Source organism: Lycium barbarum, chromosome 7 (genome assembly GCF_019175385.1).
Source record: "Lycium barbarum isolate Lr01 chromosome 7, ASM1917538v2, whole genome shotgun sequence".
Lineage (NCBI taxonomy): Eukaryota > Viridiplantae > Streptophyta > Magnoliopsida > Solanales > Solanaceae > Lycium > Lycium barbarum.
In genome coordinates this window covers 97,697,869-97,769,957 of record NC_083343.1, presented here as the reverse complement: position 1 = coordinate 97,769,957, position 72,089 = coordinate 97,697,869, and the positions used below count along the sequence as shown (strand labels likewise).

The 72,089-nt window shown below is 39.3% G+C and overlaps 2 protein-coding genes and 1 non-coding gene across 3 annotated transcripts; all 3 read right to left on the bottom strand.

Moving 5' to 3' along the window:
* Positions 1-18,874: 18,874 nt before the first annotated feature.
* TRNAS-AGA (transfer RNA serine (anticodon AGA)) lies at positions 18,875-18,956 on the bottom strand. Its single transcript has one exon. It is a non-coding gene; the product is annotated as a tRNA-Ser (tRNA).
* A 6,303-nt stretch (positions 18,957-25,259) lies between these two features.
* On the bottom strand, positions 25,260-30,683 carry LOC132603608 (uncharacterized). Its single transcript, XM_060316740.1, has 5 exons — positions 30,432-30,683; positions 27,485-28,368; positions 26,868-27,023; positions 26,032-26,286; positions 25,260-25,687 (listed from the first exon to the last, which is right to left on the bottom strand). The coding sequence occupies exons 2-5, from the start codon at positions 28,331-28,333 to the stop codon at positions 25,559-25,561; spliced, it is 1,389 nt and encodes a 462-aa protein (XP_060172723.1). The 5' UTR covers positions 28,334-28,368; positions 30,432-30,683; the 3' UTR covers positions 25,260-25,558.
* Positions 30,684-67,193: 36,510 nt separating this feature from the next.
* Positions 67,194-67,928, bottom strand: LOC132601640 (secreted RxLR effector protein 161-like). Its single transcript, XM_060314715.1, has one exon. It carries the CDS (start codon positions 67,926-67,928, stop codon positions 67,194-67,196), a length of 735 nt encoding a protein of 244 aa, XP_060170698.1.
* Between the last annotated feature and the right edge of the window lie 4,161 nt (positions 67,929-72,089).

Genomic DNA, 72,089 nt, shown 5'->3' with positions numbered 1-72,089 from the left:
AGTGGGTGTGGCGAGCTACCTGAGGCCCCTTGTCTCGGACTCGGACAAAGAAAGATGAATGGAGTCCCTCGGCAGTGTCTCATCAACGAGGGTATGCACGCGGGAAATCGAGTAAGTTTATCAGCTATCCTTGCATAATTTCATTGAGAATTTTAATCTCGTTTATTCAAGTTTTTAACTTGCTTCATTTGCAGAGTGTGGTGCGCGTCAACGAGGCTTTCGTCCGTGCCCAACAAGAGGTGGACGACCTCAAGGGCCAACTGGATGCTCAAAGCCGCGAAACGGAGAAATTTCTGCACCTTCTGCGGGTGAAAGAGGATGAGTTGAACCAAGCAGTTACTCTTTCCAACCTCCGACCCGAGCTCGATGCAACAAAGGCCAAAAATCATCAATTAAAGGGTGAGCTGGCCGAGATGGTCGAATATAACCGGCGTCTCAAAGCGGACAAGATCGGCCTTAGCCGAGACAACACTCATTTTTCCTCAAGGCTTGGTGAGCTCGAAACCACCATCTCTAAACTCCGGGGGGAGCTGGATTCGGTGAAGTTCGATGCTACGAGCTTGGCCGAGAGGAATCGGTTGCTCGAATCTGAGAGCGCCCGCTACAAAGAGCGTATGAGGGTGTTTGAGGAGAAGGCGGAGAAGAGGGCCCAGATATGCGATGATCTAAAAATCGAGCTTGAGGAGACGGTTGATGCTAATGACACTCTGAAGGCCGAGCTCGAGTCGGCCACTCAAATGTAAAATGTCCTCGAAGAGGCTCGGGATGTTCTGGTGGCAATGCTAGCCCAGGCCGAGGCCGATGTGGAAGAAGCTCTAAAGAGCGTGGAGGCCGCCGAGGCTCATACAACTATTGCTGCTGAGTATGAAAAGTGGAAATCTCGGAGGATCACCCTTGAGCAAGCCGAGCATGGCTTTGCGGATCTTCCGGCCCTGATACTTGAAGCTAAAAGGGTCAAGGAAGAGGCTAAGGGAGCCCTCTGGGCTGAATCCGACGACTCCGAGTGGACAGTGTCCGAACACTCCAGATCCAGCCATACCGGATAGACCGGGGCCTGTACTTTGTTTTTTTTTTTTTTTTTTTTTTTTGCCTTTGTAGGGTTTTCGATGTAAAAAACCTTTATATGAATGGAACATGCATTTTTCTTGATTTTCTTTATTCTGTTTGAATGTTTGTTATGACTTTTGCCCAAATTGTCGGTCCGTTTTAAGGAGTCATTACTGTGCCTAAATATCGGCTTTTCTCTTCATCCGGTACATTTTGTCCAGGAATTTGATCGAGTTTTTGCCCGTGGGACTTATCTTACGCTTTGTGAATTCAAACGTCTCCGAATCACAATGGGCATTTTTAGGGCCGGTATTTTTGGGCTATTTTTTAGGGCCGGTATTTTTCGGCTATTTTTTAGGGCCGGAATTTTTCGGACACTTGAATCTCAGCCTTAGCTAAATTTTGATGTAACAATCCCCGTTTTTGGGGCTAACGATTTTGGCTTGGTTCACTATGACCTTGTTGCCTTTGTCGAATTTCGACTGTAGTGCTCGGAATAGGGTATATGAATGAAGTAATGCCGAAATACGGCGATAATCATCGGGGTAAAGTGTTTTAACAAGAAGACATCCGAGATATCGTTATCCGAACTTTCGATGATTTTTGTATTGCAAGTATTTGTACAAGATATGAGAATTTTGTTTCCTTCTGCTTTTGCCATAGCAAATACTAAATGGACACGATTCATTCTGATCGTTTGGTCCTTACATCGAAACCTAATGCAGAAGGTCCGGTTCTTGGTTTTACCGTAGCAAATACTGAGTGGACACGATTCATTCTGATCGTGGTCCTTATATCGAAACCTAATATAAAAGGTCCGATTTTGATTTGTTGAGCTCCTCCGATTTTCGCTAACCAGGGTAAACTTCGATGTGGGTATAATAGTCCCCTAGCGCTTATCCGAGCTGCAAAATCGGGTAAGCACTATTAAGTCCTCATTCGTAGGGTGTGACCCCGAGTTTCCGGGCGTTTGTCCTTGTCTTCGTCGAGTAACACGTTGTACTTATTGCCTCATTAAAAACCTTATCGGAAAACCCATTTTGGGACAAAACCGCACTAAGGAAAAGAGTGCAACACGTGTTTTCAGGCCTAGATTCTAACTTTATCCGGTACTTGACTTCCTGCAAATAAGAAAGGTTAATAGAAAAACACGGGGAGTCCATACCTTAGCAGTAGTATCTTTTCAGATGAGCCACATTCCAGTTATTGCGCAACCGTTATCCGTCCATGGATTCCAACTGGTACGATCTTTTGCATGTTACATCGGTTATCTTGTACGGTCCTTCCCAGTTCGGACCCAGTTTTCCTTCGTTGGGATTCTTGGTGTTCAAGGTAACTTTCCGAAGCACCAAGTCCCCAACTTGGAAATGCCGAAAATTGGCTCTCTGATTGTAGTACCTTTCCATTCTCTGTTTCTGCGCTGCAATACGGACCAACGCGTTTTCGCGAAGTTCATCCGTGAGGTCGAGTTTTACGGCCATGGCCTCCTCGTTTGACTCCTTATTGGTATAGCTGAACCGGAGAGTCGGTTCACCAACTTCTACGGGAATAAGGGCTTCGACCCCGTAGACCAACGAGAAAGGAGTTTCTCCCGTGCTTTATTTCGATGTGGTTCTGTAAGCCCATAATATGTCCGGTAATATTTCCCTCCAGTGATGCTTTGATGCTTCAAGTCTTTTCCTCAGATTTTAGATTATTGTCTTCGTGGATTCCGCCTGTCTGTTCGCACACGGGTGATACGGAGTTGATACAATTTTCTTGATCTTCAACCCTTCGAGAAAATCGTTGACTTTGCCGCCCACGGACTGGGGACCGTTATCACAAGTTATCTCGGCAGGGATGCCGAAACGACAGATGATGTGGTCCCATATGAAGTCGATGACCTCCTTTTCTCTAATTTTTTCGAAGGCCTGTGCTTCAACTCATTTGGAGAAATAGTCAATCATAAACAAAACAAATCGGGCTTTATCTGGTGCCCATGGAAATGGACCAACAATGTCCATTCCCCACTTCATGAAAGGCCACGGTGACACCACCGAATGCAACAACTCCCCGGGCGGATGAATCATGGGCGCATGTCTCTGACACCCGTCACATTTCCGGACAAAATGCTTTGAATCTTCCTCCATCCGGTTCCAGTAATAACCAACCCTGATAATCTTTCGGACCAGAGCTTCAACACCGGAGTGATTGCCGCAGGTTCTTTCGTGCACCTCTCTCATCACATACTCTGTTTCTCCGGGACCCAAACACTTGGCCAGGGGTCCGAAGAAGGACCGTCGATACAATTGGCCATCTACCAAGCAGAAACGCGCAACTTTCGTCCTTAATGACCGTGATTCTTTTGGGTCATTCGGGAGCTTTCCATCACGCAAGTAATCGATGTACTTGTTGCGCCAATTACAAGTTAAACCCATTGTGTTTATTTCGGCATGTCAGTTTTCTATCGTCGTATTCATGAAGTGCACAGTAGTCCCGGGGTTGATTTCTTCCCCTTCTACCGAAGATCCCAAATTGGCCAATGCATCGGCTTCACTGTTCTGCTCCCTTGGTACATGCTGTATGGTCCATTATTTAAATCGGTGTAGTATAACTTGGATTTTTTCAAAATACCTCTGCATCCATTCGTTCTTGACCTCGAAGACGCCATTCACCTGGTTAACGACCAAAAGAGAATCGCACTTCGCCTCGATTATTTCGGCCCCCATACTTCGAGCTAATTCCAAACCTGCAATCCTAGCCTCATACTCGGCTTCATTGTTAGTCAATTTAACAGTTCTAATGGACTGTCGAACGGCATCCCCGGCCGGGGTTATAAGGACTATTCCTATCCCGAAACCTTTGAGGTTCGAGGCTCCGTCCGTGTGTAGCGATCAAATACCCGAGGCTTTCCCGGAGGTCATCAGAAGTTCTTTCTCAACCTCGCGGACCATAGCTGGGGTGAAATCTCCCACAAAATCGGCTAAGATCTGGGACTTAATGGCCGTCCGAGGCTTGTATTCGATATCATATCCGCTAATTTCTACGGCCCATTTAGTTAGTCTACCCGATAATTCTGGTTTGTGCATGATAGTTTTTTGGGGGTAAGTAGTCACTACACATATCGGATGACATTGAAAGTAAGGCTTGAGTTTTCTAGAAGCGCTTACCAATGCCAATGCTAATTTTTCCAAGTGGGGATAACGGGTCTCCGCATCCCCCAAAGTTCTACTTACATAATAAATAGAGAATTGCGTACCTGATTCTTCTCGGACCAAAACGCCGCTTACCGCTACCTCAGTGACAGCAAGGTAGAGAAAAAACTGCTCGTCCGCTTTTGGTGTGTGCAACAGCGGTGGCTGGACAAGTATCTCTTTAATTCTTGTAAAGCTCTTTGACACTCCGGTGTCCAAACGAAGTCGTTCTTTTTCCTCAGTAAGGAGAAGAAGCGATGACTCTTATCCGAGGACCTCGATATGAAGCGACTCAGTGCCGCTATCCTTCCGGTGAGCCTCTGCACTCCTTTGACATTATTCACTACCTCGATATCCTCGACGGCCTTGATTTTGTCCGGGTTGATTTCGATCCCCTGGTTTGACACCATGAAACCCAAAAATTTACCAGACCGAACACCGAAGGCACATTTTTTTCGGGTTGAGCTTCATGTTATACTTGCGGAGTACATCAAAGGTTTCCTGCAAATGCTTTAAATGGTCCTCTGTTTGACCACCATGTCGTCAATATAAACTTCTATTGTTTTCCCTATTTGTTCTTCGAACATCCCATTACCTAGGCGTTGGTAAGTTGCACCGGCATTTTTAATCCAAAATGCATGACATTATAATAGTAAGTCCCATATCGAGTAATAAAGGAAGATTTCTCTTGATCCTCCGGGTGCATCCGAGTTTGGTTATACCCGGAGTAGGCATCGAGAAAACTTAACATTTCATGCCCGACCGTCGCATCGATCATTCTATCGATGTGAGGCAAAGGAAATGAATCCTTCGGGCATGCTTTGTTTAGATTCTTGTAATCAACATACATTCAAAATTTATTACCTTTCTTCGGCACCACTACTACGTTAGCTAGCCAGTCCGGGTACTTTACCTCCCCGATAGAGCCTATTTTTAAAAGCTTTGTTACCTCATCTTTTACAAAGGCGTGTTTTTCTTCTTCTTTGGGCCTTCTCTTCTGCTTTATCGGGGGAAACCTCCCGTCTAAGCTGAGCTTGTGAGTTGTTACTTCCGGTGGTATACCTGTCATATCTATATGGGACCTTGCAAAGCAGTCGGCATTAGCTCGAGGAAATTCAATTAATTTGTTCCTGAGCTCCAAGGTTTTCCCCGTGCCGAGGTATACCTTTCTGTCCGGTAGATATTCGAATAAGATGATCTGCTCCAGCTCCTCTACTGTTGACTTGGTTGCATCCGAGTCATCTGGCATGACGAATGATCTGGGTACACCGAAATCATCCTCTTCATACCCCGGATCTGACCCCAAGTGCTTTGATTGCTATTTGATGTCCTTTCCCCCGGTTGAATCTTCTTCCTTTTGATTCGATTTTTTGGGCTGAGGTGTCGCTTCCTCGACCGCAAACGTCTCCCTTGCAGCGGGTTGTTCACCTCGGATGGTTTTTATCCCCTCCGGAGTCGGGGATTTTAGCATCTGATGCAACGTCGACGGCACGGCCCTCATGCTATGTATCTAGGGTCTACCCAGTAATGCATTATACTTCATATCTCCTTCGATTACATAGAACACCATTTGCTGGATAGTGCCATCGATGTTTACCGACAATGAGATCTCCCCCTTTGTGGTTTCGCTCGCCATGTTGAATCCAATGAGTACCCGGGCTACCGGTAAAATCTGATCGAGTAGCCTTAGCTGTTCAACCATTCTCCACCGGATGATGTTGGCCGAGCTACCTGGGTCAATCAAAATACGCTTAATTTGAGTTTTAAAAATAAGAATAGAGATTACCAATGCATCATTGTGTGGTTGAATGATGTCTTCTGCGTCCTCGTTGCTGAAAGAGATGGAACCCTCCGGTATATAATCCCGGCCGCGCTTTTCACGCACAGCAGAAACCTTGGTTCATTTTATCACCGGCCCTCGTGGGGTATCGGTGCCGCCGATTATCATGTTGATTATATGCTGGGGTTCTACTAGCTCGGCCCTTTTATGAGTCTCCCTTTCCTTGTGGTGACCTTTGGCTCTTTCACTCAGCAATTCTCGGAGATGGCCATTCTTTAGTAACCGGGTTACCTCCTCTCTTAACTGGTGACAATCCTCAGTTCTGTGTCCATGGGTTCCATGACATTCACGCATCATGTTCGGGTCTCATTGGCCCGGATCCGACCTTAGAGGTCTCGGCCATCTTACATCCGGGACACGGCCAATAGCCGAGACGAGGTCCGAGGTGTTCATCTCTGTAAAATCGGACCAAATGGCTAACAGTGGACAATCTGGTCACTTCAACAACAACGAGATTGTGGCCGAAAATGAAGACAGCGAGCCACGAGGATTACCAAACCCCGTTGACTCAAACCCCGTTAATTCGAGGGAGGGCCTCAACCGGCAAAACACGGTGGACTAGGAGAATGCCGCCCAGCCGGGAACCGATCCTTTAAATACTCACAATGCAATTACTTTGTCCCGGACACAGGGCCGAAAAGAACCGGATACCCCGAATGATAATATTGACTTACGTTTAATTTTTGTAATGTTGGAGGAACAGAGAGCAACGATTGCCGAACAAGGAATCACAATAGCCTAGTTGCAAAACAGAAGAGATAAAACGACCCCGGAGAAGGCGAAGGGTGTTGCTGAACCCAGAAGAGATGAGGCACGGATGGTTGAAAACAATGGGTCCGGAGCTGGTTCATCCACCGAGGTTCTGAGAATGCTCGAAACATTGGCGAAACGGGTAGACTCGACCGAAAAGAGGGTGGAAACATACAACTCTCGGGTGGATCAAATCCCGGGGGCTCCACCTATTCTGAAAGGGCCGGATTCGAAGAGGTACATCCAAAGGCCTTTTCCTCCGAGTGCGGCTCCGAAATTGATCCCGAAGAGGTTCAAAATTCCAGATATCCAGAAATATGATGGCACGACGGACCCTCACGAACACGTGACCTCATACACCTGTGCTATAAAAGGCAATGATATGGAAGAAGTTGAAATTGAATCCGTGTTGCTGAAAAAGTTCGGGGAAACTCTGTCAAAAGGAGCATTGACCTGGTACGACCATCTGTCCGAGCATTCAATCACTTCTTTCGAAATGCTCGCTGATGCGTTCGTAATAGCACACGCCGGAGCCAAAAAGGTGCAGGCTCGGAAGGCGGATATTTTCCGTATAGCCCAAAGAGATGATGATTTACTGCGTGAATTTGTCAATCGATTCCAAAGGGAATAGATGGAGCTCCCCCCGGTTCCGGAGGAATGGGCTGCACAAGCTTTCACAAAAGGGCTCAATGTGCGGAGCTCGATGGCTTCGTTCAAATTAAAGGAAAGCTTGCTGGAATACGAGGTTGTGACATGGGCAGATGTCCATAACCGATACGAGTCAAAGATTCGGGTGGAGGATGACCAACTCGAGCTTCCCCCGGGGCCAGTAAATATGAACGAAAGTTTTGAGAGACCAAGGAAAAATTACGAACCGGAGGCCAGATCATCGAGGGAAAGGTACCGGCCATATTCTCATTCGGAAAAACCAAGATTCAGGTCAAAGAAATCCAGGGTTGGCCCAAACCATTTCTCCGGTCGGGGTGATAAACGGGTCGAGCGCACGTCGAACAGTTGAGGTTTCTCATTCAGGAGCGATGCCGGAAGCTCTGCCGGCAACAAAGACTTGCCGAGGATATCGGAGTACAATTTTGTTGTCAACACCTCAGACCTCGTCTCGGCTATTGGCCGTGTCCCGGATGTAAGATGGCCGAGACCTCTAAGGTCGGATCCGGGCCAACGGGACCCGAACATGATGTGTGAATATCATGGAACCCATGGACACAGAACTGAGGATTGTCGCTAGTTAAGAGAGGAGGTAGCTCGGTTACTAAAGAATGGCCATCTCCGAGAATTGCTGAGTGAAAGAGCCAAAGGTCACCACAAGGAAAGGGAGACTCATAAAAGGGCCGAGCCAGTAGAACCCCAGCATATAATCAACATGATAATCGGGGGCACCGATACCCCACGAGGGCCGGTGATGAAACGAACCAAGGTTTCTGCTGTGCGTGAAAAGCGCGGCCGGCATTATATACCGTAAGGTTCCATCTCTTTCAGCAACGAGGACGCAGAAGGCATCGTTCAACCGCACAATGATGCATTGGTAATCTCTATTCTTATTTTTAAAACTCAAATTAAGCGTATTTTGATTGACCCAGGTAACTCGGCCAACATCATCCGGTGGAGAGTGGTCGAACAGCTAAGGCTACTCTATCAGATTGTACCGGGTACTCAGCGAATTCAACATGGCGAGCGAAACCACAAAGGGGGAGATCTCATTGCCGGTAAACATCGATGGCACTATCCAGCAAACAGTGTTCTATGTAATCGAAGGAGATATGAAGTATAATGAATTACTGGGTAGACCCTGGATACATAGCATGAGGGTCGTGCCATCGACGTTGCATCAACTGCTAAAATCCCCGACTCCGGAGGGATTAAAAACCATCCAAGGTGAATAACCCGCTGCAAGGGAGATTTTTGCGGTCGAGGAAGCGACACCTCAACCCAAAAAATCGGATCAAAAGGAAGAAGATTCAACCGGGGGAAAGGACACAATCAAAGCACTTGGGGTCAGATCCGGGGTATGAAGAGGATGATTTCGGTGTACCCAGATCATTCGTCATGCCAGATGACTCGGATGCAACCAAGTCAACAGTAGAGGAGCTGGAGCAGATCATCTTATTCGAATATCTACCGGACAGAAAGGTATACCTAGGCACGGGGAAAACCTTGGAGCTCAGGAACAAATTAATTGAATTTCCTCGAGCTAATGCCGACTGCTTCGCAAGGTCCCATATAGATATGACAGGTATACCACCGGAAGTAACAACTCACAAACTCAGCTTAGACGGGAGGTTTCCCCCGATAAAGAAAAAGAGAAGGCCCAAAGAAGAAGCAAACCACGCCTTTGTAAAAGATGAGGTAACAAAGCTTTTAAAAATAGGCTCTATCCGGGAGGTAAAGTACCCGGACTGGCTAGCTAACATAGTAGTGGTGCCGAAGAAAGGTAATAAATTTCGAATGTGTGTTGATTACATGGATCTAAACAAAGCATGCCCGAAGGATTTATTTCCTTTGCCTCACATCGATAGAATGATCGATGCGACGGCCGGGCATGAAATGTTAAGTTTTCTCGATGCCTACTCCGGGTATAACCAAATTCGGATGCACCCGGGAGAATCAAGAGAAAACATCCTTTATTACCCGATATGGGACTTACTGTTATAATGTCATGCCTTTTGGATTAAAAAATGTCGGTGCAACTTACCAACGCCTAAGTAATGGGATGTTCGAAGAACAAATAGGGAAAACAATAGAAGTTTATATTGACGACATGGTGGTCAAGTCCCTGGAAACAGAGGACCATTTAAAGCATTTGCAGGAAACCTTCGATGTACTCCGCAAGTATAACATGAAGCTTAACCCGGAAAAATGTGCCATTGGTGTCCGGTCTGGCAAATTTTGGGTTTCATGGTGTCAAACCGGGGGATCGAAATCAACCCGGACAAAATCAAGGCCTTCGAGGATATCGAGGTAGTGAATAATGTCAAAGGAGTGCAGAGGCTCACCGGAAGGATAGCGGCACTAAGTCGCTTCATATCGAGGTCCTCGGACAAGAGTCATCGCTTCTTCTCCTTACTGAGGAAAAAGAACGACTTCGTTTGGACACCAGAGTGTCAAAGAGCTTTACAAGAATTAAAGAGATACTTGTCCAGCCCACCGCTGTTGCACACACCAAAAGCGGACGAGCAACTTTTTCTCTACATTGCTGTCTCCGAGGTAGCGGTAAGCGGCGTTTTGGTCCGAGAATAATCAGGTACGCAATTCCCTATTTATTATGTAAGTAGAACTTTGGGGGATGCGGAGACCCGTTATCCCCACTTGGAAAAATCGGCATTGGCATTGGTAAGCGCTTATAGAAAACTCAAGCCTTACTTTCAATGCCATCCGATATGTGTAGTGACTACTTACCCCCTGAAAAACATCATGCACAAACCAGAATTATCGGGTAGACTAACTAAATGGGCCGTAGGAATTAGCGGATATGATATCGAATACAAGCCTCGAACGGCCATTAAGTCCCAGATCTTGGCCGATTTTGTCGCAGATTTCACCCTGGCAATAGTTCCCGAGGTTGAGAAAGAACTTCTGCTGACCTCGGGGAAAGCCTTGGGTATTTGGTCGCTACACACAGATGGAGCCTCGAACCTCAAAGGTTCCGGGCTAGGAATCGTCTTTAGAACCCCGACCGGGGATGCCGTTCCACAGTCCATTAGAGCTGTTAAATTGACTAACAATGAAGCCGAGTATGAGGCTATGATTGCAAGTTTGGAATTAGCCCGGAGTATGGGGGCCAAAATAATCGAGGCGAAGTGCGATTCTCTTTTGGTCGTTAACCAGGTGAATGGCATCTTCGAGGTCAAGGACGAACGGATGCAGAGGTATTTGAAAACAATCCAAGTGATACTACACCGATTTAAAGAATGGACCATACAGCATGTACCGAGGGAGCAGAACAGTGAAGCCGATGCATTTGCCAATTTGGGATCTTCGGTCGAAGGGGAAGAAATCAACCCCGGGACTACGGTGCACTTGATGAATACAACGATAGAAAACGGACATGCCGAAATAAACACAATGGGTTTAACTTGGGATTGGTGCAACAAGTACATCGATTACTTGCGTGATGGAAAGCTCCCGAATGACCCAAAAGAATCACGGTCATTAAGGACGAAAGCTACGCGTTTCTGCTTAGTAGACAACCAATTGTATCGACGGTCCTTCTTCGGACCCCTGGCCAAGTGTTTGGGTCCCGGAGAAATGGAGTATGTGATGAGAGAGGTGTACGAAGGAACCTGCGGCAACCAGTTCGGTGCTGAAGCTCTGGTCCGAAAGATTATCAGGGCCGGTTATTACTGGAACCGGATGGAGAAAGATTCAAAGAATTTTGTCCGAAAATGTGACGGGTGTCAGAGACATGCGCCGATGATTCATCAGCCCAGGGAGTTGCTGCATTCAGTGGTGTCACCGTGGCCTTTCATGAAGTGGGGAATGAACATTGTTGGTCCATTGCCATGGGCACCAGGTAAAGCCCGATTTATTTTGTTTATGACCGACTATTTCTCCAAATGGGTTGAAGCACAGGCCTTCGAAAAAATTAGAGAAAAAGAGGTCATTGACTTCATATGGGACCACATCATCTGTCGTTTCGGCATCCCTGCCGAGATAACTTGTGATAACGGTCCCCAGTTCGTGGGCGGCAAAGTCAACGATTTCCTCGAAGGGTTGAAGATCAAGAAAATTGTATCAACTCCATATCACCCGTGTGCGAACAGACAGGCGGAATCCACGAACAAGACAATAATCCAAAATCTGAGGAAAAGACTTAAAGCATCAAAGCATCACTGAAGGGAAATATTACCGGAGTTATTGTGGGCTTACAGAACCACATCGAAATCAAGCACGGGAGAAACTCCTTTCTCGTTGGTCTACGGGGCCAAAGACCTTATTCCCGTAGAATTTGGTGAACCGACTCTCCGATTCAGCTATACCACCGAGGAGTCAAACGAGGAGGCCATGGCCGTAAAACTCGACCTCACGGATGAACTTCGCAAAAACGTGTTGGTTCGTATTGCAGCCCAGAAACAGAGAATGGAAAGGTACTACAATCGGAGAGCCAATTTTCGGCATTTCCAAGTTGGGGACTTGGTGCTTCGGAAAGTTACCTTGAACACCAAGAATCCCAACGAAGGAAAACTGGGTCCGAACTGGGAAGGACCGTACAAGATAACCGATGTAATGGGCAAAGGATCGTACTAGTTGGAATCTATGGACGGGAAACGGTTGCGCAATAACTGGAATGTGGCTCATCTGAAAAGATACTACTGCTAAGGTATGGACTCTCCGTGTTTTTCTATTAACCTTTCTTTTTTGCAGGAAGTCAAGTACCGGATAAAGTTAGAATCTAGGCTTGAAAACACGTGTTGCACATTTTTCCTTAGTACAGTTTTGTCCCAAAATGGGTTTTCTGACAAGGATTTTAATGAGGCAACAAGTACAACGTGTTACTCGACGAAGACAAGGACAAACGCCCGGAAACTCGGGGTCACACCCTACGAATGAGGACTTAATAGCGCTTACCCGATCTTGCAGCTCGGATAAGCACTAGGGGACTATTATACCCACATCGAAGTTTACCCCGGTTAGCGAAAATCGGAGGAGCTCAACAAACCAAAACCGGACCTTTTATATTAGGTTTCGATGTAAGGACCAAACGATCAAAATGAATCGTGTCCACTCAGTATTTGCTACGGCAAAACCAAGAACCGGACCTTCTGCATTAGGTTTCGATGTAAGGACCAAACGATCAGAATGAATCGTGTCCATTTAGTATTTGCTACGGCAAAAGCAGAAGGAAACAAAATTCTCATATCTTGTACAAATACTTGCAATACAAAAATCATCGAAAGTTCGGATAACGATATCTCGGATGTCTTCTTGTTAAAACACTCTACCTCGATGATTATCGCCGTATTTCGGCATTACTTCATTCATATACCCTATTCCGAGCACTACGGTCGAAATTCGATAAAGGCAACAAGGTCATAGTGAACCAAGCCAAAATTGTTAACCCCAAAAACGGGGACTGTTACATCAAAATTTAGCTAGGGCTAAGATTCAAGTGTCCGAAAAATACAGGCCCTAAAAAATAATCGAAAAATACTGGCCCTAAAAATGCCCATTTTGATTCGGAGACGTCTGAATTCACAAAGCATAAGATAAGTCCCACGGGCAAAAACTCGATCAAAGTTCCGAACAAAATATACCGGATGAAGAGAAAAGCCGATATTTAGGCACAGTCCGAATTAATGACTCCTTAAAACGGATCGACAATCGGGAAAAAGTCATAACAAACATTCAAACAGAATAAAGAAAATCAAGAAAGATGCATGTTCTATTCATATAAAGGTTTTTTACATCGAAAATCCTACAAAGGCAAAATAAAAGGAACAAAGTACAGGCCCCGGTCTATCCGGTATGGCTGGATCCAGAGTGTTCGGACACTATCCGCTCGGAGTCATCGGATTCAGCCCCGAGGGCTCCCTTAGCCTCTTCCTCGACCCTTTTAGCTTCAAGTATCAGGGCCGGAAGATCCGTAAAGCCATGCTCGGCTTGCTCAAGGGTGTTCCTCTGAGATTTCCACTTTTCATACTTAGCAGCAATATTAGTATGAGTCGCGGTGGCCTCCACGCTCTTTAGAGCTTCTTCCTAATCGGCCTCGGCCTGGGCTAGCTTTGCCACCAGAACATCCCGAGCCTCTTCGAGGACATTTTGCATTTGAGTGGCCGACTTGAGCTCGACCTTGAGAGTGTCATTAGCATCAACCGTATCCTCAAGCTCAGTTTTTAGATCATCACATATCTGGGCCCTCTTCTCCACCTTCTCCTCAAACACCCTTATACGCTCTTTGTACCGGGCGCTCTCAGATTCGAGCAGCCGATTCTTCTCGGCCAAGCTCGTAGCATCGGACTTCACCGAATCTAGCTCCCCCCCGGAGTTGAGAGATAGTGGTTTCGAGTTCACCAAGCCTTGAGGAAAAACGAGCGTTGTCTCGGCTAAGGCCGATTTTGTCCGCTTCGAGATGCCGGTTATATTCGACCATCTCGGCCAGCTCACCCTTTAATTGACGATTTTCGGCCTTTGTTGCATCGAGCTAGGGTCGAAGGTTGGAAAGAGTAACTGCTTGGTTCAACTCATCCTCCTTCACCCGCAGAAGGTGCAGAAATTTCTCCGTTTCGCGGCTTTGAGCATCCAGTTGGCCCTTAAGATCGTTCACCTCTTGCTGGGCACGAACGAAAGCCTCGTTGACGAGCACCACAATCTGCAAATGAAGTAAGTTAAAAACTTGAATAAACGAGATTAAAATTCTCAATGAAATTATGCAAGGATGGCTGAAAAACTTACTCGATTGCCCGCGTGCATACCCTCGTTGATGAGACTAGTAGGGACTCCATTCATGTTTCGTTTGTCCGAGTCCAAGACAAGGGGCCTCAGGTAGCTCGCCACACCCACCGGGCGAGAAAGAAAGCTGCAATCCTCGGGAACGGTGATCACAGCCGACCTTGTCCTCCTCGGTTCCACACTTGGGGCCGGAAATGTGCGCACCAAGCTATCCCTAGCACCGGACTCGGTGGTCCAACCAGCCGCCCTCGTGGCTCGAGGGATCGGGAGATGTCCGAAACCAGCAGCTTCGCCGGTAGCAGGAGGAGTGTCCGAGAACATGTCATCAAATTCATCCGGCCTTGATGCCGGAGTTGGAGAACTCGGAGGGACCTCAGTAGCTTTGAAAAAGGCAGGGATCTCCGAAGTTGCGGTAGTCTCGTAGTCGGGCAGCGGACCAACATCCGTGGGGACTTCTGTCTCTGAGATCGGCTCAATCCTTTGAGCGGCTTCGGCAGCAGGTGCATTCACGGATCTTGCCCTTTGCAATGGGGTTTCTTCGGAAGAAGCATCACCAGAAATATCAACGAATTCAATCGACCTTAAAGGAGCCGGGTAATGAATTTCTTCCCCACCTGTATGTAATGCCGGAACTGAAGGTCCTTCCCCGGTTGAAGGAAATGGTGAAACGGTGATACCCTCCTCCGGAATGGGAGCCACGGAAGGGGCCACATTGATCCTCCGAACGAGGAGCTCGGGCTCTGCTTCATCCCTTAAAGTCCTAACGATGCTCCTCGCCCTTTTCTTCGGTTTCTGCCCTTTGTCCGAGGGCATTTTTCTCTTGGCGGCAGCAGCAAGGATACGAGATGCACCCGCTGAATCGAACTCGGGTGCTGACGTTGCGGGTTCAGCTGCTGACTCCGGCCTTGGATCCACCGAGCCCTTAGGTAAACCTGAAAATCGAAGATGTTATAGAAGGGTAGAAGATGCAATGAATACGGATAGAAGAAAAGTATTACTGTGGTTCTGGGTGACCCATCGGCCACGTGACAGGTGTCCCTACGTCCGATCATCGTGGGAATGTTGGCTGAAGAGAGCAGTAACCCATTCGTTGAGATTCCGGACGACTGGAGTAATCAAACCCACGGCTAATATAAATAAGAAGACAAGCAGTGAGAAGGTGGAAGAACTGAAGTTCGACAAAACATACAAAGCAATTATTAAAAGAGTTCAGACTTACGATTGTTATTCCACCTTTCCGGAAAAGGCATGTAGTTGTCAGGAATAATGTACGAGGTCCGCACCCGGACATATCGCTCCAACCATCCCCGGTCTCTATCTTCGTCCATTTTTGAAAAAATTGGATTCCGGCTACGCTTAGCGAGTTTTATTACACCACCCCGGAACAACCTCGGGGAGTATAACTGTATTAAGTGAGCCAGCGTGAACTCCTTTTCTGTATTATTAGCCAACAGCCGGAGGCAGGCCACGACCCTCCAAACAATCGGACCAATCTATGCCAAGGTTACGTTATAAGTCTGGCACATGTCTAAGATGACCGGATCGATCGGGGGGTCGAACTTGAGGGTGAAAGGGTAAGTATAAACGTACAAGAAGCCCTCCCGATGGTCGGTAACTGACTCGTCTGGCCCGGGGGCAAAAACTTGGGCTGAACGGTTGTCCCATCCACAATCAGCCCGGACTAATTCAACTTTATCCTCAGTAATGGATGAGGGATATCGTCTCATATCAAACCCTCTATCGGATACCGGAGAAGGTTTTTCAACCTCGAAATCTTTGTTGAAATTAGGTTTGGCCGGTACAATGTCCGAAGCGGTAGGTTCGAAGGTGACCTTCCCCTTGGCTGGAGAAGTTGGCTCGGTTCCTTGAGAAGAAACCGAGGGGACATCATGGGAAGTGGTTTCGGTGTTGGCAGACATTTGAAAATATGGAAAAGAGAGATTGGGTGAATTCGAAAGTTAAAAAGTGAAGGGAACAGTCAAAGAATTCAAAAATGGTAAAGAACGGGAGGAAGAAGCAGCCACACACAAGAACGACTAGTGGAGAAGTTGGCAGAATCGTTCCTTTTTACGTAGTATAAGCGGCGAATCAACAAGAAATGTGAGTTGAAAGATGATAAGTGAAGTGAAACAGAGAAGAAGTGAGTTGAAGAGGTAAAAATGTTCAAATGAAGAGGTAAAGGACGTTATATAGGCATGGGATCGAGGCGGTTACAGATCCCAGCCAACCGGGGAGAGCCACATGTCCTGTAATTAATGAGAAGTGACTTGAAACGACGTGCGTTACGGCGGTTGTCAGAGCTGACCGCCCGGGATGAGACACGTGGCTGGTGACAGACGGGACGTGACGCAACTGTTCCCGCCAAAATGAAAAGATAAGAACGAGCATTCAGAACCACCAGTTTTTTATTCATCCTCTTCCCGTTACTCCGATAAAACTATGGTCCGAGAAGTGTGGGGATTATTTGTATATGGTAAAAATCGGATATATGTTAAACCGGTTAGACCGGAGACTGAGGGAAGAAAGGGACAAGCACGTGCACGAAGACTTTCTTTCTGGACCGGAGGAGTGCTTGAACCGAAGAAAAGGAAGGACATCATTTGGTCCGGCTTCTCCATAGCCGAGTTGGTCGTGGCCGTTGGTCCGTTTGACCGTGGCCGTTGGTCCGTTTGATCGTGGCCGTTGGTCCGGGTGATCCGTTACATAATTGTCACGCGTCAATACCGTTCTGCCACATTGTGCTGTCAATCGTACGGGTGTCAGACCGTACGACCAACCTTATCCATTTTAGGGTTATTCTTTATTCTTTAGGGCCTTATGTTGTATGAAGCCAATGAGGAAAAACTATAAATAGGGGTCATTACCCTACTTTTAGGGGTTGGCTTCTTGAACTCTAGAACATTTTGTATTAGCAAATATATACAAATCTCTCTCTCAATATCTGATTTTGGTCCGGATTTATTGTGTTCATCTTTAGATTTGTGCAATCAAACAATATTCAACATATTAGCATATACGTTTAGCGCATACCATCAATTACTATTTAGATTATTCATAGTTGATTCTATTCCATTTTCTCTCAATCAAAGAATAGATTAAAGTTTACCACATATCCTATACCTCACTCATAAATTTAATTGATTATCCAAATTTGGGGTAAACAGTATTATTCCTTGGTTATTAGTAGCAGAAAACAAGACATGCCCCTTCTACCGTACTTGTGTTAGTACCACTGTCATGACGTGATGCTCGCATGTTGAAGATTTCATTAAGACACTAAACAACCATAGACAAAGTTTACAGTATAGTACTGTACTGATAAAGATTTCTGCTAAAATTTGAATGTTTATATCTTTTTGCATGGACATTGTTCCACCCAAGTCGAAGAACTCAACTTTGTTTCAGTGATATTGAGAGACAAGTTACATGTATATGAGGAAATCATAATATGTTTCTCGTATTTGTCTATTTGCTCATCTCGCATTATATATGCTATGCATCTGCATAGCTAATGATCTTGTGCGAGTATAGTGTAACCTTCAATTTCTTCAATCGTTAATATCATACCAGCAGCACCAGCATCACTGACTGTCCTTTTGAATTTTGTTGCCGCGCTACTCGTTCCACATAACCTTCATTTTTTCCTTCATGATTCTCTAGGCTATAAACAAAAGCACCAAAATAACTGTTGTTCAATGCTGGGTACAATAATGGAAGAAATTTTGGAGAGAATTCATTTGGTTGTGAAGTTGCTTCACCATCACTTATTTGCCTATTCTAAAAATGGAAAAACTCAAGAAATTTTTTAACTTAGATGGTAGATTTAGAAAAATTATCTAGTACAAACACCAGCAGCAGAGGGATCTATTAAGTACTGCCATCCAGTAGCCCCTAGAGTTGATCAAATTATTAAATACCAGATCAACTTTTCTGGTTTCAGAAGACATATGCTTGATTACATCTAAGATTTATTTTTGTTTTATCTACATCTTCATTAAAGCTCACTGGTTACGCTCTGCATAAGTCAAGACTAAATTTCTTTGTTCTTTAAAGCTAGAAGCTTTCCCACAAACTCTGCAATGAGGGGTTATACTATGTCAATCTTAGATCAACAGCACTCTGAACTGAATTGTAAAACTATGCACATCGTATGGATGCTCGATTTTTCCACATTTCGAGTGACGATGTAAAGCAGATACCTATTCGTTAATGGGACTGATCTAACTGCTCGCATGGATTACTAACTTCTAGACCTGTCAGTGGTATGAGTACTGTGCAATCTCAATCTAAGGTGCCAAGAATTCTATATTGGCTTGCAGTCCAATACTGGAAAGAATTTTACTACTTCCGTTGTAACCATATACAACAACAACAACGTACCAGTGTAATCCCACAAGTGGATCTGAGGAGAGTAGAGTCTACACAGACCTTACTCCTACCTTGAGAGGTATAGAGACCCGTTTCCGAAAGACCCTCGGCTCAAGAGTAACCGTATAAGTCGCATAAAAACTACTGTCTATACTAAGTGTAGATCAATAAATTTGTGTTTTTTTTTTTTTTTTTGAAGAGATCAATCAATTGAATTGAGAAATGTATAATTAAGTTACAAAATCATGGTTAAAACTGCCTGATCATGTATGAAAAATTGAAGCAAAAAACACGTGGACGGCAGGATTTGAACCTGCGCGGGCAAAGCCCACATGATTTCTAGTCATGCCCGATAACCACTCCGGCACGTCCACCCACATGTTGTGTAAGTGTTTGCATTTCTTTGTAACCAATGATTGTCTCTTAAGTACCTTTTTTTATAGCTTACAATTGAATCATAGATAAATGGTTTGTTACGTATTATCTTTGAAATCCATTAATCATCACATTAAGTTAGGTAGGCATTTCAAATGAGGGATCATTCTAACTAATTAAGGTGTTTGTTTTTGGGTTTCAAACTAGGTTCAGGACTGATTAACCAATTATATGTATTGCTTTGAGTTTAGATCAGTGAAGAACTTATGCACGGTATATCATGCTTATTGGCTTTTTGCTCCCCTCTCTAAAATTAATCAATACAATTGGCAAATGAAAAATCCAATACGACTTCATTGATAATTGAATCAGCAAATAAAAATGTTTATCTATCCCTTTTTTTTTTTTTTTTGTTCTATGGTTAATTTATCTGAAGCATATGTTGCATTACCGACCATATGATCAGTAGCCAATGAAAGTTTTATATTCCGTGTTTTATGTAATTGTGATAGCATTAAAGGTCACAAAATTGAAGGCAACAATCTGAAGATTCTGAGAAGTGTGGGGGAAAATATAATCGAAATTATAATTACAATTGAAAAATAAAATGAAGAAATAAAAGTATCTTCATACTGAGGCACGTATATCTCGCTTTCTTTAACGAGATTCAAGCTCACTGCAGCAAATCTAGCGGTCCAGCAGTAATCTTTCTGACTTGTCCCCTCTAGGATACAACAGCCCGATCACGTCGTATAACTCAACAAACTCTGGACAAGATGTTGAGTCCAAAGCTCTATCAAGCACCTTCCTTCAACTAAATAAACTCTCTTTTATTTTCCTCACTCTTTTAAAAACTTTCCAATGTATTTTCTTACATACCACAAGTTAAGGATGGATAACTATTTATAGGAAAAGAAAGTTATCCTTGTAATAATTGGATGAAAAGTATGGTTTAGTGGAGTATTAAATTGATAATAGTATGGAGAATATGGTTGAGTAATCAGTAGGAGTTAGAAGGAATAATGGTCACATTATGGTCTCTTTATGCCACCAAAAATGAAGAGACCAATTCTGCCTCTTTGTGGCTGCCAACGGAAAAGGAGTTACAAGGCATTATTGCCATTAACTGATGTGATTTAAAGGGAAACTTAAGGCCAAAATCTGCCTTATGAACGTGGGAGAAGAATTGGACAATCCGGCACTTTAAAGGCTGCACTTTAACATATTGATATGTAATGTTAAAATGCTCAAAATACTACAATCCTCCACTCATTTTAATATAAATCTAAGAGAGTTTATTAGTTGAAGGTAGACTATTATGCATTATGCAGGTGTGCTCTGTATTGAACCTTCTCTTAGTAGAACAATAATTTTTACTTCAGAGTCGTAGTGATCTCAGACTTGAACTATGACTGCTTAAGGGAAATAAAGAATTATTGCTTACACATAATAATCAAGGTGCTGACATGAGCTTTCACAACCAGCACATTATGGCCTTATGCTATCTCGATTTTCATGAGTACTTCTGAGAATGAGCCTAGTTCTCATAGGAAGCGACCTACTTCCACACTCACATAGGTGAAATCAGTCAAGGGTGCTTCTGTAACTTTAACACCCCCTCATACGAGCTACATAATTTCCTTAAGAGTTTATAAACTCAACCTCCACAAATCGTTATTGAATAATGCACTCACACCATAGGGAGGAAATAAATAAAATAGTGCATTTTCACAACAAGTCATCATATGATTCATTTTCCCCATTGAACCTGGTTATAGGATCTCTATTCCCTAGGTTGAGTTTCCTCATATATAACTCATGAACTTATAGGCTTCAATCTCATCTCCCTCGATGTGCTCCAGACCCTTTCTCTTGTCAAGGCCTTGGTTATTGGATCTGCAAGATTATCACACGATTTGACATAATCAACATTGATGGTACCACTTAGCGGTTTTGAACTCTAACAATAGCGGCGGTGCTATCACAATGATTAAAATAAGAGGGATTGATTTTTCAAAATAAGGTATTTGAAATAATAAATCTGTTAACCAATTCACTTCTTCACTAGCTGAAGCTAAAGCAATTAGTTCAGCCTCCATGGTAGAGTTAGCAATAATAGTTTATTTTTTTGATTTCCAACAAATAGCACCACCTCCCAAAGTAAAAATATAGTCAGTGGTAGAACAAGAATCACCAGATAAAGTGTTCCAATCTACATCAGAAAAGCCTTCAAGTACAACAGGATATTTTTTATAAAACAAGCCATAAGATTTTGTACCAACTAAATATTTCATAACTCTCGTTATGGCATGTCAATGTTCATTACCTGGCTTGCTTATAAACCTGCAAAGTACTCCAACTGCATACACAATATCAGGCCTAGTGCAATCAGTCACATATCTCAAACTTCCAATTAAACTAGCATATTCCTTTTGATTGATCACATCATTTTCACTTTGTACAGGAAATAAGTGAACACTTTAATCAAAAGGAGTTACAACATGCTTGCAATCAAGAAAGTTATATTTTTTCAAAATTTTCTCAACATAATATGACCGGTCAAGGAATATTCCATCACATGTTTAGTAATTTTTATTCCAAGAATAAAATTTGCCTCACCCAGATCTTTCATATCAAAATGGATTCTAAGAATATTGTTTGTTTCACCAATAACATTCATGTTAGAGACAAAGATCAATAAATCATCAACATAGAGGCAAACAATAACATGTGAATTATGTCAAGATTTATGATAGATGCACTTATCACACTCGTTTGTTTTAAAACCATTTTCAATCATGCAGGACTCAAATTTTTCATGCCCTTACTTTGGTGCCTGGTTCAAGCCATATAGGGATTTAGTAAGCTTACATACTTTGCTTTCTTGGCCTGCTTCTACAAAACCTTCGGGTTGTTCCATATAAATTTTCTCATTTAGGTCCCCATTTAAAAAAAACAGTTTTTACATTCATTTGGTGAATATGCAAATCAAAAATTGCAGCAATAGCATTTAAAAGTCTTATGGATGTAATTCTAGTTACCGGAGAAAAAGTATCAAAAAAATCTAGGCCTTCTAGTTGTTTAAAACCTTTAGCAATTAGTCTAGCCTTGTATTTATTAACAAAACCATCCGATTTTAACTTTTTTCTTAGGACCCTTTGCAGCCAATTGTTTTACAACCCGATGGTAAATCAACTAGCTTCCAAGTTTTACTGGAAATAAATGATTTCACTTCATTATTTACCGCCCCTTTCCAAAAAATAGCATCAGATAAAACTTCTTGTAAATTTAGATGGTCATCTCCAACATTAAAAGCATAAAAATTAGGACCAATTTTTTTTTTCTACTCTAGCTCTTTTACATTTTCTTAACTCAAAATCATCATTTTCTTTATTTTTCAAAACAGAAGTAGAAGAACTAGGTACTCATAAAATATTTTCTTTAGTCCTATGACCCCTACTATTTTTAGAATCAAATGAAAATTTATTTTCATGAAAATAGCATCACCTGATTCTATCATTATATTATCTTCAAGACTAAAAAATCTATAGGTTGTACTATTTGAAGCATAACCAAACAAAGCACAAGTAGTAACGTTTTTACCCAATCCATTAACCTCAGATAAGCTAAACAACTCCAAACTCTTAGATATCCCAAATTTGGCTTGTGGTCTCTCCACAACTCAAACAGTGTTAATTTTGTCTTTTATGAGACACACAATTCAACACATAACAAGCAGTCTAAATAGCTTCACCCCAAAAATTTAGACTTGCACTTGACTCAATAAGCATGTCATTTGTCAACTCAACTAAAGTTCTATTTTTTCTTTCTGCTATACCATCAGATGCAGGAGAATAAGATGGAGTAGTTTCATAAATTATTCCCAATGATCTAACAAAAGGATTAAACTCATTAGACTCATATTCACGACCTCTATCACTTCTAATTCTTTTTATTTTTCTACCAAACTGATTTTCAATTTCATGGAGATAAATTTTAAAATTTTCAAAAGCATAACTTTTATTTTTCATCAAGAAAACTTATGTATACTTAGAAAAATCGTCAATAAAAGTGATAAAATATCTATTTCCTCCACGAGTTAAAATTCCCTCCAAGTTCACAAATATCAGCATGAATTAACTCTAACAATTCAATTTTTCTCTCAACTTGAAAATTAGGCATTTTGTGATTTTGGCTTTACTACAAGCCTCACATTTTTCAAAATGCTTTTTAATCATTGGGATTAAACTTAAACTACTCATGATTCTCACATAACGATTATTAATATGACACAAACGAGCATTGCAAATATTAGTAGAAGAAAGCATGTAAACAAAATTAATAACTTTATTCATCTCAACATTCAACTTGAACATCCCATCACAAGCATACCCCTTTCCCACAAAAATACCCCTTTTCACTATTACAGATTAATCAGACTCAATAATTTGTTTGAAGCCTGCTTTATTAAGAAGAAAACTAGACATCAAATTTTTTCTTATAGAAGGAGTAAAAAGTACATCTTTTAAAGTTAATACCCTTCCAGAAGTGAAGCTCAACTTGACATCTCCCTTTTCAAGCACTTGAGTAGTGTGAGAATCACCAAGCATGATGGTTTTGGGCTTCTCAAATGGAGTATACACTTTGAACCAATCTTTGTCATAGCAGACATGACGGTTTGCACCAGAATCAGCCCACCATCCATCAATATTTTCAACCATGTTTATATTTGTTATCACCGCCACAAGTGGCTCTTCGGTAATGTTCTCCTGAGGTGTAGGGCCACGTTTTCGAAACTTGAAAATCGAGCAATATGCCCACTCTTGCCACAGACAAAGCATGGTCCTTCATTTTGTGCTTGGTTATTACCACCATTATTTTTCTTGGGAGGTCTACAATTATTTATCTCGAGTATTTTCCTCTTAGGCTTCATAGAGGTATTTTTGTTAGCATTAGGAGCAGCATTACTTGAAGTAATTAAATTTACCTTGTTTGTGAAGGGTTGTAAGGTGCTCTCTTCCGTTTGCAATAGTGCATCTTGGCCCCTTGCCTCTTCTTCCATGTGGATTCGCATAATCAACGTCTCAAGTGAAGTTTCCTTTTGTTTGTGGCATATAGTTTTTTGAAATTCCTTCCATGAAGGTGGAAGTTTATCTATTATGCCACAAACAATAAGGTTATCTCCAATTTTTATCTCTTCGTACATGAGCTCTCCAACAATGATTATAAAGTCTTGAGCTTGGTCTACCACTGATTTGTTGTCCACCATTTGGAAACGAAAAAATCTACTAGCAGCATATTTTTTCGCTTCAGCCTCCTCGGTTTCATGGAAGAGTTTTCTACTTTATTTGGATTCTTCTCAATTAACACATGAGAAACATTGAGAAGACTTAAGTAGAAAAGTACTTTAGCTGTCAATCTCTTGAAATGAGTACCGTTGAACCGAAATGACTTGTTAAGATCTCCCCTTTGACATCCGCAGATTTTTCAATTGTAGCCATTGAATCTCCTTAAAATTGTTGGTGAAAATACAATCGAAATTACAATTACAATTGAAATTTAAAATGAAGAAATAAAAGTATCTTCAGGCTGAGGCGCGAATATCGCCCTATTTAAGGAGATTCAAGCCCACTGCAACAAATCTATCAGTCCAACAGTAATTTTTCATCCCCTCCAGGATACAATAGCCCAATCACGTCGTATGACTCAACAGACTCTGAACAAGATATTGAGTCCAAAGCTCCACCAAAAAGAACACCTTCCTTCAACTAAATAAACTCTCTTTTATTTTCTTCTCTTTTAAGAACTCTCCAATGTATTTTTTTTTACCACTACAAGTTAAGGATGAATAACTATTTATAGGAGAAGAAAATTATCCTTGTAATAATTGGATGAAAAGTATGGTTTAGTGGAGTATTAAATTGATAATAATATGGAAAATATGGGTGAGTAATGAGTAGGAGTTAAAAGGAATAATGGTCACATTATGGTCACTTTATGCCACCAAAAACGTAAGAAACTGAGACCAATTCTGCCTCTTTGTGGCTGCAAACGGAAAAGGAGTTACAAGGCATTATTGCCATTAACTGATGTGATTTAAAGGGAAACTTAAGGACATAATCTGCCTTATGAACGCGGGAGAAGAATTGGACAATCAGGCACTTTAAAGGCTGCACTTTAACATATTGATATGCAATATTAAAATGCTCAAAACACTTGCAAGAAGTTAAAACAAAGCCACTCGATATGAGCGGTATAGCAGATTTAGTTGAGAATAGAGTCATAAAAAGAACCAAAAGACATGACCAACAGTACTGGCAATTTATTTTCTTTAGTAATATTGTAAGTTATCAGACATATATAAACAGACGAAATAAGAAGAAAGTAGGATAAAAGGGGTAACACTCCTTTGCCTTGATATCATCTTGTAACGGTTCCACGTTATAAGTGCTAGGTCGAGATGTATCACTTCTATACGTGAAAAAGGGTAAAAGTTTACATATGATGCTCCAACATCCATGAAAAGAAGGGAAATTCAGAACTTGTGGTGATGATGACACTAGGGACCAGAGTCACCGGACCAGAGAAAGAGAACCTCACATCATATAGATTCATAGCCTTCCTCTCTTTGGTTCCGATGTTGATAAATTACAGCAGCACCAACAAGTAGTGCAATTCCAAACAGTGCCAAAGCTCCAACAGCATTGTGTAATATTACAATCTCACCTGTCTGCAGTAATGAAGAAAAAAACAAGTTCAGTAAATCGGATGAAAAGGGAACACAACAGAAATAATAAAGCAAAGGAAAGATCGATGAAAAAAAATTAGATGTGTGAGGGGTGAATTTCTCTATGAGCTCAATCATCGAAAAAAAGAAGAAGAGGCGAACGCGTGAAGAGTCAACTGATGGAAGTTTCCAGTATCATTAACTCGAATGCATATAGGCCTATCAAACACCTTCACTGTCCATATAGACTTTATATATCTTGGTTGAAAGGATCTTGTTTAGACATAAGTAGGAAATTCAGTACTTTAGACCTAGAAAACTTTTAAATGAATCAAGATGTTACTTACTCCATCTGTGGAATGCAGGATAGAACTAGGCTTTGGCGATGGTTCAGCAACCAAGAGATAGAACAACCCCATCACTCCTGTATGTCTCTGGGAATTGCTATAGTTTGATAATAAAGTTACAGTCTCCCCTTCCGAAATCTTGACAGAGCCAGGTCTAGGATAACAGCTGGACATCCCAACAATGTAACCAGCTTCATTTCCTGGTTCCTTTCCTTCCCCATAGATTGGAAGAGATGAGCATATGACACGTCCATCCTAGATCAGTGCAGCGGAAAAAGAGAAAAAAGTTAAGAAAATAATCAACACCAAACTCCAACAAGATGCTCCACAAATCAGCACAATTAAACCTGCTTTGCCAACAACGTCAATTGAGAATGATATGCTATACAAACACACAATAAAACACGACCATTAATTGTCTCAAAGGGTAGGAGGCTCCATTTATTATAATAAAAAACGTAAAGTTTTCTGCAGCTAATTGAAGATAAACTGAAATGATACCATTCTGACAGTCTGGAACATAATAGTTTGAATCAGCAAAATAATCTTCTGAAGTATGAAAATCATGTCATATAAATGCTAACAACACACTTTGTTTTTATCCAATGTTAAAAGAACAAGATTAGATATGGATTCAATCAATCTGGTCTTGCAAGTGGTGGCATATATAACCAGTGTTAAGATGCAACCAATAAGCCAAGTATCAAGTTTATATACAAAAATCTTTGTTTTTATCAGTAAGTTAATTGTCTGAAAACGTATTAGAAACGCATACAAATAATCCAGATTGTAAGCAGAACATGACCAAAGAAACAAAATATAATTGCTCAGAGTACCTCTCCATGGAGGGCTATACCAGTCCCTCCTGTATGTTGGTGAGCAACTCCGTAGATGACATCTCCTCCACTAGGAAAAGTTACACTTATCTTCTTTGTATGAGTGCAATTGACATTTGCCACAGATGCCGGACATGACTCCACTAAATATTCGATCTGAATTAAAAGAAATTGCCTGAACATTAGCCAGATATATTTAGGTAGTAGCAAAGAGATAAAAATGATTTGATTTATGAACTGAATTATCATTCATTCTTGTGATTATCAAATGTACAGGATGATGCACAATATTGTATAGTAACAATTAATTTCTTGAAATGGTCAATTTTGCCATTTCAAAATGGGATAGATCCAAGTAAAAGCTGGTCAAACAAATGAACACTGTAGAGTGCTTTCTACAATATGGAGATTTTGCCGAAGAAGCATGTCATTAGGTCTTTTAGGTCTCGCGAAAATTGTATAATACTAAAATTTAGGACTATAGCTGTGATTATTCTGGATGTGCAGCAATAGATGTTTCGAAGCTGATCTATGTATATTAAACAGGTCTTTAAGGCATTGGTAGCACAAATATATATAGATAAGGAAAATAACACATTATAGGGCACTGCTTATACCTGGCAGTGATGTCTTGCCACAGTGACTGTTGAAGTTTCCGGCTTTTTCCATGTATCGGTGACATCAAGTATATAAATTTTGACAGGCACAATGGAGGCATCCCAATCAATATACTTTACTGTGTACTTCAGGTACAGGCTTCTCCTCGGTCCTTGGAACCCGTCTTTAACCTTGCATCTTGTTTCATCGTAACAACATCTCAAGCCTCCGAAATAATCTGGCTTTAGATCTCGGTCATACTCGTCCTTCGTAATGTTGTAAAGATCACACCTACATTCAGTGCATCCCAATCTATCTTCGGCACCTCGTGTATCAATTGCATGTACATTGAGCAACCATCTCTCCTCGTATCCAGGAGGTACTTCGACTGGATTACCGACTTCTATTCCATAAGGGTCTGGAACATAAGTGATTGTTTTTCGGGTCTCTGACCCGAGGCCAAAATATTGAGAAAGACCCCCATCACATATCCCTGAGTTTCTCTTGATAATAAAATCTGATTGGTGGAACCCCATATTGCCATGGTACTTTGCTATTTCCACACCTTCTCGATGATAATATCTTACAACAACCCAGTGGTGAAGATATGTCTCATGGAGGGGTATAGAATTCCCTGCCTCATCAACTACTTCAGCATCGAAATTTTTGATAGCAATATGGCCTTTTGGGAAGTCAATATTGTAGTAAAACTTGTTGGAGACAGATCCAGGTTCCAGCACAAACACTGGTGAGAGAAAGACAGCAGATTTCACACCGTTTTCTTCTGTGAATTGAGATTGTGAACTTGAAACTGTTATTAGCAGTAAGAGTGCAAGTGAAAGCAACTGGAAATTTGAACAGCCTGACATCTTTTCCTCTTTCCCACTTCACTATGCTAGTATATCTGTTGACAACAGTATCCTCAACCAATTAACACCCCATAAATTTAAGTTCCGAATATTATGTGAGTTAAGCAAAAAGAGTCTAATATTGGTTTCTGCATAATAAGAATGCATATATTCGTCTGTCACTTGTTGTTGCAGATAAAAGGAATTAGATAAAGGGTCATGTTACTATAACAAGCCTTTTCCCCTATCTGGTACTTGAAAGCCAAATACATGCAATTTGTACAATACTCCCCCCGTCCCAAAATAAGTGTCGTTTTAGCAAAACAAATTTGTCCAAAAATAATTGTCGCTTTAGGAATTCAAAACAATAATTAGTACTTGTTTTCAACTATACCCTTAATATTAAAGAACAACTTCTTCTTAATAGTCTCAATTCACAAAAACAATAGCGCAACTTAGTAAACGATACCTTGTATTTATTGTTTTGCTTAATGGGAGTGAGAGCTAAAACGACACTTACTTTGACGGAGGTAGTAACATATACTAGAAATTTAAAGAAAAGATTAAACTTAATTAAACAGTGTAGTTTCACAGATGTTAGCAGTTCATCTACTTTCTTCTCAGGTTACCAATTCACTCATAGTGTAAAAATTGTACACAAGGCTTAATTATATTCTTCGAAAACTGACCTATTATAACCGATTAAATTCTTTAGTCTTTTACACTGAATCTTTTGATAAGAGTATACTGATGATCATCTTGACTAACAATATAGAAGGAAAAAGAAAAATGAAAGATCATCAAGCAAGAGAAAGAAACAGATGGAGATAACTATGTCAGCACGATGATATTCTTAATAGTCTCAATTCACAAAAACACCAAATAAATAGCGCAACTTAGTAAACGCTACCTTGTATTTATCATTTTGCTTAATGGGAATGAGAGCTAAAACAACACTTACTTTGACGGAGGTAGTAACATATACTAGAAATTTAAAGAAAAGATTAAACTTAATTAAACAGTGTAGTTTCACAGATGTTAGCAGTTCATCCACTTTCTTCTCAGGTTACCAATTCACTCATAGTGTAAAAATTGTACACAAGGCTTAATTATATTCTTCGAAAACTGACCTGTTATAACCGATTAAATTCTTTAGTCTTTTACACTGAATCTTTTGATAAGAGTATACTGATGATCATCTTGACTAACAATATAGAAGGAAAAAGAAAAATGAAAGATCATCAAGCAAGAGAAAGAAACAGATGGAGATAACTATGTCAGCACGATGATATTCTTAATAGTCTCAATTCACAAAAACACCAAATAAATAGCGCAACTTAGTAAACGATACCTTGTATTTATCGTTTTGCTTAATGGGAATGAGAGCTAAAACAACACTTACTTTGACGGAGGTAGTAACATATACTAGAAATTTAAAGGAGAGATTAAACTTAATTAAACAGTGTAGTTTCACAGATGTTAGCAGATCATCCACTTTCTTCTCAGGTTACCAACTCACTCAATAGTGTAAAAATTGTACACAAGGCTTAATTATATTCTTCGAAAACTGACCTGTTATAACCGATTAAATTCTTTAGTCTTTTACACTGAATCTTTTGATAGGAGTATACTGATGATCATCTTGACTAACAATATAGAAGGAAAAAGAAAAATGAAAGATCATCAAACTAGAGAAAGAAACAGATGGAGATAATTATGTCAGCACGATGATATCCATATTTCCTTATCTATACATATTCCCTTTTGAGGGTAAACACTTATATGTCAGAATCCATTTTTATACATATTCCTGCATAAATGTGGAATACTTCGAGCAACGGATTGCTCTTTTTATCCATATATCCTTATATATAGATATGATAAAAGACACACCTGAACTATATTTTTTGCGAGTTTCCCACCCACACTACTTGTTGTTCCTTTTTTATCCATACTTCCTTTTATATATATATATATATATATATAATTTTTTTTTTGTTTTTGACCATTAACTCTTGAACTAATGATTGGATGCAAGCTCATATATATGGCATGCATAGAATCTTCGCGCGTAAATTAGAACAAGAAAACAGAAATTAAGAAGAAGAGACAAGCTTACCTGATAAAGGATTATGGGGCAAAAGTTCACTGGAGAGACACAGGCACAGAGTAGCAACTCAAAATTTGGAATTCCAGTAACAGGCTTTATGGGAGAAAGGAGCTCTCAAATGAATAGACCATGACTATTGTATGATATGAAGCATAATTACGTATCAAGATAGGTGTTTCTTTAGGAGGACACGTGTCCTCATCTGCTGAGGACAGTGCTTACGACATCATCTGAAAGATCTATGTATTTTGGATGGGATTTACGTTGGAATTTAGGGAAATAGTCAAATGATTTGTGGACAAAATTTGGGAGAGTTCATATTCTCTTGATAGTGACATGCTCACAACGTCTTGATGGCAAAGGAAACAGGTAAACCCAACATCTAGAAGATGGTTAACATTAACATAGAAATTTTGATTTTATGTCGTAGATAATTTACCATAAGTAGTCAAAATATATTTATAATTTGGTCTCAAAATACTTGTCGTGCTTATAAAAAATACTTATTATTTTACAAGTTCAAGAATAAATTAATTATCTTTTTAATTTTATTTATAGTATTAATTGTTTTATGACCCATAAATAAAATAATCATTTAATGAGAGGGATTATATATCCTTAAGACATAATAAGTTTAAAATAGTCAAGAACCTCTTAATTAATATTTTTTTAGGAAGAGTGTAAATGAAAAAAGACGACAAGTATTTTGAGACGGAGAAAGTACGTAATATCAATGTATAGATATACACCTTTACGAGAAGCTTGTCATACAATCATATTTACATTAATATATATATATTATTATTTTAATTTAGCATTTAACCAACTAATACGATTCATTGTATCCATCGATTTGATGCACTTGACTGATAATAAATTAGATGTCAATTTGATTTATATTTTCGATTAACATAAATCATATTAAAAAGTCAAAAAAGTAATTTGACAAAGATCACATAACGTTGATAATTAAACAAATTTAAATTATTTAAAATTGTGAAAATTTATGGAAGGATTTTATTACTAGGACTTAAGTTATACTCCACCGTCCATTTTTACTTGTTCTGTATTGAGCCTATTGACTTGTCACACCCCTTAAGGATGCATAAATAGAATGACAATTTTATTATATCACTTCTAATTATTACTAAGTTATCTGATGATCTATCTATATATAATAAGAGAGGCAAAAGCATGATAGGATGACAAGTGTCTATCACAAGAAATTTTTTATTTTAAAAATAAAATAAAACTAAAATAAAAAGAATGAAAAGAAAAGACAAAAAAAAAAAAAAAAAAAAAACCAGAAAAACTAAATTTAAATACACCTACGTTTTTTGAATTGAAAACTGACAAATTTTTTAATTGGAAAATAAACCTATGTTATTTCTTAATTTTGAAAAGAAAACCTTATCTTTAAATATACTTTATTTTCCTTTCTCTTTTTTGACCTTCTTTTTAAAGTTAATTTGATCCATAGTAATTTTTTAAATATTATATTTCATACTTTAAACGAAATCAACTTAGCCTTTTAAATAAATAAATATATACGATAAAAGGTTAAAAATTTAATTTTAAATACTAACAACTTCTTATCTGCATTGAACTTGAGACGACAAACAAAAATGTTATATTTAAATGATATAAAAATAATTAATTGATTTTTTTTTAATAAAAAATAGTGCACATAAATAACTGCCAATTCATATTAGAGCTAACTCCTCCTTTATAGTAACTACAAGGGAAAAACAAATACAGATTTTTAAAAATATAAATTACGTGTATTACAACTTCCTTCTGAATACAGATTTTTGAATTTGAATTAAATAAATTTATATCTAATTGAGAATTTTGAATTTCAAATCTATAAATAAAAAATAAAAAACAGCAAAGTAGTCACGTTCTTTTAACTAGGGGTGGGAGTTCGGTTTTTCGGTTCGGTTTTATCAAACTTCGGTTTAGCTATTTCGGGTTCGGTTATTTGAAGGTGCTCACCAAATACCGAATCAAACTAGTTCGGTTTGGTTCCTTCGGTTTCGATTTTTTAAAGTTCGGTTCGGTTCAGTTTCGGTTTTTTCAATTCGATTTTTTTTAATATAATATTAGAAGCGATTCCATTGACACTAATTCATATTCTCAAAAACAATAAAACATAAAACTGATAAATTGAAATCAAAATCAAACAAACAGGATATACAAGAACAGAAAACTATAATCATGACATAGGATTACTAGGTGTTATATACATACCGTAAGAATAATTAAGAAAACACATAAAGGACATACATTAATCCTAAAGAAACATCCTAGTTACCTTTCTTTGTTAAGGATATTTGATTTTTTCAATTGAAGTGAAAAATTAGGGATACAAATGCAAAAGAGGACTTATAACAATTGGGTTTTTTTTTTTTGCTTTAAACTTAATGGGCCTGAATTATTTTAATTTTTTTGGGTAATGTATTAAATTTCGGTGTGCGTTCGGTTTTATCAAACTTCGATTTGGCTATTTCGGTTTCGGTTTTTTGGACGATGGACACCAAACACCGAACCAAACTAGTTCGGTTCGGTTTGTTGAAGTTTCGGTTCGATTCGATTTTTCGGTTTTCGGTATTTATGCCCAGCCCTACTTTTAACTCCTTTGTAGCAACTATATTCCTTCTTTGTAGCAAGTAAATACAAGGGCAGTTTTTGTCTCCTGATTTTTATTTTATTTTTTAAATATTTAAATGGTGTTTTGGCTCCTTATATAGCAGTTTTTCCACCAGATAATTATACGTAACCAGTAAATCATGTTTTCTTTTGCTTCTTCAAAAACCAAAAGTCACGTCCTTTTTCTCTTCTTTTCTCAATAAGGAACAATTATGAAACGCTTAAAAATCCAACGTAAGACCAGACGTCTTTATTCTATGAAAGTTGAACTTGGCATTTCACAGCCTTCTGCTTCATCTTGCAAGGTTTTTTTTTCTGGGACTATAGTAAAATAATCTGCTGATTTTTTATGTAATTTTTTCCATCGATGTAACTTTGATCAAATTTTTTTCTTTACAGATACTGCACAAAATACATTGCGAGAAATTTCTATACAAAATTATACCAACAATCTTTTTGGTATTTTATTTTTGGATTGACGCTGTTACTTTTTTATTTTTTATAGGAAAATCCAATTTTTCCATCGCTAAAGGGAAATCTTCAGTGGCTAACTTTTGCACTAGCTTGGGAAGTTATGAACAAACAGTTAGAGAAAGCAAGATAGTATGTAGTTGTGTACTCTTACTTATGAATTTTCTTTTCTTTTGGTTGATTTTAACTGCATTATATATCATCCGACCTTTTCTTTTTCATCAAAAACTTGGTTATGGGGCATAATTTTTTGTCTGTGCATTTATTTTTTACAACTTCATTCACTTAATTTCATCATAAGCAAGAAGGATAACTATGTAAGTGAGTGAAGGTTCGTATAGAAACAAAAAAAGATATCATTACAAAACTTTCCTTAAAAAATCTTTCCTTTTGCTATAAGTTTTAATAATAGCATTGGTGTAAGAAGGTTTCTTTTGCTTTTATGGAGCATCGGGTTTTTCAGGTTAGTTTTCTCTCACTTTTATGGAGTATTTATTTATTAATTTGTAAAATACTACTCCCTCTGTTTCAATTTATTTGAACCTATTTCCTCTTTAGTCCGTGCCAAAATGAATGACCTCTTTCCTAATTTGGAAACAAATTCACTTTATTATTGATTTACAGCCACACAAATTTTCAAGGCTTATTTTGAACTATAAGTTTCAAAAGTCTTCCCTCTTACTTAAATGTCGTGTCCAGTCAAATGGATTCAAATAAATTGAAACGGAGGGAGTATGTTATTTCGGATTCAGGATGGAATATATAATGCCACGTAGACCAACGGAAGTAGAAATATTCATATGGAAATGGCTAAAGGAACACGCGAGGTACCTTTTTGTTAATGAAGTTTCTCATGTATGTTGTTTGTTGATAGATTTTTCTACTGTGTTATGCAATAATTTTTCACAATAAATGCAAAGTTTTGTCTTAGGTTGGGACGTGGGTCTTTGAGATAATATCTTAGTCCTCATATTTGATAGTTGATACTTTTTATATATAAGATTTGCTATGATCAATTCTTTTATTATTGACCGCGCATCGCGCGGGTACGAATACTAGTTGGAATTAATATGACATACTTTAAAAGTTGTGCGACCACTTCCTTGAACTTTCCAACCCAATAATTAAGAAAATAAAGGTAAATAGGTATGAAATTATAAATTAACTTTTGATTTTCCAAACCAAACAAGAAAAAATGAACAACTATTTTAATATACTGGACAAATAAAAATGAACGGGGCGGTAAGACAATTACGAAGCCCGGTAATTGTTTTCACACCTGTGAAACTATGATGTCCTCCCAGGCCATTCTCAACCACCTCAACACTAGGATGCCAATACCTGTTCATATTTAATTTTATAGTAATTTTCATTTATTTTTTTCTTGACAGAGAAATGAAAAAATAGAAGAACCACAAGAAGTACATATTATCAAAGTGGTGAGTCTCACTCAGTATTAAATACCGACAAAGTAGTTTGACAAAGATCACATCACGTTGATAATTAAACAAAATTTAAATTATTCAAGTTGTGAAAAATTATGTGAAGGATTTTATTACTAGGAGACTCTAGTTATATATTAAAAAATTAATACATCAAAAGGAACTTTAAACATTTGGGAACATGGTTCAAGGCGGCATGTCACGACTTAAGACAATTATAAGGGCCGGTAATTGCTTTCGCAACTGTGAAATTATGATTTCCCAAGTCATTATCAACCACCTAAACATTAGGCGCCAACACTTATCCATTTTTCAATTTATAGTAGTTTTCAATTTTTTTTGGACAACGAAATGAAAACTAGAAGAACCACAACAAGGATACATCATCAAAGTGGTGAGTCTCACTCATGATTAAATACCGAAAAGCGGGATGAGATTTAACAAACTTAGACAAGATCAAAGCTGGTTATTAGGTTACCATGATGTTGAGTTATGATAAGAATGTGTTTTGATGATTGACAAACAGGGTTGAAGAACTTGATTCATGTGCGTATTAATACTAGAAGAAAGGTTCGAGTTGGAAATTTTGGAGGCGGTGCATAATTATTGTGATTAATCAATTCTTAATATTATATTATGCATTAATTATTTGGTAGCTGAAGTTTCTAGTTTCAATAAGGAAATGTTTAATTAAAGCTACATGCTTGGAAAGGAAGCCACATGAATGAAGGAAGTCAAGTTTGACTAGGAAGAGTTTTTAAGGAAAAATTCCTTATTTCTTGAAGCTGATATGTGTCTAATTTGGATAGACATTAAAGATCTATTTCAACACAAATTGGAGACATATTCACGCCCATATAAAGCACCTATTAATTTCAGACATCGAGGCTGGAGCAGATGCGAGATGATGTGAATGAACCGGGTACTTGAATCTGGTCCATGAACATGTTCCAACTCAGAATCCTACTGCGAGTTGGATTCTTGAAATTAAAGATTCTGAGGTAAGGACTTGGCGGACAAGTTACATGATTTCTTGTCTTAATTTTCCAAGATACGCTTCAGACCCCTAAAGGGATTATGAAGTCGCATGCACGCAAGAATCCTAAGTCAACTCAAACCTTAATTCTCTTAATGGGCGTCATCATGTAGAGTTTGTGTTCAACCGACTTACTGCGCACCAAAAGCTATATATATCCAAGTCTTGTCTTGCAGAAGGTTGCCCACTTACAAAGAGAGAAAATCAGAATATTGAGCAATATTGTCAATGCAATAGTAGAGAGTTCTGATTAATGAAGTACCACCTAATACAATGAAGAAGATTGAAGAATTTGTTTCCTAGAGTTTATGTACATGTTACAGTTCTTGAATCTAGATTTGTGTATTAGTATTGTTTATCGAGTTGTACCTTTATCAGCTTTCATAGAAGCAATTAGTAAACGTTAGTCAAATTCAACTTCAAGTTGAGATAACTTGGAGTGAGCTCAATAGTCTAGGGAGATTGTTGAGATAGGATTTAGAGTTTAGTTCCTGGTTTACAGAGTTTGTAATTTGCATAGGCACACAGTTGTAGTGGAGTTTGGGAAAAATCCTACAGAGGTGTACGCCGTGTTTTTTTTTTTTTTTTTTTTTGTCGTGATTTTTTCATCTTTGTGAACCGGGTGGTTTCCACATAAAAATATTGTGTTCTTACTTTACTGTTCTTTACTTTTCCGCAAACGCTAGCTTGGAATATGTAGGGTAACGTGTTCTATCCTATACGTGAAAATCTGGTATACAGTAGGATAGATAACTGGTCGTGCAAATTATCAATTGGTACCAGAGTAGGTTCTCTTTAAGAGGCTAACGCCTTAAGAGAAGATCAAAATGAATGCTGCACTATCAATTGGACATAATGAAAATTTTGATAATGAAAAAACTGATGAATAGGCACTAATGGCATTAGAAGTCTCTAGTTTAGAAGTGGAGGACAATAGTGAGGTAAATCTTTTTGAACTAAAAGTTAAACTCGACTTGTTTTCAAAGAAAAGATTAACATCCTTTATGCTCACCTTGATAGATGTCTTTCGGGATGTGAGATTTGAAAGAAAGCAGTTATTTTTTCCTCAACAACTGAATGTAAAAAAACTCATTTTTTTAAAAAAACCAATAGATATATAATTTAATTAAAATATGAAATTAATATAGTACTATATCGACAAAATATTTCTTAAAAAATATAGGATGGTTGTTGGTGATAGCTAGCGTGGGTGGTTGTGGCTTGTGGGTGCGGATTGAGGATGGTTTTGGCTGATGGTCTTGGTTGTTGTACTAGTTAATGGTGATGGTATCTCAGAATAATGGTTAACAGTTGGTAGTGGATGGAAGCGACTGAAATTGTACTGGATCATAGTGATAGCTAATAGTGGTTAGCGTTATATAGTGGTAATTGTCAGTAGTGATGGGTTGTTGTTGTTGTGGTAATGGTGGTAATAATCGTAAATGGTAGCTAGTGGTGGTAACGACTGATTGTAGTGATTGCCTGCGGCAGTAATTGTGGTTAATGATAGTGGTTGTAGCTGGTCGGAGGTGGTTATTGATAATGATGGATGGTTGCGACAATTTTTGACAATGGCGGACGACGGTGGTTAGTGGTGAAAGTGCATAGAGTATCAGGGGTGAAGTCACGCCCCAAACCTGGGTCTGGGCTTGGGACCGGTACCCGATTTCTTAACTTAATCGAGCAAACCACATATATGACTTGACATAACATGAAACATAGGCATGTGCGAAATATAAATCATAAAAATGTTTTAAATATTGAAGTTTAAATAAGTCTTATAATTAAAGATACTGAATTAGTTTTAAAACATAAACATGTAGCCACCATGGCTAAAACAATATTTGATAACTGACATGACATGCTAGTATAAGAAGCCTCTGACATGAACATCAAGTTTAAACTGCTTAATGGGACAAGGCCCGGCATACCTCAACATCTGATAGGCCCAAATTACACCTTTAATATTAGGAGTAAGCGGCCGTTGTCAAATATAGAACCCAATAAGGTTGGGGTCGAATCCCACAAAGAATACAATGAAGAAATATACTTGCTAAGTGTAACACTCAATTATTGGTCTATATTTCAAGGGAGAGGGGAGTATAATAGTAATTGGTTTGAACTTTGTTCATTAATAACTAAGAGTTGTTATAAAATGTGAACCATTGTAAAGGGACTAAGGTTGCGGTTCCAATGGAAAGTAATGCAAATGAGTATCAATTCAACTTCTTTATATGTCTAGATGCAATTAAACATGGGCTACGTAATTTTATCAAAAGTCTCTCAACCAAATTGATAAATGTCATTACTAAGCTTTCTCAAGCCTTAGAATGTGAAAAATGTGAACACCCACTATGCTTCATGTTAGCTTTCCTATCTCTAGCTCAAGCTATTAGATGGATTTAATGAACCAAATCTTTGCTATCTAACTCTTTTCCTAACTTTCACTTTCTTTCTTAAGCAAAGTAAAAGTAATTAGGCACAAATAATATTTGCAACCATTAAGAGACAATAAGGCAGTTGATAGAACACATCATTAACATATAAATGAGGTTTAAATATGACACCCAATCATATAACTCACACATTTGGTCCCACAACCTTAGCTAATGGGTTAGCTACTCATTTCCATTAAGTTAAAGACAAAGGTAAATAAAGTATTCATAAAGCTTACAAAGGTTTTATGGAAGAAGACAATAAAAAGTGGAAGATTCTCCTTTTTAAAGCTCCAACCATCAATATTCAATGCTTTACTACTAAGAGACAAGAACTGAATAATGAATGTCTTTTTAAAAATTCTAGGGGTGTGTTTATAACATCCCAAAAATGTGCAACAGTTTTAGACAAAAATACCCCGCGTGCATCACATGCGAACCACAGGTCATGCTTTTCTTCATCCTTGGCATGTTTTGCTTCATTTTGCTCCGTTATACTCTCCGAACATCTTATCCTACAAAACGACAAAAACACAAGAAAAGTAACACCAAAAGTACTTGAAGAGTCATAAAAGTCTAAAGAATTAGCATCGAATGTTCCGTAATTTCACGGCACATCAACACCCCCAAACTTAGACTCTTACTTGTCCTCAAGCAACTCAAACAAAACTAGACAAATTTTCAAGTATTTGAAAGGTAGTAATGGCTATGATGGTGATAGCGATCAGTTACAAGCATGCATTTAAGATATGATTACCCCTCATTCCTCTTTTTGCAAAACATGGTGCATTCAACCAAAGTTTGTGCATTAACTACTCGCTTCACTTGGTGACACAATCTTATTAGCTTTAAGGAAGTGACTTCGAATTCTAAGCCAAGAAGCAATTCTTTCATTGAGATTTGTAATCCGTATGCCCTCATAAAAGACCAATCAAAGTCCCAAAACACACATATTCACAATAACAAATGGGACAAAAGATGAGGAAGAAGAGAACAACTCACACTCACACTCACAAGGAACATGTACAAGCGCACAAATGCAATGCCATAAGCTTTCCCTTAAAGTATTTCTCCACTAATGTAAACACACCTTGCTCAAAATCAATTAGGACTTGCGGGTTGTATTGAAGGTTTAAGGTCAAGGTAGGATGCATTTTGGATAAGAATGACTTGAAACCTCCCTAAGCAATACCAAACACGCTTTCTTCACAAAATTCGCTTATGTCTCCATCTTTTCATACTACCCATTAGTCATCCCTTTAGTCACCACGGTTATTCAAAGCTTTAAATCACATTTATTCCTCTAGTCACAACCTTTATTTACAAAAAGATTATTTATATACAAACACACTTTTTTTTTTTTTTATAAAGCCTTCTCACCTTTTAATCACTTCCATATCACCAATTTCCAATTGCCACCCCCAAACTTAGGCGTTTTGGCCGATGTTTGCATTTCAGAATCACTTAGGGAGATAGGGTGCCAAAAGATGAGTCAATATGAACAAAAGGGTAAGGCTTGTAATATGGTTATCACCGAAAGAAAAAGAGTCAAGGCTCTAAAGGGGTTGACTAGGCAAAACATGCAATGGGTAGGAAGTTTAAGACTTAGTAACGATCCAAAGAAAGCCTAATATCCTCTTTCAAACAAAGTTTAGTTTAGGATTTCGCTTTGAGATACTTTCCAGGCAAGTTCTAGATCACAATTATGCACAAGACTTGAATGAAAACACCTCACAACAGATGGCACATGGATTACTTCACTATTTTCAAATTACTCCTCAACCAAGAACTCAAGGCAAACTAAAGATAACTGTTTAGTAAGCAATATGTCACCAAAATGAGTCAAGTCAGTTATGCTATTCCCTTTTTGAGTATGCACACTACAAACCATTTTTTTAGAGGTATATTATCAAAACAAGATGAAAAACATACATGCCATAAACTGATCAGACCATCACCATATAAGTTAAGATACTTTGCTATACTCAAAACAACAAACAAAACAAAACGACACAGTCCATACTAACTAAACATTACAGGTTCAATAGAAAATACAAACTCTTGGGAAAGAACACTGGCAAAGAAAACCCAAGAGCACCAAAATATATCCACAATCCAACCCCCACCCCCAACAAAATAGGCATGTATTATCCCCACTGTATTAAATGTAAAATAAGAGGTGAGTAGCTCACTGGGGACGCGTCAAGCGTCTGAGTGAAAATCCTTGTGGGGGGAGTCTGATCAACCGGAAGCATTTCTAAAGGGGGAACCATCATGGGTGTAGTATCAGCAGGGTCACCACTCAAAGGCTTCGCAGGTGGAGGTGTGCAGGTCTCGGGACCAACTGGCTGTGGGAGTGGTGTATCAGCAGGAGGAGCGGAGGAAGTACCAGCTCCATCTCCCTATGAGTGTGGAGACACTGTATCAGACCTCGTGCTGCCAAACCCAGGCTATGTCTTAAGGGATTCCTGCAGTGCCACAAAGGTGTCTATGCCTTCCTCATCAACACCCGTTACAAATGCCTCACTGCGGGCTCTTTCCAATCTTTTGCTAACTGGGTCAACATAACTTTCATCCTCTGGTTCTTCCTCACTCTCCTCCTCTTAGATTCCTCTTCGTCATCCACATTCTCCTCTACCCTTTCAGACATCTCATCATCCCGTGGTCCAATGCGCCTAGTAGAGAACAAGTCCAATCCCAATCTTAAAATGGGTGCACTAGGCTCCATATTAGAGATTTTTAGGCCCCTGATATCCTCCCTGACCTTAGCCAGGTCTACTCGAATGGCTGGGAGAGCATCATCACCACCACTGTCAATCCGCTCAAGTCTGAGCTCTATCGCCTTGACACGCCCTTGAATATGATTTTACTTGCGTTTGACCTATTTGAGTGCATCTGAATAGGGTCGCATGGCTGCTTCTATTGCCTTTTTGACATAGTTTGGCATGTGGTTCATAAGTTGATTCACCTTGGCGTCTGCCGCCCTAATCAACCGCATACCCTCACTAGTGATGCATTGCCCTAGGGCAGCTAAAATAGACATTGGAATGGAAGAAGCAGGACCTGAAGTAGTAGATGGGGCAATCGAAGGCTCGGGCCTCAAAGAGGTAGAGGGAACTGTTAAGGGCCCGGAACTCAGAGTAACCGCAGCTGGAACAGTGGCCTGACCCTCTGTGTCAATGATATGAGCATCAAGCTCAGTAACAGAGGCCCATGGCTACTCATCAGTCCAGTTCCTCTTTTTGCTACCTGGTTCCAACCTGGTAAAATCAACTGTATGCTCAACCCTTACTATGCTATCCAACCAATCAATCGCACGCACCCCCGCCCACCGGCATAGTTCTATAACGAGCATGGGTAGGGGAGCGAAGTATTTTTCTGTGTGGCACTGTCACTACCCAGCTAGGGGCCGTGACGGGTACCCGGGGCTAGCCACCGAGCACCACTCGTTCTGCTACTCATCTTACTCATTTAATGCTCTTTTATCGATTTATACTTAGGACATAAGAAAATCATCTTTCCAATTGAGAACATAAAAATACTTTTATATGCATAAGCCCCTCGGCCATCAAAATAATATATACATGTACATAAAAGCATCTCGTGAGACCATCTAACCCACACTGCGCATCTATGAGCCTCTACTGGAGTACTGAACACAAAGACAGGACAAGACCCCGTCATGCCCAAAAATACATTTACATGACTATATACACAAAAGAATAACCATAAGCACTTGCGGGACAATGGAGTGCTGCTCAAATCAGCTGACAGCTACTACGGATCTGGGTCGAGCTCTCCTCCCTGTCTACCTATGGGTATGAACACAGCGTCCAAAGAAAACGGACGTCAGTACGAACATTGTACTGAGTATGAGGGGCATAAACAATGAAATAGACAATGATACAAAGTGAGATGTCAATATAAAGCAACTATATCTGACTGTCAAGTATGAAGAAAATAAGTCATGCTATCTTACTCATACTCATCATCCTATCATATATGCATAGTGTATAAGCTGCCCGCCCATATAGGTACGGTGTAATAATATATGAGTTGCCCGTCCATATCGGATCGGTGTGATAATCATAGCACTAGCTTGCGTCCAGGCCTCCCGCGTCTGGGGTACCATCTCATGTCGCCCACTAGTGGTGTCTGCCCATGTCATCTGGCCATGGTGTATAGCTGCCCGCCTTAGTGGTGACTGCCCGACCAATTAGGCGCGGTGTTATATCATTATCATCATAACATACTTATTATCATATGCTTATCTTATCATAGTACATGCATAAGGCTCAAGATCGATTATGCTTTATCGGGGTGACGTAAGGTCGTGATCCCCCGATCTCATTATGGAGCAATCATTAACATTCTGCCTCACCTTGAAGGGATTAACACATAAGGTGAGTGTAAGAAATAATCAACATCATTATCATTACAGCTTCATCATATCATATCTCTTACCTTATATAGACATTTATGGATATAGTCTTTTAGCTTTCCGAAATGTTGAAACTCACGAAGATGAAAGAAAATCATGCTATAGGATTCATGCCATTAGAAAGAAAGGACTAGCCTCACATACCTTTGACGTTTAACTAAGCTAGCGCTTTCTTGTTCTCCTTCGATATCACGTTTCTACCTTCAAGAGAGAATTCGCACTATCGTTAGTTAATCGACTATAAGAACGCGTTACTAATTCTAGGGAAAATTGGGCAGCGCTTCCTTTATTTATACTACTTTTCCCATATTCTATATCAATTCCCAAACGCTCACAATAACATCCATAATACTGCAATCACAATCATCATTTATATACATTGACCACAATCCACCATTTCTCCACATTTATAGTTATAGCTAACTATCGTGTTTCCTCGTGTATAATACTTATTTCATGTTCTAAATGTCATTCATAACATTTTTATAATCACAACTTATCAATGATCATGGCTCAATTCAACCCTTTACTCAACAATGCTACTATTCACACTTTCATGACCCATTTCTTACATCCTTCTATAATTCAAGTGTTTCAACACTTCCATACTCTAAATAACATGTAAATACTATAAAACTTACCTTAGATGTTGTAGGAACAAGCCTTGAGTGGTATTGTTCTTCTTGCACCCAAAACCCTAGTTTACTTCTCTTCTAATTCCTTAACTTGGATGAGTTTTGATGAGTTTCATACACTTGATTCACTTGGGTTCTTGATATTGATCCTTGATTTCCTTTGTTTTCTTGTAGATGAAGGGTGGTAAGTATTCTAGAGAGAAATATCGTGGAGGTGAAATGAATTTAATGAGCTTGGGTCTCCTTTTAATGACTTAAAATATAATCCGGACTGAACAGTACCTGAAGTGCACAGTGGTCGTAAACCCAGTTTACGGTCCCGTATTCCAGTTTACGGGCCGTATTTCATGGTCGTATTTAAGCATATCAAAACCAGAAAGGTATGCTGAAGTCATGGTGATTTACGATCACGGTTTACGGGTCGTATTTCGATTTACGGTCCGTATTCCAAGTCGTATTTAACCATTTGAACATTTGGCAGAAAGTTGAAGTTTTGTAAGTTGAAATACGACATGGCAGTTTAAGGGCCGTATACCACTTTACGGTCCGTATTTCATTTTACGACTGACTGGGCCAAAATGCAGATCTGTAACTTTTCACATTTTCAAAACCTATGATTAATCATTGTGGGGCATAGCCTATCTCTTATTGCAATTGCCCTTGAAATCTTACTTAGGGTCGTCAAACGTCATCCCCTTCTTATTAAAACATCGTATACCCGTATTCTTCGTTAGTCTATTCGTTATACGTTCACGAGGGATTTCCAAGGTGTATCATTCTTCCCCCCTTTTGGAACATTCGTCCTCGAATGTTAAGTCATCGGGGATTCTAGAAAAATTTCGCCAGAGTTTCCCCTGTAATATGGCACTACCATCCTGTCACAAAAACCCATAATATCATTGCCTCACAGGGCTACAACACAATATCGACATATCTATGGCCATACACGACCAAAAACATGAAAATAAAACATATATTCCTTAAAATGTTGGGGCTTCATCTTGAATCTCTCCTGGGGGTTGAAATAAATGCGGGTACTTGAACTTCATACTCTCTTCCACTTCCCAAGTTATCTCTTCTCGGTTATTGTTTCGCCACAAAACTTTAACTGAAGCTACCTCTTTATTTCGAAGTTTTCGCACTTGTCTGTCTAGAATAGCAATAGGCACTTCTTCATAAGTTATCTATTCTGTCACTTGCACATCATCTATCGGGACAATCTTTGTGGGATCTCCAACACACTTGAGGAGCATCGAAACGTGGAAGACTGGATGAACTGATTCAAGCTCCGAAGGCAAGTCCAATTCATAGGTTACATGACCTATTTTGCGAGTAATTTTATAGGGTCCAATGTACCTAGGACTTAACTTTCCTTTCTTTCCAAATCTCGTCACCCCTTTCATTGGCGATACTTTCAAAAACACCAAATCACCGCCTCGAAATTCCAAGTCTCGTCGGCGATTGTCTGCATAAGACTTTTGACGACTTTGGGCTATCAACAATAGATCTCAGATCACCTTAACGTTTTCCACCACTTGCTAAATCAATTCAGGGCCTACTAGCTGTGCTTCTCGTATCTCAAACCATCCGATTGGGGATCTACATTTCCTTCCATATAAAGCCTCGTATGGAGCCATTTGAATACTGGAATGATAGCTATTGTTATACGCAAATTCGATTAGCGGCAAATGATCGTCCCAACTTCCACCAAAATCCAGCACACATGCTCGAAGCATATCTTCCAAGGTCTGAATAGTACGCTCGGCTTGTCCGTCGGTCTGCGGATGAAATGCTGTGCTAAGCTTCACTTGCGTGCCTAGAACTTCTTGAAAGGACTTCCAGAACTTGGCTGTAAACTATGCTCCTCTATCTGTGATAATGGATAACGGAATACCATGTAGTCGCACAATTTCCTTGAGATATAACCTCGCATAATCTTCGGCTGAGTATGTAGTCCTAACTGGGAGAAAATGGGCTGCTTCCGTCAATCTATCCACAATCACCCATATAGAATCATACCCGCCTCGAGAACGAGGTAACCCCACAATAAAATCAATGTTGATCACTTCCCATTTCCAGGTAGGTATTTTTATTGCTTGTAATAAACCTCCTTGGTTTTGTTGCTCAACTTTTACTTGTTGGCAATTCGGACACTGTGCCACAAATTCTGCTATGTCTCTCTTCATTCCATCCCAATAATACATCATCTTAAGATTGCGATACATCTTGGTCGCACCTGGGTGAATGGAATACCGAGAACAATGTGCTTCTTCTAGAATTCGTTGGCGCAATTCTGCCACATTCGACACACCTAGCCTGCCTCGATATATGAGAATTCCATCCATAGAAACTTCAAATGAAGACTTCTCCTTTCCATGAGATGTGTCTCTGTAATGACATAATTGAGGATCTTCGTATTGCCGTTCTTTCACTTCTATATCCAAGGACGAAATTGTGGGATCATTAATACTAATCCTGGCATTACCTGAATCATTTACACGTACTCCCAGGTAAGCTAATTGGTGGAGCTCCTGAACCATCTCTTTCTTTTCTGGAGGGACTTCACTTAAACTGCCCATTGATCGGCGGCTAAGCGCGTCGGCTACTACATTTGCTTTTCCGGGGTGGTACAAAATGTTCACATCATAATCTTTTAACAATTCTAACCACCGCCTCTATCGCAAATTTAGCTCCTTCTGCTTGAAAATATCTTGGAGACTCTTGTGATCTGTATAGATATCAACATGCACACCATATATGTCATGTCTCCACATTTTCAATGCATGAATAACCGCAGCTAATTCCAGGTCATGGGTTGGATAATTCTTTTCATGTTTCCGTAGTTGTCTTGAAGCATATGCAATAACTTTACCCTGCTGCATCAATACGCATCCCAATCCGACACCGGAAGCTTCACAATATACCACATAGCCATCTGACCCTTCCGAAAGTGTTAAGACTGGAGCTGAGGTCAATCTATCTTTCAACTCCTGCAAGCTGCGCTCACAAGCATCATTCCACTGAAATTTGGCTGACTTCTGGGTTAGCTTCGTCGATGGGGCTGAAATAGATGAGAAGCCCTCTACGAATCTTCTATAATAGCCTGCCAAACCCAGAAAACTACGAACTTTTGTAGGCGTTGTAGGCCTTGGCCAAGTCTTTACAGCTTCAATTTTCTGAGTGTCAACTCGAATGCTATCATCTGCAATAACATGGCCCAGAAATGTCACAGAATTTAGCCAGAACTCGCACTTTGAAAATTTTTCATACAATTCTCGAGCTCGAAGAACGCCAAGAACAATTCGCAAATGATCTGCATATCCTGATTCTGTGCGAGAATACACCAGAATATCATCAATAAATACTATCACAAATAAGTCCAAGAGAGGCTTGAATACATTGTTCATCAAATTCATAAACACGGCCGGAGCATTAGTCAGCCCAAACGACATCACTCGGAATTCATAGTGGCCATATCTCATTCTGAAGGCCGTTTTGGGAATATCCGCTTCTCTAACTCTTACTTAATGATAACCTGACTTCAAATCTATTTTAGAAAACCACTTGGCACCCTGTAGTTGATCAAATAAATCATCAATTCTTGGAAGAGGATGTCTGCTCTTTATCGTCACCTTGTTCAACTGCCTGTAATCAATACACATTCGTAGGGAACCATCTTTCTTTCTCACGAACAAGACCGGTTCTCCCCACAGTGATGAAATGGGCCTAATAAACCCTTTCTCGAGCAAGTCCTTCAACTGCGCCTTTAGCTCTTTTAATTCCGTCGGAGCCATTCGGTAAGAAGGAATAGAAATAGGCTTGGTATCCGGCAACACATCAATGGCGAAGTCAATCTCTCTTTCTGGAGGAAGACCTGGAAGTTCGTCTGGGAACACATCTGGGAATTCATTCACCACCGGAACTGATTGGAAATTTGGCGACTTTGCCTCGGTGTCATGAAACCGAACTAGATGGTAAATATAGCCCTTGGCTTTCATCTTTCTTGCCTTAAGGTAGGAAATAAACCTGCCTTTTGGAGATGCTGCATTACCCTTCCATTCAAGCACGGGCTCTCCCGGAAATTGGAATCGAACCATTTTCAATCGGCAATCAACATTAGCATAACACGAGGCCAACCAATCCATACCCATAATTACATCGAAATCTAACATTTCCAATTCAATCAAATCAGCTTCGGTCTGGCGATCACATATCACAACTACACAATTTTTATACACTTGTCTTGCTATCACGGGATCACCAACCAGAGTAGAAACCTCAAAAGGTTTGATTGGCTCAGGTCTCACCCCAATACAACCAGCAACATATGGAGTAATATAAGAGAATGTAGAACCCGGATCTATCAATGCATATGCATCACGGGAGAATATATACAATGTACCTGTAACCACATCCGGGGAGGAATCGAGATCCTGTCGTCCAGCTAAAGCATAAACACGGGGCTGAGTGGCACCCGAAGTAGATGCTACCCCTCTGCCTCTACCTCGGCCTGCTGACATCTGAGGAATCTGCCCTGCCAGGCGCACTGAGGAGGAACCAGCGGCTGAACCTGTGGGCTGAACTCCAACTCTGCCACTCATCGACGGGCAATCTCTCATCATGTGCCCAACTTGGCCACAAGTATAGCAAGCATCCGATCCCGGGCGACACTGTCCACGAATTCTTTCCAAACCGGAGGAGGCGTATTCTCCCGGAGTCTATAAGATGCCAACTCTACGGATTCAGTTTCGGAGGCATGGACAATCTTCAATGTCCTCAACATCTCATCTATGAACATTGCGGGTCTTCATCCGGCTTTGACCCGAATAACTCCGGAGGATTTAGGCTCATAAAGTCGCGGGCTTTGGTACTTCCGGCCCGACCACTCGAACTCACAATTTGCCGCTGTGCCTGAGCAGCAACCAACTGTGTCAATAGATGTATGGCCTCGGTCATCTGTTGAACCAAAGCAACTGGTGGAGGAGTTGGAGCTGGAGCTCCTCCTTGTTCTCCCACATTAGGCGGGGTAGAGGAAGTATTAGATGGAGCCTCATTATGCAATTCACCCTCTTCAACATTCATCGGAGGCTCTCTTTCTACCCGCCTCCTTGTCGTAGTCTTGCCCTTCTGGGCGGCTGTAACTTTCCCCTTTGGCGGCATTCTGAAATCATAACACGCTATTAGGGAGGATAAAATATTATACACGGCTCTATCGCACGATCTCTTAAGAAGAAAAATGGTTATTTTTCCTAAATGCCCTGTAGCCTCTTGTTTATTGATGTGGCGCGCAACACACCATAAAAAAGACTCTACTAGACACGGCTCGTAGACACTTCCTAGGACTGAACCACTCCGATACCACTTTTGTCACGACCCAGCTAGGGGCCGTGACGGGTACCCGGGGCTAGCCACCGAGCACCACTCGTTCTGCTACTCATCTTACTTATTTAATGCTCTTTTATCGATTTATACTTAGGACATAAGAAAATCATCTTTCCAATTGAGAACATAAAAATACTTTTATATGCATAAGCCCCTCGCCCATCAAAATAATATATATATGTACATAAAAGCATCTCGTGAGACCATCTAACCCACACTACGCATCTACGAGCCTCTACTGGAGTACTGAACACAAAGACGGGACAAGACCCCGTCATGCCCAAAAATACATATACATGACTATATACACAAAAGAATAACCATAAGCACCTGCGGGACAATAGAGTGCTGCTCAAATCAGCTGACACCTACTACGGATCTGGGTCGAGCTCTCCTCCCTGTCTATATGTGGGCATGAACACAGCGTCCAAAGAAAACGGACGTCAGTACGAACATTGTACTGAGTATGAGAGGCATAAACAATGAAATAGACAATGATACAAAGGGAGATGTCAATATAAATAAACTATATCTGACTATCAAGTGTGAAGAAAATAAGTCATGCTGTCTTACTCATACTCATCATCCTATCATATATGCATAGTGTATAAGCTGCCCGCCTATATAAGTACGGTGTAATAATGTATGAGCTGCCCGTCCATATCGGATCGGTGTGATAATCATAGCACTAGCCTGCGTCCAGGCCTACCGCGTCCGGGGTACCATCTCATGCCGCCCACTAGTGGTGTCTGCCCATGCCATCTGGCCATGGTGTATAGCTGCCCGCCTTGGCGGTGACTGCCCGGCAAATTAGGCGCGGTATTATATCATTATCATCATAACATGCTTATCATCATATGCTTATCTTATCATAGTACATGCATAAGGCTCAAGATCGATTATGCTTTATCAGGGTGACGTAAGGTCGTGATTCCCCGATCTCATTATGGAGCAATCATTGACATTCTGCCTCACCTTGAAGGGATTAGCACATAAGGTGAGTGTAAGTAATAATCAATATTATTGTCATTACGGCATCATCATATCATATCTCTTACCTTATATAGACATTTATGGATATAGGCTTTTAGCTTTTCGGAAAGTAGAAACTCACGAAGATGAAAGAAAATCATGCTATAGGATTCATGCCATTAGAAAGAAAGGAATATCCTCACATACGTTTGACGTTTAACTAAGCTAGTGCTTGCTTGTTCTCCTTCGATATCACGTTTCTACCTTCAAGAGAGAATTCGCACTATCGTTAGTTAATCGACTATAAGAACGCGTTACTAATTCTAGGGAAAATTGGGCAGCGCTTCCTTTATTTATACTACTTTTCCCATATTCTATATCAACTCCCAAACGCTCACAATGACATCCACAATACTGCAATCACAATCATCATTTAAATACATTGACCATTTCTCTTCCATTTCTCCACATTTATGGTTATATCTTACTATCGCGTTTCTTCGTGTATAATACTTATTTCATGTTCTAAATGTCATTCATAACATTTTTATAATCACAACTTATCAATGATCATGGCTCAATTCAACCCTTTACTCAATAATGCTACTATTCACACTTTCATGACCCATTTCTTACATCCTTCTATAATTCAAGTGTTTCAACACTTCCATACTCTAAATAACATGTAAATACTATAAAACTTACCTTAGATGTTGTAGGAACAAGCCTTGAGTGGTATTGTTCTTCTTGCACCCAAAACCTTAGTTTACTTCTCTTCTAATTCCTTAACTTGGATGAGTTTTGATGAGTTTCATACACTTGATTCACTTGGGTTCTTGATATTGATCCTTGATTTCCTTTGTTTTCTTGTAGATGAAGGGTGGTAAGTATTCTAGAGAGAAATATCGCGGAGGTGAAATGAATTTAATGAGCTTGGGTGTCACGGGCCTAACTTTTTCTGCGCTTCAGCGGAACATTAGGTCTCCTTTTAATGACTTAAAATATAATCCGGACTGAACAGTACCTGAAGTGCACAGTGGTCGTAAACCCAGTTTACGGTCCCGTATTCCAGTTTACGGGCCGTATTTCATGGTCGTATTTAAGCATATCAAAACCAGAAAGGTATGCTGAAGTCATGGTGATTTACGATCACGGTTTACGGGCCGTATTTCGATTTACGGTCCGTATTCCAAGTAGTATTTAACCATTTGAACATTTGGCATAAAGTTGAAGTTTTGTAAGTTGAAATACGACATGGCAGTTTAAGGGCCGTATACCACTTTACGGTCCGTATTTCATTTTGCGACCGACTGGGCCAAAATGCAGATCTGCAACTTTTCACATTTTCAAAACCTATGATTAATCATTGTGGGGCATAGCCTATCTCTTATTGTAATTGCCCTTGCAATCTTACTTAGGGTCATCAAACGTCATCCCCTTCTTATTAAAACATCGTATACCCGTATTCTTCGTTAGTCTATTCGTTATACGTTCACGGGGGATTTCCGTGGTGTAACAGGCATGATCTTTCAATTCTTCCCTTATAATCAGTCGCACGTCGACAATAAACCCAAACATGAGGGAAGCAATAAGGATACACTTCTCAATGTTGATATCGATGTCATTCTTTGATGGCTTCATCCTTGAGGAAACTAGAGATTGCCAGAATTTCGCCTCAAAGTTGAGGGTGCTCTTATGAATACCAACTGCTGGGTTAATCCATTTTGGTGTGCCGGATGCAATAACTGTTGCCACCCAAGAACGCTGATATTATGGCTCTTTGATCCTGTTATCATATTCGGAAGTACGCGGAGGCCATCCGCCAATTGGGTTACCTTCCCTTTGCTGAAAGATGATCTCATTAATTTTATTGGTAGAGCAATCAACATCCACACCTCATATTGGAATCCACTTGAGATGATCAAGATTCATTTTTGGTGTGCGGCGACTGAGCTTTGTATTCAACAGAGCCTCATAATTTGCATAGAACTCCCTCACAAGAGCTGGGCAATACTCGCCGGGTTCTTGGAAGTAGGTCCATCATAATGTGTTCAATTTGCATATAATCCCTGAACATATGTCCTGCAATCCATTTAGAGACACCCGCTTCTCCGCAGTGAACCCCCGAGTTTCATTGCCATCCGGTTTGACCGTCCTCCAGGCTAGATACAATTCCCTGGAACTTGGGGCGGTGAACCGCTTTTCCTCGGCTTCCTTTCTTCTACCCCTCGCAAGGGCTTCAAGAACTTCCAGTGAAGGGCTACGCGCTGTCGCCTCTTCAGACTGGGGGACAGTATCTACAAGAGCTCTTTGAGTTGCTTTCTTGCCTTTGCCCTTTGGTTTGTTTGTCCTTGCCATCCTGCGAAAACGCCACCAAAATACCCAATATTTATGGTTTTTCTTTATAAGGGCAAGCATAAGAAAGAAAATAACACAAGAACAAAACCTAGGAAGAATTAACACATAAAGCAGTAAAGGATGTCACCATTTGCAAACAACACCTGCACCTGAGAACCACAGGTGATGTCGTAGGTGCTGACACCTGAATTTTATTTTGACTAAAATTCACTCTTAACACCTGCGTAGAAGTGCGTGACTCAGGTTCAGGTGCTACACGCAGGTGTTGCCTTACTGTTTTTTTACTGACTTTTTTTTTTTTTTAAAAAACAACAACACATACACAGACCCAATCTTACACACACACCCACACACACACACATCTATATGTGACTATTTCCCTTAAGAAGGTTGTCACGCCATCTATCATTGGGAAAAGCTGGGAACTCATTTGGACAAATGTGGTTTGTTCAATCAAAAGGAGCCCATAGGTTCACTTAACAATTTCCCCTCGAAATGTACAACAAACATTCAGATACTTGGGAGCACTACGGGTTTCAACATGATCAATGACAATTTGGGTACTCAAGACTTCTCAATGTTTTCAATAACTCACTTATTTCCACAATTTCAAGGCATCAATATTCATTCAAGCATTTTATGAAGCATGTTAGGGGTATTCATGGATAGCAACATTCTTTATGACTATGGGTATTCAAGAATTCCCCAATTTCATCAAACCCAACATGCACACAAACACTCCATAATCATGATGTGACACTCTATATTAGGTACTCAAGGAAGAGAAGAGTAGAGTGTGCATACCTGGGATTTAGAGATACTTGCAAAAAATTAGTGCTTTGTTCAACTTTCAGACTTTCTAGAAACCCTAGTTATGATTTGATTGTTGTAGTGTTGATTTGATTTAGGAGAGAGAAGGGAAATATATATATGAGGGGAGAGGGACGGTTATGGAATGGGAAGAGGGAAAGGTTGTAACTGATGGGATTCAAACGACACCTATCGTTTAAAAACAAAAAAAAAAAAAAGATTCGCTGGTCGGGTCAGGTAGAGTGACCTGCAGTATTTTTCTTACCTACAGCACATGTGTTTCGCAGATGCTGTCACAGACATTACCTACGAGTCACATGTGTTGACACAATGCTGCACTTACTGACAAAGATTTTTCCATTTCCCATCGCAGGTGATACCAGCATGCACCACCTGCGAGACACAGGTGATGCTACAGGTGCTGTCACTGAACACTTTTCCATTTTTCTCTTTTCAAGTGTATTCCCTCTCATTCCTACACACTTAAACACACATTAAAAAATCACGAAAGTAAAAACAATATACATATGAAAGTAAAAGCTTGGGTTGCCTCCCAAGAAGTGCTTGATTTTTCATTGCGGCACGACGTTGTTACCCTCCTTTCACGGTTCATTGAGGTAGATCTCCTCAATACTCTTCGTCTCCAACTCATTTGGAAGGCCCAAGTATTGTTTAACCCATCGCCCATTCACTTTGATACGATCTCCATTTGGACAAGCAATTTCAATTGCTCCATGTGGGAACACGTATGTTACTTCAAAGGGACCAGACCATTTGGATTTCAACTTTCCGGGAAACAACAGGAGCCTTGAATTGAGCAACAATACGCGATCCCTGGGGCTAAATTCTCTTTGCAAGATCTTCTTATCATGGAAGTGATTTTTGCGGGACTTGTAGATTGAAGAGCTAACATAAGCTCTAAATCAAAATTCATCAAGCTCATTAAGTTGTTCCATCCTCAATTTTGAGGCATCACCCCAATCTATATTCAACTTTTTCAAGTCCACAATGCTTTATGTTCAAGTTTCACGTAAGATGACAAGCTTTGCCAAACTCCAATTGATAAGGGGACATGTCAATTGGTGTCTTGCAAGCCGTTCGGTAAGCCCATAGAGCATCATCCAATTTCCTTGACTAATCGGTTCGATTAGCATGCACAGTTTTGGAGAGGATGCTCTTGATCTCCCGATTTGACTACTCCACTTGCCCACTCATTTAGGGATGATAAGGGGTGGAAACTTTGTGCTTGACTCCATATTTCTCAAGAAGAGTCTTGAATAGCCGGTTGCAAAAATAAGAGCCCCCATCACTAATGATTTCCTTTGGAGTTCCAAACCTCGAGAAAATATACCTCTTCAAGAATGCGGTGACCCTTATTCCTTCATTATTAGGGAGCGCGACAGCTTCCATCCATTTTGACACATAGTCCACCACCACAAGAATGTACTTGTTATTGTAGGAACTAAAAAATGGACCCATAAAATCAATGGCCTATGCATCAAACAATTCAACTTCAAGAATAGGTATCATTGGTAGCTCATGCCTCCTTGAGATACCCCCATGCCTTTGACATCGATCACAAGATTTCACAAAGTCATGTGCATCTTCATATATTATTGGCCACTAAAAGCCACTTTGAAGAACCTTGGCAGCCGTCCTCGAGCTACTGTGGTGTCCACCAATCGGGGATGAGTGACACGCCTTAATGATGGGCATCATTTCTACTTCTGGTATGGACCTCCTTATGATATTGCTGGCACAAACCCAGAATAGATATGACTCATCCTAATAGAATTTTCGGAAGTCCCTCAAGAACTTTTTCTTTCGGTGGAATTTCAAATCCTCCGGCATGATATCACTAGCGTAATAATTTGCAAAATCGGCATACCATGGAATCATATCATATGACCCCGCCATCACTTGCTCATCCGGGAATGACTCATTTATTTCTAGGCCATCCAATGGATGCCCAGCCTCTTCAAGACGAGACAAATGGTCCGCCACTTGATTTTCACAACCCTTTCTATCTTTGACTTTAAAGTCAAATTTTTGCAAGAGAAGGACCTAACATATCAACCTCAGTTTTGCATCTTTCTTTGTTATGAGGTAACATAGAGCCGTATGGTTGGTGTGAACAATCACATGGGTTCCCAACAAGTAAGCTCGAAACTTCTCGAAAGCAAACACAATAGCCAACAACTCTTGCTCGGTTACTATATAATTCATTTGGGCACCATTTAGAGTCTTGCTTGTATAGTAGATTGAATGGAAGATCTTATCACACTTTTGGCCAAGAACGACCCCAATGGAAAATCCACTTGCATCACACATCAACTCAAAGGGCTTAGACCAATCCGGGGAAATAATGATAGGAGCCGAAGTGAGTCTCTCTTTAAAGCCCTCAAATGCCTTCAAGCAAGAATCATCAAATACAAACTTGGACTCCTTCTCCAACAACTTGCATAGAGGGTTGGCTATTTTCGAGAAATCCTTGATGAATCTTCTATAAAATCCAGCATGCCCAAGGAAGCTACAAACACCTTTTACGGAAATTGGGGGAGGAAGCTTAACAATAACTTCAGTTTTAGCTTGATCAACCTCAAGCCCCTTTTCTGAAATCTTGTGTCCCAAGACGATTCCTTCTCTAACAATGAAGTGACACTTCTCCCAATTGAGAACAAAATTCGTCTCTTCATATCTTTTCAATACTTGGTCAAGATTTTCCAAGCACTCATCAAAAGAATCCCGAACCACAAAAAATTCATCCATGAAGATTTCAATGGACTCCTCAACCATGTCGGAGGAAATGGACATCATGCAACGTTGAAAAGTTGCGGGTGTATTATATAACCCAAACAACATCCTCTTAAAAGCAAAGGTCCCATAAGGACAAGTTAAAGTGATTTTTTCTTGGTCCTCTAGGGCAATGGTGATTTGATTGTACCCGGAATAGCCATCAAGAAAGCAATAATAATCCCTTCCCGCAAGCCTATCAAGCATTTGGTCCATGAATGGCATTGGGAAGTGGTCCTTTTTGGTCCATTTGTTCAACTTTCTATAATCCATGCAAACCAACCATCCGGTGACCGTGCGAGTGGGGATCAATTCGTTTTTGGCATTTGCAACCACAGCGATTCCACCTTTTTTGGGAACGCATTAAACTGGACTAACCCAAGAGGTATCCGCTATAGGATACACAACACCGACATCTAACCAGTTGATGATTTCAGTCTTCACAACCTCTTGTATTGGAGGATTCAACCTCCTTTGATGCTCAACGCTTGGTTCAAACTCTTCATCAGGTTGAATTTTATGAGTAAAAATACTGGGCGAAATCCCTTGGATATCCGCAAAACACCAACTAATAGCTTTTTTGTATCTTCTTAAGATTACCGACAACCTCTCTCTTTGCTCATCCGTTAACGGGGAGGAAATAATTAAGGGCAATGTGTTGTTAGGACCAAGGAATTCATACGTCAAATGTGAAGGCAGAGGTTTGAGTTCCAAGGCCGGAGGCTCAATAATGGAAGGCTTTGTGGGAGGAGTTTCTCGGTTTTCTAAATCAAGATCAAGCTTCTTTGGATTGTAGTGGTATGACCCCAACCCAATCAATGCATTAACCGTCTCCTCGAAGTCTTCTTCATTTTCCCCATCATAGTTTATTATCACCGCCGCTAACATATCACCCACATGTTCATACTCAACAGTTGTCTCTATGGCTTCATCAATTGTATTAATAACCAACACAACACTCATATCCGCTGGTTGTTTCATTGACTTGCAAATATGGAAAGTGATCTCTTCATCATTCATTCTAAATTTTAGGTCACCCCTCTTCACATCTACAAGAGCACGTCCCGTAGCCAAGAAAGGTCTTCCCAAGATTTTGGGCACCTCGAAATCAACTTTACAATCCAAGATTACAAAGTTAGCTGTTAAAATGAACCAATCAACTCTCACAAGAACATGATAAAGGATACCCACCGGTTTCTTTACGGTTCTATCTGCCATTAGCAACCTCATTGTTATGGGTCGGGGAGTGCCCAAACCCAACTTGTTAAAGATAGCAAGCGATATCAAGTTGATGCTTGCTACAAGATCACATAAGGCTTTTGCAAATTTGTACATACCAATAGTGCAAGGAATGGTTAAAGCTCCCGGATCTTCCTTCTTTTTAAGCAAGGATTTTTTCACAATAGAGCTACAATGGTGTGTAACTCTCACCGTTTCAAAACTAGCATGTCTCCCCTTGGTCACAAGGTATTTCATGAATTTGCATAACCGGGCATTTGTTCAAGTACTTCGACCAAAGGGATGTTGATTGAAAGTCCTATCAATCTCTCAATGAACTTGAGAAACATACCATCATCCACTTTCTTAGCCAATCGTTGAGGAAATGGAGGAGGCTTTGGAACGGGTGGTAAAGACCTTGGCACCTCCTCTACCGCTTCCTTGCCTTTTGAAGCTTCATCATTTTCCGGCACTTCTTCAATAATAATGGGCTTTTCAATACTAGCCCACTTCTTCTTTGGAGTCACTTATTCCTCAACAACAATGGGCTCTTCAACAATTTTCTCATCATCAGCTACCACATTATCTTTCACCGATGTCTCTCCCCCAATTGTCTTGTCACTCCTATTAGTGATTGTATAGCATTTATGATCATCATCATTCTTTGGGTTTGCAACCGTATCACTAGGGAACGTGACCTTTTTTCTTTGGTTGAGAGTAGATAAAATTTGGCCAAGTTGCGATTCTAATTGCTTGATGGAAGTTGAGTGAGAACCTACAATTTACCCCAAGCTTTTCATTTCATCCCTTGTCTCTTTGCAAAAGGAATCGGTTGACTCCACCTTTTTCAATACTCTTGATAGCAGATCCTCTATTTTAGAACTAGCGGGGTTGCTAGTGGATAGTTGGCTTGAAATAATTTGGTTCCCCTTTGGTAGGACATAAGGATTTGAGCTCCGGTGGGTGTTATAGTTGTTATTTTAACCACCTTGATTGTTGTTATAACCACCTTGATTGTTATCCCGCCAATGAGAATTCCCACCATCTTTGTTCCACCCTTGATTTCCACTATCCTTTTTCCAACCTTGATTCCCTTGACCTTGCTGCCAAGATCCTTAATTAGGACCTTGGTAGTTCGGATAGGAACCCCCCGCTTGATTGTTGATAAAGTTGGCTTCCTCCTCACACACTTGGAAGCATTGCTCATCCATAGAATCCCCTCCATAAGATCCTACCACTTACTCGCTTGGAGACTCCACCCAACACATGTTTAGTGAAAAGATCCTTTTGGGTAACCAACTTTGCCATGGTCTATATCTCTCTTCTTCCTTCTTTTTTGTCTCCCTAGACAAGACTATTTTGGAATGACCTCTTCCAACCATTTCCGACTCCCTAGTGTGCCAAGCTTCGTTGGTCTCAGTCAATATATCTAGGAGAGCACTCATCACCGCATCAGAGTTTTTCATCACAGACCTACCCACAATATTATTTGCCACCGACTTGTTGACCGTACCAAGTGACCGGTAGAATGTTTGGAGAAGAACACTATTGGGAAACCCATGGGTTGGACAACTCTAAACTTTCTTTTTGAAACGATTCCAAGCATCGTGTAGAGCTTCAGTCGGAAGTTGACGAAAGTTGTTGATTTCGTCACGGAGTTCTAACATCCGAGAAGGATGGAAGAACTTCGTGAGGAATGCTTGAGCCAACCCCGCCCAAGTAGTAATAGACCCGGCTAGAAAATCATCCAACTATGCGGTTGCATCACCCGTGAGAGAGAAGGGGAAGAGCCTCAACCTTACCGTCTCGACGGAGACATTTGGATGCACATTAGTGGGGCAGATCCCAAGAAAATTCTTTATGTCCCTATTCGGGTCATCAGTTGGTAGACCCCCAAATAAGCCCTTGGTGTAGAGCAGGTGTAACATCGTATTGTTCACAATGAAACTTCCGTTTTATTAAACTGGAGGTGGGAGAATAGTGGCTGCATCACCCGACTCCATAATTATGTCATCATCATCCGTATTATCCCCATTGCACCTGAGTCAACACAACAACAACAAACAAAGTAAGAAGAGAAATAAAGACTAAAAGTAGAGTTTTACACTAATTGGTAAATTTCTAGACCGTATTCCCCAGCAACTGCGCCAAAATTTGATACGCCCAAATTACACCTTTGATATTAGGTGTACGCGGTCGTTGTCAAATATAGAACCCAACAAGGTGGTCGTTGTCAAATATAGAACCCAACAAGGTTGGGGCCGAATCCCACCGAGAATACAATGAAAACACATACTTGCTAACTGTAACGCTCGACTATTAGTCTATATTTCAAAGGAGAGGGGAGTATAATAGTAATTGGTTTGAAATTTGTTAATTAATAATTAAGAGTTGTTGTTATAAAATGTGAACTATTGGTAAAAGGACTAAGGTTGCGGTTCCAATGAAAAGTAATGCAAATGGGTATCAATTCAGCTTCTTTAAATGTCTAGATGCAATTAAACATGGGTTACGTAATTTTATCAAAATTCACTCAGCCAAATTGATAAATGTCATTACTAATATTTCTCAAGCCTTAGAATGTGGAAAATGTGAACACCCACTATGCTTCAAGTTAGCTTTCCTATCTCTAGCTCAAGCTATTAGATGGATTTAATGAACCAAATCCTTGCTATCTAACTCTTTTCCTAATTTTCACTTTCTTTCCTAAGCAAAGTAAAAGTACTTAGGCACAAATAATGTTTGCAACCATTAAGAGACAATAAGGCATAAAGAGTGGATAGAATGCATCATTAACATATAAATGATGTTTAAATATGAAACTCAATCACATAACTAACACGTTTGGTCCCACAACCTTAGCTAATGGGTTTAGCTACTTATTTCCATTATGTAATAGACAAAGGTAAATAAAGTATTCATAAAGCTTACAAAACTTTTATGTAAGAAGACAACAAAAAGTGGAAGATTCTCCTTTTGAAAGCTCCAACCATCAATATTCAATGTTGTACTACTAAGAGACAAGAACTGAATAATGAATGTCTTTTTCAAATTGCTAGGAGTGTATTTATAACATCCCAAAAATGTGCGCCAGCTTTGGAAAAAAATACCCCGCGTGCATCACATGTGAACCGCAGATGATGTCTCAGGTTCAACCTGCGAACTACAGGTTGCGCTAAATTCTCGCGGGTGTTGCATTCTTCACCGAAAGAGTAACAGCATCTGCGGCACAAGATATGTCTTGCAGGTGGCACCTACATCTCGCAGGTTATGCTCACAGGTGGAACCTATATCTCGCAGGTTATGCTCGCAGGTGTTGCTTCTAATTTCCAATTTGCCCAAAATGACTGTCACCTTCTGCGTGCAGTCTGCGACTCGCATGTATGACCTGCAAACTGCAGGTCATGCTTTTCTTCATCCTTGTCCTGTTTTGCTCCATTATACTCTCCGAACATCTTATCCTACAAAACGAAAAAAACACAAGAAAAGTAACACCAAAATTACTTGAAGAGTCACAAAAGTCTAAAGGATTAGCATTGAATATGTCGTATCATGACTGAAAGTAAAGATGAGGAAGGTTGGGATAGTCCTATTTAAAGAGTTAACTTTACCAAAATTTATGCAAGATTCCAGAGTTAGTTATATGTATTGCCAGCACAATCAATCGAGGACGAATGATCCCAAGAGGGAGATAATGTAAAAATTGGGGTTCAACAACTGATTGATATGAGCAAGCCCTAACGATAAGTCCTGTCGCCCTGCGTCTCTGCACCTGGATCATGAAATGTAAAGCCCCCGACAAAAAAGACGTAAGTACCGTGAAATAGCACTGATATGTAAAACCACCTGAAAGAAAAAATAGCAATGGGGTGCTCGGAAGAATAGGCAGCTCAAATTCATAAACGTAAGTCGTAACCAAATACTGAAACTCAACTAAAACTGAAACCTAAGAGTAACTGAACATGTGTATCATAACCATAAGTACCCCTTTTTGACATGGGGAATCACCTGTTTATATAGTTCACAACATGTGGGCTCTTGCCCAAACATAAGTGCACAACATGTGGCCTCGAGCCCAAATATACGTACAAAACGTGTGGCCTAAGTATAGATGTCCATCATTTCGTCATTCATATCATGAATATCTGAGTCATAAGGTTATCATACTATAGCTCTAACATGTGTACTTATTGTCATTATCATGAGTCATGGAATCATGGAATATTCATGGAAATTAGTGTATTAATTGTTCATAGACATTTCGTGTTTCATGCTTGGGACTCACGGAAGTCAAAACATGCGCATGCATATACTGCGTGATGAATTCATGATGTTCAGAAAACCATACATGAACGAAATATGAAACTATATCATTTGAAGTATAGAAACGTTAAGGCATTTCATGAACTAGGGCATAACTCTACTTTTGGTGCAATTTCATGATTATCGTGAAAAACCGTGGTGTGGGGGAGAACAATGATAATTTCACATGTAGAGAGTTATCCTTACATACTTTTATCGCTCCAAAACACCCAAAGAAGAATAAAAAAAATCTGAACTTGAATCCTTGAAAAGAGTTTCTTGAAAACCCTTAAGTTGTAGTGTAGAATCTTGTTAATAATCAATATATAGGTGTTAGTCCTTGTTAATATTATATAATAATACTTGGGTTTGAGGAAGAACTCGCCTTAGAAGGTTTAGGGAAGTTCTAGGGTCTTTTCTCCTAACAATGTTGGCCAAAGATAAAGTGGAATGAAAAATTTCCAAAAAATTCACGATATGTACTTTTATAGTGGTGCTCGACCTATGGCACAACATGTTGAGTGCAGGTGTGACCTATGGAACGCATACCAAATTCTGGTTGTGTTGGAGAGGCATAAATTCTGGTGTTTAACTTGCCAAACACAGGTTTAACCTGTGAAACGCTGGTTGAGCCGCAACCTAAATTGCAAATTGGTAAAACGATCATAACCTTTTTTACAAAGCTCCATTTGATCTAATATTTATATGGTTGGGAAGGAATCTGAAATAACTACAACTTTCATATTTTGAGGTATTCCTAGATTCCTAGCCAATAAGAGGATTATACACGCTTGAATTGAGACCTTGTGCAAACTCACTTGGAAACTTGGTTCTTACGCCCTTGTAAACTTGTTTCGATCTTAGGACAACATTTTCACTCCAAACTACTCTGATAGAGTTTCTTATAGTTAAGAAAATGGGTCATTACTCCATTCGAGATTAACCACCAGCATTTCATGAACTCAGACCTAAACCTGATTTACATAGTGTTACAGGATCCCTGAAGGTATGTGTTCACATGAACCCAATATATTTGTATCTAAAAAGCCACAAAAGTAATTTGACAAATATCACATCGGGTTGAAAATTAAACAAATTTAGATTATTTAAAGTTGTGAAAGGATTTTATTACTAGTAGGACTTAAGTTATATACAAAAACAAAATCCAACAAAAGGAACTTTTACATTGCCAAGTTTAACAGATTGTAACAACGTAAGTTGTCCCCTCTTTTCACCTTAATAGTTTTAGCGTACGTGCATCGCACGTGCGTACTGCGTCAATTAAAAAGATTGTATACAAGAAAAATGAGCTATGTAAAATAGAAAATAACATTAAACAGATGCAACTCCACTGCGTCAATTAAAAAGATTGTATACAAGAAAAATGAGCTATGTAAAATAGAAAATAACATTAAACAGATGCAACTCCATTTAAATGGAAAAATAAATGTTAAACATATTTATCTAGACCAATAAAGGAGAAACAATCATGCCATACAGAAATACTTAGACCTATAATGCAAGCATTAATAGAACTAAATTCTAAAATAAAATATTGATAAAGAACATAAATCCGAACAACACACACATTTAACTTCAATGTGGATCAACCACTAGCTTCTTCCTTTTATTAATTGTGATTAATAAATAATTATCGTCATTCATAAAAGGACCCTAAATCTAATTTATAATTAAGCTAAAACAACTGAATGATATTTCACTAAGAGGTTTCATCATTTTCTTACTGTGTAACAAAAATTTAGTTCATTTTAAAGTTCTAAATATTAGGAAAATAATTAAATTACAATTTCGTTCAATGTGAAATCTAATTTCAAGGAATAAGAAAAAAATCAACACATATTTCGCTAATTGGTGCTTTTCCTGAGTTCTATTAACAAATGAAAAAGACCCCTAAACCTAAAAAGAGTTTAGAACGCGATTTTTTTAATGTATAGTGTGAAAATTTGCAAGTTTTTTAAAGCTTTTATAGTTGTGAAACTTTTAGTTCAAATAGACAGAGAATTCTATTAACGAAAAAAATATTCTAAACCTAGAGTTCAAAACACGATTCTCCTAATGTTTAATGTGAATTTACAGTTTTTTCTCAAATTTATGGTTACAAAACTTAGGAACCCAAACCTATTAATTTATTAATAAAAATTTCCTAAATATAAAAGGAGTTCAAAGTAGTGTTCATAGCTTTTCTTAATGTGAATGAATTTTGAAAGGTTTTCAATGGTATAAAGACTCCTGAACTTAAAACGAACCCAAAGAGGGAAAGTTTACTAACATGACTACACAAAATTTAATAATATAAATGTTTTAAAAATTAAGAAAATAATTAAATGTAACAACCCGTTTGGTCGTTATAATCTTTCCGACATTTTCGCCCCTTTTCCGAACTTGGTTAGCTCACTATTGACCCAAGGGGACTGTTGACACGCTTCCCGAGGTGTCTAGTTTTGATTCGGGAGACTTTTTGTGAAATATGAGCTTTAAGCGAAAAGAATCAATTCAAAGTTGAGTTTTTTGGGTAAACGGACCTTTTTCGGAAATCCGTCAATTCTAAGAGGTCTGATGGTCATTTAGAACTTGTGTGTATATATGGTTCGGTTCCCAATGCACTCGGATGCATTTTAGGACTTGGGTTGGGAAATTAGAATTGAGGTATCGGGGGTTGACTTTGTCAACGAGACCTCCGTTGGGAATTCCGTAGCCACGAGCGTGTTCGTAGCGTGTTTTTATGTGCGTCTGTCTATGTGTTTGTGAGCAGATGACCTCGAGAATTAGTCGAAAATTCGGGTTGAAGTGTGAAACTTGGAGAACTTTCTGGTATCTGGTGCCCTCTTTGGCGGCATCAGCACAGTGGCAGCGGTACCACTGAAGCGGTCACCTTGCCGCTGGAGCGGTGCTTGGCAATTGGGCATGACCGCTGTAGCGGTCATGGCATCGCTGGAGCGGCCTTAGCGTCGCGGAAGCGGGTGACGGGCAGTGAGTTCATTAAATGAGGTGTTAAAAGCCCTCAATCTATCATTTAATACCATTCCGAAATTTAAGCTCTTGGGAACTATTCTTGGGGATTATTGGTGAAGATTCTTGGTGGTAAGTCCTCCTAACCTTCTTGCTGATTCGTTTTCCTAATCATTTTAGAACACTTTTTTCTTGATAGTTCATTAGTAATGGAAGATTAAACGTGGGTTTTGATGGATTTTCTATCTAGGCTTATTAATGATGAAATTGATTGGGTTTATGCTAGATTATGATGTATCTAAGGTTGTTAATCATATATCTCCCATTATTAGTGTTGAATTCTTGAATCTAAGAGTTAGGGTTCTTATCCAAAATTGGAGGTTTTACTTGAAATTCGAAATTACGTGAATCTTTGAGTTAATTTAGCAATTAATTGTTGGGTTTTGATCACCTAGTGCTTAATTTGAGGTTTTACTCCTGAAATTCCCGTTTTGACCTTGTGGGCCTCGTTTCCCCAAATTCTAAGGTTGAGTTTTGACCTAAATTGAATGATAGCAATATAGGTATCAGTTTTCATGATTTCTAATCTTGTTTTTGAATATGCCTAGACTTTCTTGATCTTGAGGCTCAGCGGAAGGGGAAAGCGAAGGAGTGATTATTGGTGTTTTGCTGTTCGGCCATCCAGGTGAGACTTCATGTAGCGAAGCATATATTTAGATTATATTGTCGGAGAAAGCATGTAAACCTTTAAGTATGAAGTTGGGTTGGATATTGTATTAGGTTGGGCCCTATTGTGTGATTGGGGCTAGCCACCCCGTTATGTTATGATTGAGTTGTCCTATTGTTGTTGGCTTGATCCCGCATAACGATAGTGGATATTGGAGAGTATTGAGATATCTTGTTCATGATATTGTGGTGCCCCACTTGTTGGCATTTGATTTTGGGGATAGTGCCTTTATATGACTTGTGTAGTCTTTCATGATATTGTTGACGTACCCATGTTTGGTACTTGTGATATTGATCTGATTATTCATGTTGACTCATACATCGCACACATTCAAATCTCTCATGATATATTGTTGATACATTGTTGATACTTGATGAAACACTGTGATGAGCCGAGCTTAGTTTGCATGAGAGTGATGTGAGTAGTCCGATATCCGTTAGTAGTCCCGGAATCGTGGATTGTGTGCGAGTGATATGAGTTGTCCGATGTCCGATGGTTTTCCCGGAATCGTGGATTGTGTGATGTGAGAGTCCGATGTCCGATGATTTTCCCGGAATCGTGGATCAGTGAGTACATGGAATTCGCGGGTCCTCCATGGGTTGTGCTACCGGGACGTCGATACTTCCATCCGGAGTACATGTGTACACTACATTGCATTGCATTGGCATTCTTACATCATTGCATTGCATTACATCTTGGCTAATATTGTGATGAACCGGTGTTCTACTTGTGTTGTTGATTTCGGATTGGATATAAATTGAGATTTCGCATACTTGGGTTTAGATGCTTCAACCTAAGTGATGACGGATACTTGTTTCTGATTGTGTTTGACTTATACTTGTTAATTTATCTGCCTATCCTGCTTTATTGTCTGAATTATGTTAGCTATACTTAGTCGGCTGATGATATCTACTAGTACTGTGGTTTTGTATTGACCTGCACTTGCTGCATTTTTTTATGAATGCAGAGTTCCAGGTTGGATCTGCTTCCATCTCCCGTGGCTGATAGTCGCCATTAGTACAACTTTGAGTTTCTAGGGTGAGCATGAGATGTCCGCTGCCTTGAAGACTCCTCTTATTATGTCTTACTTTTCTATTCTGAGACATAGACCAATTTGATGTGTTATTATATTCCAGACTTGTATATTTTCATTTAGATGCTCTTGTATGGATTAGACAAGACCCTGGTTGTGTTTCTCATTTCCGCATTTTCTTCTATATTATTATCGTAAGACTTCCGTGAATTACTCCCGAGGTGGGAAAGGTAAGTGCCCGCACGACTTAACCAAAATGGGTCGTGACATTAAATAATTTTTTTTTCTAGAGTAATGTCTAAAGCCATTTCGCCAAGGATCTTCAGATGTCGTAATGTAATTTTTGATTTTGCTTCCAATTACCAAAGTCATCGGATTGTCGGTCTTTCTTTTGAAATCAATCAGTAAAATATACTCAAACTTGTGAAGATATATTGTCACCCAATCAAAATAATGCATTTGTAAACTAAAATTCTCATTTAATAATCTCTAGAGAATACGGAAAGCCAAAATTGAAACTTAAAAACATAATATTTTTTATGGAACTTTGAGAAGTTAATTTAGTACAGTAGAATGTAAGGTTTGGATACATTCACCGGAATACATGCTGTAAACGTTAATAATTAATAGAAAATTTATGATTTCAAGATAAACTTTAATTAATTAGTCCATGTTGTAAAATAAAATTGTGTACTAAAATTAAAAAGCAACAAAAGACACACACAGAGAGAGAGAGAGAGAGAGAGAGAGAGAGAGAGGAAGAAAGGAACTAAATATAGTACTTTATTTCTAGTTTTTTTGAGCTATCTATTTCATCTACTACATAGGACTATTTATAAGATGTAGTTACTTGGAGGGAAGAGTTTTCTACAGTGCAAGTGGCCCCACATGGGCATCCACTTGTTTATTCACATCACTCCCCCTTGGATGTCCATGTAAAAGAAAAATTCTAGTGACAGAAAAGTACTATACATAGTTATTTGTAATACGCCTTGCTTGCTGCCTCATTAAAAACCTTAACAGGAAAATTCAGTGGGACAAAACCTTTGTTAAGGGAAAAAGAGTGCAGCGCGTATTTACTCCCTCTGTTGGAAACATCACTTAATGTCTCGAAGACGACGCATTCCAATCTTGTATATTAGCTTCTCAAATATTGAGGTTGGTAATGCCTTGGTGAACAGATCTGCTAAGTTATCACTTGAGCGAACTTGTTGAACATCTATTTCACCCTTCTTTTGAAGATCATGAGTAAAACAGAATTTTGGTGAAATATGTTTTGTTCTGTCTCCTTTAATGTAACCTCTTCTTAGTTGAGCTATGCATGTAGCATTATCTTCGTATAATGTTGTTGGAATATTCCTCTCCAAAGGAAGGCCACATGTTTCCTGAATATGTTGAGTTATTGATCTCAACCAAACGCATTCTCGACTTGCTTCATGAATGGCTATTATCTTTGCATGATTTGAAGAAGTAGCAACCATAGTTTGTTTTGTTGAATGCCATGATATAGCTGTACCTCCACATGTAAATAAATAACCTGTCTGGGATCGAGCTTTATGTGGATCAGACAAATACCCTGCATTTGCATAACCAATTAGTTGTGAATTGAATTCATTTGAATAAAATAGTCCCATATCAATGGTCCCTCGGAGGTATCTGAATATATGCTTAATACCATTCCAGTGTCTTCTTGTTGGGGAAGAACTAAATCTTGCTAATAAGCTTACAGAGAATGCTATATCTGGCCGAGAATTATTGGCAAGATACCTTAATGCCCCAATTGCACTGAGATATGGCACTTCAGCCCCCAACAAGTTCTTCATCATTTTCATAAGGTCGAAATGGATCTTTATTAATATCAAGTGATCTCACAACCATTGGGGTACTCAATGGATGTGCTTTTTCCGTGTAAAAGCTCTTTAAAAATATTTTGAGTATATGTTGATTGATGGACAAATATTTCATTTGTAAAATGCTCAATTTGTAGACTAAGACAGAATTTCGTTTTTCCAAGGTCTTTCATTTAAAATTCCTTTTTCAAACATTCTACTGCCTTTGGAAGCTCTTCAGGAGTTCCAATAATATTCAAGCCATCAACATATACAGCTATTATGACAAATTCTGATTCAGACTGTTTCATAAAGACACATGCACAAATTGGGTCAATTTTATACCCTTCCTTCAATAGGTATTCACTAAGGCGATTATACCTATGCGCCCTGATTGTTTTGATCCGTATAAAGATTTCTGAAACTTTATTGAATAATTTTCCCGGGAATCTTTATATGCTTCAGGGATTTTCATAAAAATATCATTGTCCAGTGAGCCATATAAATAGGCTGTGACAACATCCATCAAATGCATATCAAGTTTTTCATGAACTGCCAGATTTATAAGATATCTGAAGGTGATTGCATCCATCACAGGAGAATATGTCTCCGTATAATCAATGCCAGGTCTTTGCGAAAATCCTTGTGCCACAAGTCGTGCTTTATATCTTACGAATTCATTTTTCTCATTTCGTTTTCGCACAAAAACCCATTTGTACCCCATTGGCTTTACACCTTCAAGTGTTCGAACTATAGGTCCGAAAGCTTTGCATTTTTCAAGCGAAGCTAATTCAACTTGAATTGGATCTTTCCATTTGGCCAATCATTTCTCTGTCTACATTCCTCAACAGATTTTGGTTCAAGATCCTTACTTTTGTTGCATTATTTCAACAACAACATTATAGGCAAAAACATTGTTGACAATTATATCATTTCGGTTCCATAGTTTTCCTGAAGAGACATCACTTATTGAGATCTCTTCATTTTCATTATTTTCAAGTACCTGAACCTCTTGCGAGGTTTTATCAGTTGTTATGTGTCCTTGCTCTTCTTGAGCAACCGCCTCCATATTATTATCATTTTCATTATTTGCTCTTTTTCTTTTTCGAGGATTTTTATCTTTGGAATCGATCGGTCTACCACGTTTTAAATGTGATATAAACTTATTTTCCTTAATTGATTGTCCTACCAGGACATCAACTCAAATTGGAGCATTAGTAGCTGGAATATGAGATTTAGTAATCCTTGATAGGTTGATAGGTCAGTGAATGCATCTAGCAGTTGATTTGCAATATTTTGCAAATAGATTATCTTTTGAACTTCAAGTTCACATTGATTTGTCCGAAGATCTAAATGAGATAATGATATTGCATTCCAATCTATCTCCTTTTTCAGCTGCTTATTTTCTCCCCCTAATGCTGGGTATATTGATTCATCAAAATGGCAATCAATAAATCTTGCCATAAATAAATCTCCAGTCATAGGTTCCAAATATTTTATAATAGAAGGAGATTCATATATACCTAACATATATCTCCAACCTTCTTTGGGGACCCATCTTTTTGCGTTGTGGTAGAACAATTTGAACATATACCGCATATCCAAATATTCTAATATGGAAAATATTCAGCTTCTGACCAAAAGCCAATTGTATTGGGGGAGACTTTATGATAACTTGTGGGCCTGCTCCTCACAAGAGTTGCTGCATGCAAAATAGCATGACCCCATACCGAAATGGGAAGTTTTGTTCTCATAAGCATTGGTCTAGCAATTAATTAGAGGCGTTTGATTATGAACATGAGCAATCAGATGCTCTACTTTTATCCCAGTTCATATACAATAATCATTAAAGGCTTGGGATGAAACTCACCAGCATTATCGAGACGAATTGTCTCAATTGAATGATCTGGAAATTGTGCTCTTAGCCTTATTATTTGAGCAAGCAATGTCGTAAATGCCAAATTGCGAGTAGATTATAAACAAACATGTGACCATTTTGTAGATGCATCTATCAAAACTATATAATATTTAAATGGTCCACATGGTGGGTGAATGGGCCCACATATATCACCTTGTATACGTTCCAGAAATGCAGGAGATTCAACCCCGACTTTAATTGTTGATGGTCTAGTACTTAATTTGCCTTGAGAACATGCAGCACAAGAGAATTCCTTAAATTGAAGAATCTTCTGGTTCTTCAAAGAGTGCCCGTATGAATTTTCAATTATTTTGCGCATCATATTAGAACCGGGATGGCCCAACCGGTCATGCCAAATAATAAAATCATTTGAAGTTTACTATAACATGTTTTTCAACCATGCTAATACTTGTGTAGTATAAGCCGGAAGAAAGAGCGGGTAATTTTTCGAGCACATATTTCTTACCCGACATCATTGTAGTAATATAAAGATATTCAATCTTTTCATCATTTGTAGTCTCAATGTGATAGCTATTTTGGCGAATATCTTTGAAACTCAGTAGGTTTCTTTGAGACTTACTACAATATAATGCTTCATTAATTGCCAAATTTGTTCCTCCGGATAATAATAAATTAGCTTTTCTGGAGCTTTCAATTAATCTTTTACTTCCAGATATTGTATTAACATTGACTTCTTTCATCACCAAATAAGAGAAGTATTTCTTATCTCTTAAATAGTGTGTGTTGTAGCACTATCTATAAGACATATATCATCGTAATTGATCTAGGGTCCAATTGATGACTGGGAAATTTTCATATTCTTCATAAAAATAAAAGGTACATTATAAGAAATGTGAGAACAAACAACTTTAGGAAATTGCTCTAGAAATGTAGAAACTAGTAAGAGATGATTTTTTTTTTAAGGAAATACTTAAGAAAAACAAACTAGTGATAAACATAAAAGTAAACAATAACTTTTCTCATAGTACTATTCCCCAGTGAGATGATCAGTTCTTCAGTCAATATCATCATAAAAGTCTCCAGCTTCTAAATGACTAATATTTGAGAGGCTTCTAAAATCATCATCTTTATAAGCAAGATTTGCGTCAATATCATCATGTTTGTTTAAGGGAGCCACTTCATCATCATTATTATGAAAGGTCAAGTGTGCCTCCATGTTATTTTCTCTCCCTTTGAGAGAGGCTCGATAAAGCATGACAAAATGATCGGGCGTACGACAAATACGTGCCCAATGACCTTTCATACCACATCTGTGGCACATATTAACTTTACCTCTTGAAGGATTATTTTGAGAACCTTATTGGTCTCTTGTTTATTTTCACCATGCTGACGAGAATTATGACATCCCCTTTCACGTCCACGTCCATGACCATGACCACAACCACAGTAATTATTTTTCCTTCTTTCAGTCTTATCATAACCTGTTGCTGCATTCACTTCAGGGAATGGAGCAGACCCAGTGGGACTGGATTCATGATTTTTCATTAATAGAGTATTATTCTGCTCAGCCACAAGTAGGCATGAAATTAAATCAACATACTTTTTGAATCCCTTTTCACAGTAGTGCTGTTGTAGCAACACATTTGAAGCATGAAAAGTGGTAAATTTTTTCTCCAATAAGTGTTCATCAGAGACATTTTCTCCACACAATTTTAATACATAACTTAATTGATGGTTAGCAGAATTATAATCAGTTACAATTTTAAAATCTTGGAGCCGGAGATGCATCCAGTCATATCGAGCTTTCGGTAATACCGTCAGCTTGAGGTGTTCATATCGACCCTTCAAATTATTCCACAATTCAAGTGGATCTTTCAAAATTAAATATTCAATTTTTAATCCTTTATGAAGATGATGACGAAGGAAAATCATAGCCTTGGCTTTATCTTGACTTGATGATTTATTTCCCTGTTTAATAGTATCCCTAAGACCTTTAGCGTCAAGGTGAATTTCAGCATGAAGGACCTATGATAAATAATTTTTTCCGGTGATATCAAGTGCCACAAATTGAAGCTTTGATAAATTTGACATAGTGAAAACTATCAACGAAAATATCCAAGGTTAGACATAATAAGAAATATTGCCAAAAAAAACTTCTACGGTTATGGGTAGTACATAATCGTGTACTATATTCTTTCTTGTTAAGACAAATAGCTATGTTTCTAATGTAATTATTATACTATGTATATTAAAATAACCAATTGTGGAATTAGGTATAAATAATA

Bases quoted from the DNA above. Each gene is read 5' to 3' on its own strand.
- LOC132603608 (XM_060316740.1), bottom strand. From the start codon at position 28,333: ATGTCAGGCTGTTCAAATTTCCAGTTGCTTTCACTTGCACTCTTACTG. The intron at 27,024-27,484 runs GTATAAGCAGTG...CTTTTAATTCAG, and splicing joins TGGCAAGACATCACTGCCAG to ATCGAATATTTAGTGGAGTC. The intron at 26,287-26,867 runs GTACTCTGAGCA...GCACTGATCTAG, and splicing joins GTATAGCCCTCCATGGAGAG to GATGGACGTGTCATATGCTC.
- LOC132601640 (XM_060314715.1), bottom strand. From the start codon at position 67,928: ATGAAAATGATGAAGAACTTGTTGGGGGCTGAAGTGCCATATCTCAGT.